General features: G+C 57.9%; 1 protein-coding gene across 1 annotated transcript; it reads left to right on the top strand.

Annotated features, from left to right (window-relative positions):
- The first annotated feature begins 21489 nt into the window (after window positions 1-21489).
- On the top strand, window positions 21490-68696 carry Ptprs (protein tyrosine phosphatase receptor type S). Its single transcript, XM_051172822.1, has 34 exons — window positions 21490-21743; window positions 25236-25421; window positions 27974-28119; window positions 28648-28789; window positions 31196-31384; window positions 35618-35728; window positions 45152-45421; window positions 47372-47953; window positions 48529-48662; window positions 48962-49106; window positions 53981-54286; window positions 55041-55234; window positions 55355-55381; window positions 56717-56834; window positions 57445-58044; window positions 58400-58497; window positions 59034-59287; window positions 59642-59735; window positions 59830-60045; window positions 60316-60473; window positions 60747-60758; window positions 61219-61331; window positions 62676-62773; window positions 62870-62993; window positions 63316-63491; window positions 63579-63698; window positions 64441-64595; window positions 64678-64963; window positions 65131-65309; window positions 66907-67033; window positions 67111-67236; window positions 67828-67982; window positions 68075-68210; window positions 68323-68696. Exons 2-34 carry the CDS (start codon window positions 25331-25333, stop codon window positions 68389-68391), a joined length of 5751 nt encoding a protein of 1916 aa, XP_051028779.1. The 5' UTR covers window positions 21490-21743; window positions 25236-25330; the 3' UTR covers window positions 68392-68696.
- The last annotated feature ends 433 nt before the right edge of the window (window positions 68697-69129 follow it).

Below are 69129 nucleotides of genomic sequence, written 5' to 3'. Positions count from 1 at the left end.
ATAAATGCTGCGGTGGGACACAGGGCCAAGCGCTGGAAGGTGGTCAGGCACAGGCAGGGGAGGTCCAGGAGAAGGGGGGCGGTGAGTGGAGGGCAGGTGTTTGGAGAGTTGGCCAGAAGGGGCTCAGGCCAAACTCTCCTTTCCACCCCCATCTTACCCGCACTTTCACTAAGCGTGGACATGGTGAGAGGAGGGCAAAACGCAGGTGTGTGATGCAGCTGAGGGGCTTTGAGGTCTCCAGGGCAGAGTTGGCACCAGCCCTGGGGCTGAAGCTGCAAATGAATTGATTTGGGCTCTCTACAGAAGCCTGGAGCAGCCAAGCAGCAGCCACAGCCAGGACACCAATAACTCCAGGCTGGCGAGGCTTCTCTGTCTTTTCTTAAAAGAGAAAAGTGAGGGTTGGAGGCAGGAAACAACTTAACCCACATCCACTCGGTAACAAACTGTCCAGGCAAGCCCCATGCCTAGCTGTTTAGACAAGAACAGCCAACAAGTCTCCTAACTCCTCCATTGGAGGTGGCAATGTAGTTTTTCTGAGCAAAAGATGCCTGTTGACCCCGGGAGCACACACATATAACACACAGAGCTCTATGATTAGTCTGCTGCTGTGGCAGACATTACTAATCAACAACCAAACCTTTCCCAGGAGCTGATGAGCAGATAGCGCTAGTAGACTCTAAAATTTCTTTCCCTGTAGCTAGCTCTGAGACTGAATATTTTTGTCTTGTTTTGTTTTTGGAGACAGGGTTTCGCTGTGTAGCCCTGGCTATTCTGGAACTCACTCTGTAGATCATGTTGCCCTCTAACTCAGAGGTCCACTTGCCTCTGCTTCCTGAGTGCCTGGATTAAAGGTGTGAGTCACCATCACCCGGTATACTTATTATTATTTTTTAATGAGACATGGTCTTAGGTAGTCCAAGCTGGCTTCCAGAACTTTCTTTGTAAGGTACAAATAGTGTGCCCCCCTTTAAATAACAACAAAACTAAGAAGCCAGACAACTCAGGGTAGAACCTACTGGGACCAAGCCTGACGCCGATATAACCCTGGCAGACACAGGCCTCCTCTGGCCTGCATGGCCTCCACCCAGAGCTCATACAGAGCTTTGAACTTGCTCCAGCCCTGAGCAATCACTTCGTGGCCCTGGGGGACCCAGCTTAGCTGTCCTGAGGACAGGACAGGAAGCATCTGTTTTTACACAGGGCACTCTCCAGCCTCCGCTATGTTGGAATGGCACATCCTTTTCTCCTCCTGAGGATCGAGGATTTAAAAATAATCTTTTTAGTTCTTCCGCCGTCACTTGACTCTCAAATCTGAATGTGAGGGCACTGAGCGGCCAACGTGTGCTACTAGAGAGGAAGTGGGAATTGTCTCTGACAGGAGAAGGGAGAACCCTTGCTGGCTCTGAAGCTGATCTTGTCTTACCCCCTCCCTTCACACCTTGGGCCCCATGGTCTCCAGCCCCAGGGCCTTTGTACATTCTGTTCCAGAAATAGCCAGTGTTTGTCCTGCATCTTGTGTCCCAACAAGGCAGAGTGTGTGTGTATGTACATGTGTGTGCGCGCGTGTGTGCGCACATGTGTGCGAGTGTGTGTGCGTGCGCATGTGTGCGCGTGTGTGTGAGTGTTTGAGATTGAGCCTGAGGTGACCTGGGGACATGGGTGGATAGGGTCATAGTGAGGAGGAACTACCAGGGGACAATTGCTGGGAAAACTGCATGCTGGAGGCCTGGACCCCTTTTTTCCAGAGAAACAAGAATCAAAACTGCACCTGGAGCAAGGTGCGGGTCCCTGAAGTGCGCAAATCTGACCAGTTCCCCCCACCCTCTCTGTGTCCACCTGGTTGCTTCTTCTCAGGAGCTTTTGATGCCACAAAAGAGACCCCATCTGAGACCCAGCCCCCCAGTCCTACCCCCTAACCAGGATCGCCTAAACTCCATCCAGTGTACAGAAAACGGGTTTCCACTCTTGTTTGTGCTGCGTGACACCATGCTGGTGGTGGACAGCCTCTCGGTGTCTATTTTGTTGCACAAAGCACCAACCACAGCCTGGGCCCCGGGGGACTAACAGAGGACGGAAGAAGGCTGCGTTCAAGGAGTACAGATCTGAGGTTTGCAAGCAGCGCCTTCGGTCCCGGCTCCTGTAGTCGCCACCAGAGGGCGCCGGTGAGCAGAGGGTCAGCTCCTGGCTCCCCGCCGTCCAAAGCACAGCCCAAGTCCTTCCTGCAGCCCACCCTGTCCTACCCCTCCTCTCTGCTGCAGCCACAAGGGTCTCTCTGCTCCTCCAACACGGGCTCTGTCCCACCCCGCCACCCCCCAACCCCGGGCCTTTCTCTGACATCACAGGAGTAGTTGTTGGCAAATTCAGGAGGATGGGACAAGAGGGTGTGAAACTGGAGGTCACCTGCCTAGTGTCACTTTGTCTCAAGAAACAAAATGAAAACAAACAAACAAACAAGCAAAACCCAAACTTATCCCAGAGCCTGACAGTGCTTTTCCTGTGCTGCAGCTCCAATTTCTCCAGCCGTGACAAGCATTCCTGGGTCACAGATTGTGGCCTTTCTGACCCCGTTCAAGCCGCCCGTTACAGTAGAGACTTCGAATTGTGTTTGTAGATGTGGGCTGGAATGTCTGTCCTAGGATGGACCTGGAACCCTTTGCCCAGGCTAGACCCGAGCCCTGCCCACAGCCCTTCTGGTACTTTTATTTCAACAAAAAGTGTCTACACCTGAAGCTGAACTTAAGCCCCTGATGCCCCCGCCTCCACCTCTAGGGGTGAGACCCCAATCACAGGATTCTCATTTGGCCAAAAGAATCCTGTTTGTGGACGTAAGCCGCTTCCCTCGGATCTCAACAGAAAAGACACAGAGGAAATAATTACCAGGTTCTGGAAGTTGCCACGAGAAGGGTGGGCGTCTGGGGAGAGTCCCTCCCACCCCACGTGCAGGAGGGAAGGACTGTTCCAGAGCGAACTTTTCACCCAACAGCGAGTCACACCGCCCTCCGTGTGCCAGGCTGGGCAAAAAAACAGAAGCCCAGAGCCCCATGGGCGGAGCCCCACTCTGGGCCCAACGCAGCAGACCAGTTCTTGCTAGTCTGCTCAGACATGGCGACTGCTCAGAAGCTCCCCTCAGGGGACTGCAACACTGACAGTTAGAACTTGCTAAACTCAATATGCAAAGTTGGGCATTGACACCAGTGTTACCTGAGCCACTTCCTGTCCCAGCCCCTCACTACGGGATTCTAGGCAGGAATCCACTCCTGAGGTGACTGACAGGATGCCTCCCCCTCATCCTTTCTACAGCCCGAAGTCACCAGCTGCTGCTGTGAGCCCCACAGAGACAGGACATCAAGGCACAGCCAGAGCAGGGAGACTCACGGGAAACAAACCAATGGGTCATCTTTAACTATAAAATTCACGGTCACTTCGGCACAGCATTGGGAACAGTCTGTCAGGAAGGTTGAGGGGTGGCAACGGTGGGCCTGGGCAGCGAGGGGAACAGCTCCCTGAGACAAGGACACCCCGTGTATGGCAGGGCCCGGGGCAGGCTCCAGCCCACGTGGGAGGACCGTGTAGGAGGCTGTTGTGTCTGGAGCAGAGGCAGCGGTGGCACATGGATAACCCGCTTTGGGCTGATGTATTGTTGCCTGTCTGTGCCCTGTCAGCTGCAGGCTGATTGGCCTGTTTTGTTACTTCTGTGTACATCGCATTTAACACAGCTCGGCTCTGAGGGTGGATGAATGGCCACTGGAAGCTTCCAGACGCTCAGACCAGCGCACGGTTTACATGTTCCCCTTCGCTGCTCACGAGGACCCGGGGGCAGAAGCGGTTACTCAGTTCGGACAGACGGGACGAGGCCTGGTTCTGTCCCTGATGGACGGCCGCTCTGCTCCAGCCTGGTGTGCCAGGCCTTAGTTCCATAGCACGTGCGTCCTACCATGTGCAACCAACAATGCCCAACACCTGCTGGGACTATGCAAGGTTTTGGTACCTATTGTATGCAAGAAACCACACCAGGCAAATTCCACATAGTATGCAAACTTCAAGTGCCTCCTGTGCACAAGCAACCACACCAAGGGCCTCTGAACACTCTGCAAAGCTCCGGCACCCACTATGTGCAGCCAGTCCCACTGAGCGCTTGATGTATGAACCACACAGGCCAGTCAGGGTCACCCCAGTCAGGCAAGAGGACAAAGCCTGCTCTGCAAACCTGGCCGCGTTGCCGGCGCTGGGAAGCCCTTGTTCTTAATTTAGGCTCCTTGTCAATTATTCATGGCGCTTTTCCCCCGTTTATGACCCAGTCCTTCCGCCCTGACTCCAGGCTCTTGCTGGTGTCTCCAGCTCTGGCCCCAGTGAATGAATTCTGGAGGGGAAGAAAAACCCAAATTGTAAAACAAAATCCGTTTCCTTGTTTGAGGCAGGGTCTCCCTGTGGACTCACACTCGCAGCAATCCCCTTGTTGCTGTCTGCAGGCATGCATCCGCACGCCCCGTGACCACTATTTTCTTTATGGTCTTCGTCAGCCTTTTGCTGTGTTTTCGTTAGTTTGGCATGTCTAGTCGCTCCGTGCATGTGTGCAGGCGTGTGGAGGGGAGCGGACAACTGTAGAAGTCGGGTCCCTCCTTCCATTGTGGGACCTTGGGGATCGAACTCAGGTTTTCAGGTTTGGCAGTAACCTCTATGTACCAAACCATTTCGAACCCCCCCCTCTTTTTTCTTTTAAATGCCAGGGTCTCAAACTCATTGTTATCCTAGGCTGTCCAGAAACTTGACATCCTTCTGCCTCAGCTTTTTGAGTCAGCAAGGACATTTTGGCCAAAGGAAGCAGAGTAGGGAGGCAGGGACAAAAGAATCAAGTTGTTCTCAGTTTCACAGTAAGTTCCAGCATAGACTAGGCTACACCAGACCTTGAGTTTAAAGGGAGTCAAGAGGAGGCAGGCCGGGCCCACGTGTCCCGCGCCCCACGTGCTCCCGCGGCCCTCTAAAGGCTCCCGCAGCATGTGACCCAGCAGTGCCTCCTCACTGGGCAGGTCTCTGTGAGCATGCGCAGTGCCGTACTCGGCCGGGCCCCGCGGCCGCCGCGGCGGAAGGGGTGACGTCACCGGCTGGGGGCGCGCGAGCCGCAGTGGGTTTTCGCCCCGCCCGCCAGGCAGCTCGGGCCGCGCGCGCACGCGGAGCCGCCGGAGCCCGGGCCGACCCGGTGCCGGGAGCAGCATGCAGAGCCCGCAGGTACCGGGGTGCACGGGGCGCACGGGGGTGCACAGAGGACACGGGGGCGGGGCGGGCGGCGCCGGCTTTGTGCTTCCAAGCTTCTCGGCCTTTGTGCTCCGAAGGGGGTCCGGGCTGCAGCCCCGATCGGATTCTGCAGGGAGAAGAGGCATGGGGGGAACGGGTGAGATGGGGATGGACGGAAACCGGGATCGGAAAGGATGTGGACCGGGAGGGACAGGGATCGGAAGGGATGTGGACCGGGAGAGACATGGACAGGTAGGGATGGGGATGCGCGCCGGCGACTTGGCGGGTGCCCAGGGTCGCGGACTGCACCAGCCGGGCGGGGATGCGGTGCACGGTGTCGGTGTCGGGAGCTGCGGACCGGGCCGGGAGCCTCAGCTCACCTGGGGCTTCGGCCCCACCCTTCTACAGCCCGCGCGTCCCTCGACCTCCCCCAGGTCTGGGATTGGGGCTCCGCATCCTCCGGTCCTCGTGGTGCAGGGAACCTTGGGGATCCCCGGAGAGCCAACCTGAGGCCCTGAGGCCCCCCGTACACCCCAGGAGCCCCCGGGCTGGCTGAGGGTGGTGACGTCACCGGGGGCGGGGCATGGGGCGCAGGTGGAAAGGGGGTCCGAGTGAGGGGACCCCGGGTTGCAACGCGAGCTGGGTCGGGGCCAAGTTCCTGGCTCTTTGTAGAGCCTCCTCTTCCCCAAACCCCGACACCACTACAAACTAGGATCCTTTTGATTGCCACACCCCCAAAATCCTGTTCCGTTAACCCCTTTCCCTGTTCTGAGATCTGCCTCCAGATGCACCCCGAAAACCTGCAGCAGGTGTGAGCGCCCATCTTCCCGGTCACCCCCCCCCCCCACACACACACCTCTTCCCTCCCTCCTGTCGAATCTCCCAACGGTCACTTCCCCGGGTGTCTCCTGGCCTGGCTGGGATTCCCTCACCCCCACTTTCCAACCTGAGTCAGGAGATTCCCCCAATTAAAAAGGGCCCTTGGGCCGGGCGTGGTGGCGCACGCCTTTAATCCCAGCACTCGGGAGGCAGAGGCAGGAGGATCGCTGTGAGTTCGAGGCCAGCCTGGTCTACAAAGTGAGTCCAGGATGGCCAAGGCTACACAGAGAAACCCTGTCTCGAAAAAACCAAAAAAAAAAAAAAAAAAAAAAAAAAAAAAAAAAGGGCCCTTGGTGCTCAGGAGGAGACCTCCGAGGTGTCCCAATCGTGGACCAGCACTGTGGACCCAAAGACTCTGCTACAGAGCAAGGGGAACCCCGAGGTTGTTAGATTGGAGACATAGCTTCTGCACCAAGATCCTGGGTCCTGTGTTCTATGCCCTCCCACCCCCGGGCAGGCGCTACTATCTTTGGGGTTCAGAGAACCGGCTGTCTGCTTTGTCTGGGCTAGCCTGGGACCCTCCTCCTGGGGCTCCAGCCCCTCTAGCCAGCTGAGGCTCTTTTCCCTTATTAAAGGCTGGGGAGTCGGAGCTGCCATTTGCATAGATTCCCCTCCCCCTGCCCTGGTCCTTTCTCCTTTCTTTGTGTCCCTCCCACTGTCAATCTCCAGCTGCCTTCTGTCCCCGCTCCTGCCTTCTGCCAGCTGATTTCTTGGCGGCGGCAGTCGGGCAGCTGGAGCTGGGGGCGGCTTCCCGCCCCGGCCAACCCCAGAGTCCCCTGCTCGGGATAGTGGGGAGACACTTCGGTCCCAGACGATGTCAGTGCTAGGCAGCCTGTCCGTCTCCCTGCCCATCACGCCGCCTGCTCCGACGAGACCCACAAAGTCCAGTCCTGTCCCCTCTGGGGCCCCAGGGAAGATAAGAGGGACACACCCTCACCATGACATTGCATTTCTTCGTGGGGACGGCTCTCCCACCCCCAGTCCCCCGAGGGGAAGCAGCCACCCGCCATTGAGATCGCCCTGAGCCTCCTCCTAATTGGGCTCAGGGCGAAAGAACCGTCGCGGGAGCCCGAGCTGCCTGGCGAGCTCGGCAGCCGGCGTCCCGCCAGGGAGGGTGACATCGTGTCCCCAGAGCCGCGGGAGACTGTGGCCAGGTGTCAGTCCCCGGAGGCGGCGTCCGCGGGGGACGGCGCTGCTGGCCGGGCCGGGTGTGGCCCGGAAGGCAGTGTGGTCTGTCCGCGGGGACTGTAAGATTGGGGACTCTTAACAGAAGTGGACCCTGCACCCTTGGTCCCCACGCTTCAGCGTAGCTGTGACTCTCCGCAGACTTGACCCGGCTCAGAGCCTCTGAGGCTCTTGTCTCCACTCCAGGGAGTCGGGGTGTCCCCGTGTCCCTCGTGGATTCAAAGGCAGCCGGAGTCCCTCTTGGTGACTCGGTTTCCCCTGTCGTGTTGACTCCCAGTCTCTGCTAGGTCACTCGATGTCCACGGACCTGTGGCTTTGCTGATGTCCCACCTGCCGCGTGGCCCCACAGGACGCCGGTGGCCCGGTGCTCACATGTTCCCTGTGGTTGTGTCTCAGCCGCCGCTTGGGGGAAGGAAGGGGCGTCGAGAGAGTTCAGGGTGGGGGCGAGCCGGAGGAGATGCCTAAAAATAAAGACGGATATTTATAAACCCGCCGGGTCGGGGGACACATCGCCACGCGGAGTGTCTGCCGCCCTGAGCCCCACTCGGCTGCGTGTGACTTAGCGGGAGGGGAAGAGTCTTGGGGTCTGGTTGGGTTTGTAGAACATTCTGTGGCTGTAGCTTCCTTTTCGGGGTGTCCCGGGCTCCAGGAGGAAGCCCTCAGCCTAGGGTCCCACATCAGGGAGGCACGTGCACCTAGGATAGTCTGTTTCCCGGTTGCTGTGCATCCCGAGACTGGCTCTAGCTTTCTCTGGTCCAGCGTTTGCAAGAGGAAGGGCAACCAAGTGCCCGCCGCTTCCTCTCTGGTGCACCTGACATCCCAGAATCTGGAAGTCTCGGGAGGAGGAGGCCGCCCTTCCTCTGTCCTCTGTGGCGACGGTGGATCAGCCTGTGCTGACAGGCGGGGTGGGAGGGCGGGAAGGGGGAGTTTGTCTGTGCTTGGCCGGCAGCCACACCAGGACCCGCCAGAGAGTCCCCAAACAAAGGCCCGGTCGCAGGGACGTGGGCTGAGCTCCCCTGAAATCAGGATGGTGGGGCTGTGGGGAAGGATGGGCCTGGGGCCCTGGGGGAAGGATGGAGCTACTGAGGAGAGAGGGTCAGGGATGCGGAGTCTGTGTGAGGTGGACCACGGTGGGGCAGGGGCACTTTGACCTTAGGGATTAGGAGCTTCTGTTTGCAAAGGGTGACCAGAGAGGGTGACCAGATCTGAGGTTGCACAGCACGCAAGTAATGTCACCGATTGCCCCTTCTTGATCTCCGGATAATCAAATATCAAAGGACACAAATAGGGGTGTGTCTTGATATCGGGCAAAGGCCATGGGGCTCACCCGCCGGTCAGCACTCCCGCCTTGGTTCTGGCACCCCGAGGTGTCGGGGTCATGTCGTTTCCACGCGCTCAGGAGACAGCTGACTCCACCTCGCTCTAATTTCCAATTTTATTTTATTCCTTCTGCGCTGCCCCGCCCCCCCCTCTACCTGCGGCCGGGGTTGACGCAGTTCTCTATGGGACCTGTAACTGAGAACAAACCTGGGGTTCGGCCTCCTTGCTCCTTGTCCCGCGCCACCACCACCCCTTATTCGCTTCTTTGGAGCTGGATCGAACATTCCCGGTTTTGGCTCATGACCCCCTTTGGTTTGGGGTGACCTCACTGCTCCCCGGGTACTCATGGCTGTGCAACCTGGGCTGGGTTTCTATCCCTCTCTGCGTCCCAAGCTGCCCAGGGGCGGAAAGCCGCTCCGTGACCTTGCGCGCGCAGGGCCGGATGTCGCCTCCGTGGGGTTCTCTCCCTGTGCGGCCCACGCCTGTGTGTGTTTAATCGAATTCAGCTTATAATTAACCCTGTGATTAGCAAATAAAGGGATGTGGGTTGACGGTGGCGCCGCTGTGACTTGCGTGGTGGCGCCGGCATGGCCCAGAGAGGGTCTTCCGTGTCCGCGTCACACAGCCGGTGAGGGCACCCTGCAGAGGTGCAAATCCCACGTCTGCGACTTGCTGGCTGTGTGGCCTGGGGGCAGCGGCTCAACCTCTCTGTGCTGCTGTGCTTTCCCCTTGCCCGAGGAACAGAGGGGACAGTACCCACCCCAGCGGTGCCAGGGATGTATACAGTGGGCGCTCAGCGGTGTTAGGACCATGCGTGTCCGTCTGCGATGACACTTATTATTATCCTTTTTTTTTTTTTTTTTTTTTTACTTGAGACTTCTTGGTGAGCCCGTGGCTTCTGGCTTCGGTGTGGTGGCAGCTCCCTGGCATCCCCCTGCCTCATCCGCAGCCCCTCCAGAGCGATAGATGACTCAGCGCTGCAAACTGGGGCGTTCCCCGCCGCTGGCTGCCTAACGAGGCCGCCCCACTTCTGCCTGGCTGTGTGGACCGAGCCTTGGGGGACCAAGGGTGGGCGGAAATGTCCGACGTGGGCTTTGAGGTCCCCAGGCGGCTCCCTAGAAGGAAGGCTCAGAGGCTCAAGGTCATCGTTGGTGGTACTGAGGGTGTGAGGCTAGCCTGGACTACCACATCCAGAAAGAGGGTTCAGGGGTAAAGCACATGTGGCCAAGCCAGCTACCCCCCCACGCACATGGTAGAAGCGAGACCTGCCACATCGTTCATGAGCTCGCAGACAAAATGGATAAAATAAACACAATTTTTAAAAAAGGTTCAAAGAGGAAGCTCGCGGCTAGTTTCCCGGAATTCTCTATGGTTGAGCAGGGACATCGGATCTGAGGAAAGACCTAGGATGGCCCAGAAAGGTGGAGGACGTCCCGGAGGCCACACAGCACAGTGCGAACACAGCTGGGCTAGTGTGGTAGAGCAGGCTAGGAACCTCCCAGCAGTACAGCCAAAAGGGGAAACCAAGACAGGAAACCTCAGAAAGAACAGCTTCTCAGTGGCCAACTGTCACCCAGCACTCAAGAGGGGAAGGAACAGGAGTTCAAGGTCATCCTGGGCTAAGTGTGTGGGAAGTTTGAGGCTAGCCTGGGCTACAAGAGTCAAACAATAAAAGGCCACCATTTTTTAACCCTGCTGGTGTCACCCCGAGTCAGCTGCGTCACCTGTCACAGCCCAGTCCGTATGATATTGGCTGTTTTTCCTGCCCGTAGGTCTCTGGCTTTCAGAAAACCTAATGAAGCTGAACACAACAACTCTGGATCTAGGGATACCCCCCCCCAGCTCCGCCCTCCACAGGCCGTGGCTCCGCACACACTCCAGAATTGTGCACGTACCTCAGTTTCCCCAGCTGGCAGTGGGTGGGGGTGCCAGGGTCCTGGGCTACCGCGCGCCCCACATTCCCATGAACCCTAGACAGGCAGCGGGCACAGAGAGAGGAAGTCCTGCCCAGAGAGGGTGAGCGACTTTCTGTGGGTCCTACAGCTGGCGGAGCCATCAACCCTGTGACCGCGGATTAGCGCCCCACGGCAGGGAGCCAAGCACGCAGTTCCAGGGCCCCTTGAGTGGTGCCTGTGCCTTGCGGATGGAGAAACTGAGGCACGAGGAAGGGAAGATAATTAGAAGGCTGAGGCCTCCTCTTCGACAAGCGTGAAGTGGTTTTTCGGAGGCGCCACGGAGCCCACGGAATCCTTCCTCTTTGGACAAGAGTCTCGCGGTTTGGTTTTGTTCCCTGCGGGCTGTGTGATCTTGGGGCAGTTGCTAAGCGTCTCTGGTCAGCATGCTTTCCCGCGTGGCCAGCAGCCGGGGTTCCCACGGCCTCTTCCTCGTCTCTCTGGCCATGCCGCTTCATGCATGACCTTTCCCTCCGCGTGGGGGCGTCCCGGTCCCCGTCTTCATGCCAAGGGCCACGAAAGCGGGTGCAGGGGGATTGCCGTGTGGTCTTAGGTTGGTCACGTGTTGTCCTCTCTGAGCTGCACTCGGTAGCATCTGGCCCAGAGCGAAGCCATCCAGCGCGGGTCTGAGGGGTCAACACCAGGAAAGCCAAATGCGGTGCTGCCCTGGGACTCCGTGACCCGGGCGCTGGCCAATCAGCGAGCTCCAGGTTCGAGGGCGGGGCATGTTCTGCGAGCCTAGGCCTCAGTGTCCCCAGTGGGGGGAGGAGGGAGGGCGTCGGGGTCCCGGGACATCAGGCACCATGGGGATCCCCTCTCACCCCTTCCCGTATCCCCTTCTATGCCCCTCTCCCCCCCCGCCCCGTCTTCCCTCACCGTATCACTCCGCCTCCCGTGTCCCCCCCCCCGTCCCCCTCCGGTGTCCCCCTCCTCCATATCACCCCGCTCCCCCTCCCACCCCCTTTATCCCCCTCGCCCCCTTCCTTCCTCCCCGACCCCACCCCCCGTCCCCCTCCGGTGTCCCACCCCTCCCGTCGCGCCGCCTGCGCCGCCGGAGTCTGGAGGAGGGGCCTCTTTCCTGAACTCAATTAATAAGCCTGTTAAAAACTATTTATTTTCCTTGACATTTGTTTACGGAGGAGAGAAAGACAAATTGTCGGCGGCGCCCGAGGGGGCCGGGACGCGGCGGGTGGCTTCGGTGACCCCGCGGGCGTGGACGGGGTGACACGGGGCGTGTGCTCTGGAAATGTGCGGGAAGGGAAGGAGGTGCAGGAGGCGGCAGCGACGCCGGTGCTCCTGCAGCCACCTTTGAGCCACAAGGCGTAGTGGGCAACGAGGCTTCTAGAGGAGCCTGAGGGTGGGAAGAATCACCCGAAACCTGGGGTTCTCGTGGCTGCCAAGAACTCGGGCCCGGTGCTGTCTGGAAACGAGGTTCTCATGAGGATGAGGTGGACTAAGCCTGGCAAGTACTGGCTCTGTCCCCGGCTACCCGCTGGGTGCTTCAAGCGCAGTACTCTTAAATCCATCTAGTCACTTTGCTATGAGAAAACTACAGACTTTTCTGTCGAGGCTCAGAGAGGGCATTGAGATGTCCAGGGTCACACAGCGAGTAGCCTGGTCAGGCTGAACCTGCTCTTGGCACGAGAGCGGACGCCCTCCCTGTTCCTCAGTACCCACATCCTACCGGTCAGCACCATCAGGTCCGGCTCTAGGCCTGTCAGTCTCTTGTGGCCTGGGACTTGCCAGGAGAAAAGCAGTTTCCAGTGTCCTCCGGCCCTGCGACGCCCCCTCCCATCATGCTCTCGCAGTCCCAGCCCCCTCCCGCACCCCTCAGCCAGCTCCCTCCTTTCTAAGCCCAGGGAACAACCCGCCTCCCTCCTTTCCCAGGTCAAAGGCCATGTCGGCCCTTCAGCCTTCCTCCCTCCTCCCTTCCCTCCTCCCCTTCCCCCCTTCTCTTCCCCTCTCCCCTCTCCTCCTATCCCTCCCTGGCTCAGGCCTCAGCCTCCTGCCAGCTCCTCCAGCACCGGCTCCACCTGCCCTGGGGCCTTTGCTCCTCTGCGACCTGCGAGTCACAGTCTCCCCTTCCCCAAGTCTGTACACAGTAGGGCCCCTCTCCACAGGACCCACCCCCGGAGGACTGGGACAGCAACGCATGCGGCTCCGTGTTCTGATCCCTCTCTGGTCCTGGCCAGTCCCCGGCCTCAGCTCCTCCTCCCGCCCTCGTTTCTCACCTCGGCCTCCAGAAATAGCCGCATCTCGAGTTCCGGGCGCTGCCCACGGATGTGACGGATGTGACGCGCCGACCTGCGGCTGCAGAAATAGCTGCTGTTGGGATCCCCCCCCCCCCTTGATGTCTGAGGAAGCCCGGCCTCCCACGAGACCACGTGTCGCCGAGGACGTAGCCACCGGCTGGTCCAGCTGTAGGGGAGGGATGTGTGACCCGCATCTGGCCTGGTGCGGGGGGCGGGGTGGGGGAGCAGGCTCGGTGCTGTGTGACCTCGGACTAGTATTGAGACCTCTCTGTGCTCGGACGTTAGTGGTCTGGTGCCTCTAAGGCACTTCTTGCAGGCTGGGGTGAGGACAGGGAATCACCAACCCTGCTCGGAGGACTGGACAGCAGGTGCCACAGCCTGGTGCAGAGTGGGCAGGATGCTTCCTTCACAGCCTGCTGCTGGCTGCGGCACTGCCTGTGGGTTTGGTCATGTGAGAGGTCATGGGCACCCAGTGTTCTCTGGACTGTGCTGGGGTGGGGATTCGAACAGCAGGAGAAACACAGGTCGCTTTCAGTCAGGGAAGGGAGAGGGGACAAGGTGGCCGGGAGTAGAAGTCCCTGCTCAGCTCTGGGGACCGACGCCCTCTGCTGTCCCCCTCAGGCGCTGCATGCACATGCACAGACACATAAAGTAAATAATCTTTCTTTTATGACCGTTTCTTCAGGAGGATTGTGAGTTTGTAACGAGAGCCTCAAAGCCGACTTACCACCGTTTGTGTAAACACATCCACTCACTAGTGTGAGCAACGTGGAGAGATGTGGCGGAAAATTTTACAGGCAATTGGGAAATCCGGAGAAACCTCTTCAGTTGCCTCTAGGGGGCGGAGAAGGCCAGATTGTTATACAATAACCATACGCTGCCCAGAGAGGCCAGGCTGCCTGTCTGAGGCTGCACAGCAAGCACAGGTCTGGATTCGAACCCAGAGTTTAAGTGTTCAGCAAAGTGCTTCCGAGGGGCAGGAGGTACCAGTAGGGGAAACTGAGGTCCACAGAGGGAGGTGGGAGCCGTGGAGTGGTGCTCATGGGGAGGACAGACTGTGGTGTGAGGGACAGGGGTCAGTTCAGAGACCAGGGCAAAGTCCCAGAGACTCCAGCAGCAAGGTGTTGGCCAAAGGCTGCACAGCACACAGCACAGCCCTCCGCTCAGCCTGTTCCCACCCCCAGGGCTGCCAATTCAGGCTTGGTGGTTTCCAGACTCCCCTGGCTCCCAGCCTGCGCTCGCGCATCCCACCTCCCTCGGTCTGCCTGCACCCAGGCCCATGCCAGCTGGCCCCGCTGGTCAGGGCCCCACGGTGGGCGTCCCCCTGCCTCCACTCGGGGTTCCTTCTGGCCCCCCACCCCCACCCCTACCCCACGCCTCCCTCTGTGTTCCCTGCTAATGAGTGGGAAGAGAGGGAGGCAGGGAGGGAAATTATATACACACACGAACATGTAGAAATTAGTTTAGGATCCGGGCCAAGAGCCACTTGCGCTTGGCTGGGCATTGTGGGTAATTCATCGCTCATTACCATACGGGCTGGAGCTGGGCTGACAGGCTGAGGGGCTTTTGTTTCAGATTCTGATGAATATATGATCTCACTCCAGGCCCCCACCCCACCCTCATCCCGCAGCACCCCCAACCCCTCCCTCAGACTCCCAGGGCCCCCCCCCCCGTCCTCATCCCTCAGGGCCCCACTCCCCTCCTCAGACCCCCAGGACCCATCCCCCACGCGACAGGGCCAGTTCACCACCCCAGAGAAACTGGCCCCTGCGTCCAAACGCTGCCCCTCACCCAGTGGGTCCCGAGTCTGGCGTTGCCCTCGGCCCTTCCCATTTTGGTAGGTTTTGGGGTTTGTCTCTTTATCCAGTTTTATTATTTATTTATTTATTTATTTTGACATCATAGTTTAATGACCCCATTTCTCCCCTCCCTCCCTTGTGCCTCACGAGCAAGTGCCAGCCATCCCCCTGTCTCAGCCTCACCCTCCTTAGGGCCACACCTGGCTTTTTTGGTAGATGCTGGGGTTTCTTGTGCTTGTCTGGCAGATGCTTTACCACATGCAGCTTCCCAGCCCCACGTCCTCTGTCTCCCCTCAGTGTGGCTTTGGGGATTTTGACTACGTGACTCCTAAGCGCTGGGGCCCCAGACAGAGAGAATGAGTGTTTTCTGTGGCCATGGAGGTATCATTAGAGTTTGTTTTGGCCTTCCTTCGTCCTTCCTTCCTTCCTTCCTTCCTTCCTTCCTTCCTTCCTTCCTTTTTATGGCCTTGCCCTGTAGCCCAGGCTGACCTCCAACTCCTGGCAGTCCTCCTGCCTCAGCTTCCTGAGTGCCGGGATGACGGGCATGCATCACCACAGTCACAGATTCTCTTGTTCCCTTTCCAGTGGCCGCCCTGATGTTTGTAGTGTGGCCGTGGCAACTGGATGAACTTGCCTGTCCTATCTTCCATGCTGTGGCGATGCAGTGCATATAACCGCAAACCGCTGCACAGGCCCCGCCCCCGTCCCTCCCACCCCCATCGCCCCTCCCCTCCCGGTCGCCCAACATTGTGTGTGTGTGACCAGCCACCTCCTCACCGGTCGCGACAGCATCCCCCCCCCCACACACACACACAGCGACTCCCCCTGGGCCAACTCCCCTCCCCTTATCTCTGCCTTGCGCTGACTTCCTCATCGCCTTTAGTCGCTGCACTAAGGAGGCAGAGGCAAGAGCATCTCCGCCTCGTGAGTTGAAGACCAGGCTGGGTTCCGTGGTGAGACTTAGTACACACAGAGGGAAACAGCCCCTCGAGAGGCTGACTGTGGCCTGGCGACTGCCCACTCACACCTCTCTGCCCTCTTCCATTTGCCGTTCGCCACAAGCCGCGTCTGATGGGAGCGTCGCCCTCCACTTCCTGTGGGGGGAACCGCCCTGTGTTGCTTCGTGTCAGCTGACTGCCAGATGAGCCTCAGTGGGCCTGAAGGAGCATTCCTTACATCGGTCTGTGCCGGTAGCATTCAGCATAGAGCCTGGTATACAGCAAGCAATCTATAAATACTCATGATGGGGTGAAAGGGGACTGTGCCCCTCCCCCGTCCTCTTCTGATTGGCTGTTCCCACTTCAGGGCCTTTGCAGGATGTCTCCAGGACATCCTTTACCATACCTCCTTCTCCACAGGGGACATTCCCTGTGATGTCTGTCACTCCTGCCTCAGTTTCCCCAACTTCAAAGACCCTGAAGACACACAATCCAATCCCAGCCACCAAATAACTGGTGTCCCCACACTGTGTACAAGGTGGGGAAACTGAGGCAGAGGCTTGCTTAAGACCCCAGAGACTCCCAGAGTCTCTTTGCCTTTTATGGCTTGTGATTTTACAGAGTTGAGCACACTTGGAGATGGTGATTCACAGTGACAGCTCAGAGCCACCAGCCTAGAAGAGCTTTGGGTGCACTGCTCCCCCGCTACCATCCCAGGCACCCAGGACCGCTGGGGGCCCGCATCGGTAGTCAGTGGGGACCCCAGCTGCAGTGTTAATGTTGGGGGGCTTTCCACGCCCTGAGAGCCTGGAGGTCTAATACCCTGGTGTATGCATTTGGTGTTTAATGTGAGCCTTTTTAAGGCAGAGCCACGAAACACCGGTCAGAAGAGTCTGTGAGCGAGGGTGAGGGGGCTCTGTCTGGGCAACTCCACCCACCCTGTGGCCCCAGAATGGGTGTTCTGTGTGTGACGTGGCCCAGCTCTGTGGCCTTGGTTCTTATTTCTTAGCTAATGGGGAGTTTTGTGACCACGTGTGGGGAGAGCGAGGCCAATGGGAGCTGCAGCCGAGGTGCTCAGCCAAAGCTGAACCCCAAGATGTTTCTGCCTCAGTTTAGCTGTATCGCACAGCTAGGTTAGGCTGAGGACGCTGAGAATCCTGAAGCAGCACAAAAGAAATTAAATCCGGGGATACATGAGGGATGGTTAGGAGGTGGGGCAGCCCCAGGGCAGAGGACACAGCCTTGCAAAGACCCTGGGATACAAAGACCCTGGCATATTAGAGGAGCGGAGAGAGAGGAGAGAGGCAGGGATGGAGGAGCAGAGAAGGAAGAGGGAGGAGCAGAGAGGGAGGAGGGAGGGGCAGGAAGGACCAGAGAAGGAGGAGAGAGGAGAGAGGGAGGAAGGAGCAGGGAGGGAGGAGGGAGGAGCAGGGAGGGAGGAGGGAGGAGCAGGGAGAGGCAGGGAGGAACAGAGAAGGAGGAGGGAGGAGCAGAGAGGGAGGAGAGAGGCAGGGAGGAGCAGAGAAGGAGGGTAGAGGGAGGGAGGAGCAGAGAGGAAGCAGGAAGGAGCAGGGAGGGAGGAGGGAGGAGCAGGGAGAGGCAGGGAGGAACAGAGAAGGAGGAGGGAGGAGCAGAGAGGCAGGGAGGAGCAGAGCAGAAGGAGGGAGGAGCAGAAAGGGAGGAGGAAGAAAGGAGCAGAGAAGGAGGGAGGAGCAGAGTGGGGAGGGGGAGAGAGGCAGGGAGGAGCAGAACAGGAGGAGGGAGGAGGAGAGAGGCAGGGAGGAGGTAGAGAGGGAGGAGCAGAGGGGGAGGCAGGGAGGAGCAGAGCAGGAGGAGAGATGCAAGGAGGAGTAGAGCAGGAGGGAAGGAGGGAGGAGCAGAGAAACAGGAGGGAGGAGGAGAGAGTCAGGGAGGAGCAGAGAAGGTGGAAAGAGGCAGAGAGGAGCAGAGAGGGAGGAGGGAGGCAGGGAGGAGCAGAGAGGGAGGAGGGAGGCAGGGAGGAGCAGAGAGGGAGGAGGGAAGAGCAGAGCAGGTAGAAGGAGTCAGAGAGGAGGGAGGAACAGAGAGGGAGGAGGAAGGCAGGGAGGAGCAGAGAAGGTGGAAGGAGGCAAAGAGGAGTGAGGCTGGGAGGATCAGTGTCACTGAATCTAATCACACCTGAGAGGCATTTGGATTTATTCCAAAGGAAAGGAAGACGGTAGTGCCCGCGGGTGGGGTGGACCTGGTGGGTAACAATTGCTGGCAATCAGCAGGATGTGCCAGGGGTGGGCAGCATGCACTCGGAGGCTGTGAGCATGGGCGGGGTGAGTGCTTCTGCTGGTCCGCACACGCTCCTGCCCCAGGTCACACATTCTGTGCTGGGCCTGGCAGTTGGGAGGAAACCACTGGACAGACCGGTTCCTCGGAAGTGGAAGCGGATGCCCCAGGTGTGGCATAGGGTGCTGATGGGATTGGGGTCCTTCCCGCTGTATGAGGCAACATGGTGGGCAGACCCCACTGTAGCAGATTCAGAAGCGGGAGAACGCGTGTGTCACTCCCCTATCCGTCGTGAATGAGGTCACCCTATCCTCAGACGCGTCCAGTCTGAGCCACAGGAGGCAGGAACTCTTAGCGCCCCTGGCTGTGTTTAGCACAAAGCATGAGTGGCAGTTGACTATGCTCAGGGACACAGTGGCATGTAGCTGCAGGATGGTAAACTCTGGTGTCGAAAGGAAGGTGTTACCAGGCATGGTGGGTGAAGCCTGTCATCCCAGTACTTGGAAAGCTGAGACAGGAGGATTGCTGTAAGTTCAGGACCAGCCTGGACTACATAGTGGGTAGAACAGAAAGCAGTGCAAACACAGAAGGACTGGAAGAGGCTGGTTGCCCTCGGGGCCTTCAGAGGGGCTGTTCCTCCTATGGGATGTTTGTGCCTGACTGAATAGTTTCACCCAGGCTTAGCTGCGAATGTCACCCATTCAGAGGGCATCCGGCTGGCTCCAGACATCTTGTGCCTATGGCGGGGCTGCTCCTGGCCCAACCTCCACCGTATCCCCAGCAGTCCTGCACATAGTAGATGCTCATTGTGTGTTCCATAGAAAGACTGAGTGCTCACGGCTGGGCATGCTGTTTCTGCCCTGGCCCTTTGGATTCTGGGTAACTTTTATTTTCCCCCTTTCTGCTGACATCTGCGAGTTTTCTCCTGCACGGGACTGTTTCATAATTAGAAGAAAAGTTATTTTGAAGAAAACAAAAATTACACCCCAACATCCCAGCTGCAGGAGCCGCTGACGCGTTCTGTCCCTGTGTCCGTCCTCAAGGGTGGCAGCATCCTGGTGGGGATGAAGGACGTAGTGTCAGCAGGTTCCTGAGCCCCTTGGCTTGGTCTCAAGGACACCCCTCTAGTGCCGAACAGCCTATAATAACAACCAGCCCCTGGGAAAACTCACTGGGGCTTTAAAATTCTACCTCAAATGCACCCGCTCTGCCTGGACCAGCCCTGTGTCCTCCATCCTGGGCACCTGACCCTTCCTGCCCACAGCTCTGTGGCTCCCACCTCCCTCAGGGTTAAGGCCCACAGGGCCCCGCCCTGCACCCTCCTGTGCCTTTACTTGGAATTCTCTTTTCCCTGGCAGCCCGGCCCTCCTTTCGGTATGGATCTCATTCCCATACAGTCCCTTATTAATCTACAGCACCCCCCCCCCTTTCCTGCCCAACCCTTGGTCTCTGCTATGCCTAGAACAGGGCTCAGTGCCATTGTTGTGACAAAGGCAGGAGTGATGCGGCTGTCTGCTGAGACCTTCCTGGGCGTCCTGGCCCTGTGCTGATGTGGAGGATGGCAGGGTGATGGTGGCAGATCCCAGCTGCTACATCGGAGGATGCCTGCTTGTGGAGGCAGGTCCTGTGACCAACTGTTAACATGGGGTCTGACAGTGCTGTGACAGGGTGTTTGGGGCTCCACAGGTTAGGTTGCCCCGTGGAGAAGAAGACCTGGCCTAGATTTCCTTGACTCCCATGGGAGTGGCTGTGTCCCAGCAGTGTGGTTACTGTAGTGAAAAGGATGTCAGTTCCATACCCTTGGCGAAGAGAAGGCCGGGCTGGCAGGGAGGAAGCCGCTAGCCCTTGGCTACTCTCCCCAGTGTGTTGGGCAGCTCAAGGTATTCCCCTCTGGACAACACAGCCAGAGGGGCTTGGGCAGGTAGACATCCTAGTGTGTACTGTGGGTTGCCTGGGCCTTTGCATGCCTGGGCCCAGCCAGACAGGCATTTTGTTATTTGATTTTTGGGGACAGGCCAGCCTCACACTTGCTACATGGCCGACAGGCATCTAGCCCGGGATTGTTGTTTATAGGTCATTGTGTCCTGTTGTACTAACTGGGTGGCAGGGGACTCCAGCCTTGCTCTAGTCCCAGATGTCTCAGAGGGTCTTTAAGTTCGTGGTGAGCCGTCCAGTTGTGAACAGGTCACCCTACTCTTTTGAACAAGGGATGGGTAAGAGAGTGCTGAGCCCCCTGCGCGGGCCCCTGAGCTTCCGGCTGAGTTTGAAGCAGCCTAGGAGGTGCACAGAGGGAGTTGGAGGCAGCATCTGTTTCCAATCTGGCTCGCGGCTGGGAGAGAGCCTTGGCCACCAGGTCCCCACGTTGCAGCCCTTAAGACCGAAAGGGGAGTCCAGGATGCGGGAGCCAGAGGTCTGGGCTGGCCCGGGCGCATGGGTCACTCGGGTCCTGCCTATATCTATCGCTATGGCGACTGCGCCGCTGCGAACCGGGTCCGGGGTGCTGTGCTACTGCCATCCCACCCCGCTCCTCTGACACTCTGACACTCGGCCTCACTTCCGGCGGTGTTTCTCCCCCTCCCTACCCTTTTCCACTAGCTTACTATGGCCTCAGGAGCTGGAGCGCGTCCTCCAGCTGAGCCAGGCCTCCCGGAGCCACGCCTCTATCTGGCTTCATGCCAGAAAGCCACGCCCACCTAAAAAACCTCCGCTCCTTACATCTCTACAATACACGCCCCAAGTCCTGGAGAAAGTCAGTCCCTAAAGCCCCCCTAAAAAGCCACGCCTCCAGCCTGCCCCTTCTCTTTTCCAAACTCCAACTCCATCGGAATCTCCGCCCCTGAGAGGCCTTGGAGCATCTGCCCCGCCCCAGACGCTCACCAGAAGCCCGGCCCCCAGTTTCTTTCCTCCCGTGTCTTCCATCAGCCTGAAGCTGCGAAGCTTTCTTCAGAAGCTCCGCCCCAACCAGCCTTCCGTAGAAGCCCCGCCCCTAAACCCCTCAACCCGAATCTGCCCTGGGCCTGCCACCTCGAAGCTCCGCCCCCGGCTAGTCTTCCTTACAAGCCCCGCCCTCAGCCGGCCTGCCACTCAAGGAGCCCCTCCCCCAGCTCCCTTTGCCTCCCGAATCTGCCTTCACTCCGCCACTGCGAGGCCCCGCCCCCTAGCCCGGCTTCCCCCAGAAGCCCCGCCTTCTGCCCCTCCCCTCGGAATCTTCGGACTCCGCCCCCGCAGGCTAGGCTCCGCCCCCGGTCCGACTGCTGCTCCGCTGCCTGCGCCAAGTCTGCGCTGCGCTGGGCGGGAGCTGACAGACCAACGGACCGACGGACGGTGCAGCCAGCGGCGCAGCCCGGACCTCGCAGACGCGGTGAGTGGTTCGGGCCGGCCGTGTCCCCGCCCTGCCTTTGTCACCATCCTGGCGTTCCCCACAGAGCCAGGGGACCCCCCGCGTCCCTGCGCGCTCGACCTCGGGGACGCTCGGGCGCGATCGGGGATACTCGGGCGCGATCGGAGCCGCTCGGGTTCCCCTCGGCACCGCGAGCGCGTCCCGCACTTGGCTGAGCTCGGGACCGTTATGCTCCGCAGACCCCTCCCCCACCCGGGGGCGGAGCCCTTGGGCCGCGGAGGGATCGAGCGGGGGAGGGGCAGCCGTAGCACAGAAACTTTCCCGCTCGCTGCGCCTCGGGGTGGCCTGCACCCCTGCGCACCCCTAAGGTCCTGGGACTCAAGGGGGCCAAAGCCACGCCCACTGTGCACCCCACGGCTTCACGCGATCCCCGTCTGGGCCTCTCCTGCCCCCAGGTCCCTGCAAACGCGCAGCCCACTCTGCCTCCTCCTGTCTGCAGAGCTCGGCTTTGCCAGCCTCAGTTTCCCCTTCAAGAACGGAGGAGAGGGGTGTTGTGGATAAAGCGCCCGTCCAGTGAGGTCCAGTATTAAGTAGGTGCCTTCTCATGTTGCGACTTGAGTTTCCTTCTAGTTTTTCTGGGGTTGGGGGGCGGCCTGGGGGTAGGGCTGGGAAGGTGCATTTGGTCCCCCGACAGTGGATTTGGCATTCCACCAGGGGTGTCCAGGGTGGCGACTTTGACGGATGCAGGGCTGAGGTTTGGTGGGAAAGAGGGAAGGGTGTGCAGCTTGCAAGGACTTGCTTGGAACAGCATGAGGACTCAGAGGCAGGGATGGGAGACTGGGTTATTATGGTGGGTGTCGATGGGCACCCCAAGGATTCTAGAGAGGAATTGAGACCCAGCTGGGATGCGGGGGCGGGTGTCTTGGCACTTGAAGGATGTGTACTTGGGCCCATATGTGAGAAGGGGGCATCTGGTGGGGGCCCAAAGCACTGAACCATGGGTAGTCGGGAGAGACTGCAGGCCAAACCCAGCAGCCCAGCAAAGACGGGGTGGGCAGCCAGGGAGAGTGGGCTACTCTATCCCAGCCCTTTGGGGACAGGGACCTCATCTCTGAGCCTCGGTTACCTTCTTTGTGTGATTGCCTTCTCGGTGTGGCAGAGTTTGGCAGAGCTCAGGCCGCACCCACCAACTCCTGACCCTCAAGTCTACTCCTCAGTAGTAGTTAAAGTGGGTTCTGGGTGGGGAAGGGGTGGGACTAGCTTGAGAGCATTTCCTCCCAGAGGGTGCAGGCCTCAAGGACTAGTTGGCTGCAGAAGTGTGCCCTGTGGGGACTTTGCCTCCTGGCCAAGCGGGTGGCACCCCAGTGGGCTCGGGACACTGTCTGGGGCTCCAGGAGGTGCCCCTTGTATGGGTGACCCAGAGCCTCTGTGTCACCCAGCCTGGGTTATAATCACCCTTTTATGCTCCCGGGCCGTGTGGGCACACAAAGCCAGCTCCAGGCCCTCGTGACCTGTGGCCTGGCACACTCTTGTTCCCCTGTGAGTGCAGCATGGGAGCTCCCAGAGGGGGCTGGCTTGCAAAACTCATCCTGCTTTCCCAGGCTCACACCCGAGCCCATGCAGCCTTGGGGAGCCTTAATGCTGCCCTGAGCCCCAGTTTCCCCTCCTGCAAAGCAGGCTGGACCTGCCTCTGGCCAGCTTTTGAGAACAATGGAGTTCTTGACCAATGGCTGGATGTGTGGCCAGAGCCTCAGTTTCTCCACCTAAGGAAAGGTGGCATTACATCCAACTGTGTGTGCAAAGGCCCTGGGCAGACAGACCAGCTTAGGGTGGCACACGGGTCCTGTCCCCCTCCTGGGAAAGCCCTTTGAGGACCATTGGGGTGTGACAGACCCTGGGATGTCCTATCTGTGTAGGCATGGTGTGTGAACTTTCCTTCAGTTGCTCTTTCTGCCTCCACCCCACATCCCATCGGGCCTTGGGGTGGATGTGGGGATGCCCTCTCATTCCCTCAGCCTGTGTCTGCCAGCTGCCACTCCACCCCCCAAGTGGCACAAATCTGGGACTCTGAGAGGTCAGACTGGTGAGCCACCTTAGGGACGTCCCACACACATGCCTCATCTGGGGCGTTACCTTGGAAACCCCCTCCCAAGCCTCCCAGGCTGTGGGTCTGCGTTCTTCCTCAGTTTCCCCAGTGTCTCTCCCAAGCCTTGTACGAGTGGCCTGGACCTAGCCACTCCTGTCCTCTTTGTAGCCTCGCACAGGCACCTCGGGTGGGGCTGGCGTGGTCACCTGGTCCCTGGCTAGCATGGCTCTCCTTCCTCTGAGTATCCGGGGCTGCAGAGTGAGTCCCAGGTAAGAGGCTGACCCAGGGCTTTGTCTGTCCACCTGGCTGCTGGTAGATCGGGCCTGTATTATGTGCAGTCTGACTGTGTGGGCCTGTGGGTGTTATGTGCAGTCTGACTGTGTGGGCCTGTGGGTGTTATGTGCAGTCTGACTGTGTGGGCATGTGGGTGTTATGTGCAGTCTGACTGTGTGGGCCTGTGGGTGTTATGTGCAGTCTGACTGTGTGAGCCTGTGGGTGTTATGTGCAGTCTGACTGTGTGGGCCTGTGGGTGTTATGTGCAGTCTGACTGTGTGGGCCTGTGGGTGTTATGTGCAGTCTGACTGTGTGGACCTATGGGTGTTATGTGCAGTCTGTGTGGGCCTGTGGGTGTTATGTGCAGTCTGACTGTGTGGCCCTGTGGGTGGACTGCCACCACCTTGGGGAAAGAGGCATGGCTTTGCAGGTCCGTGTTTGGTGTGAAAGGGCCTAGCGGAGGACGCCCAGTGAACCACATCCCAGCACCCTTGAAGGGTGTATTATGTGCATACTGCCTGCTTGGCCCTGACCGTGTGTGTATGACAGCTGCAGTGCATCCCACTGTGGGTATGAATCCTGCCCGTGTACCTCTGGGTCTGGCTTTGTATATTGGGCTTGTGGCCTGACTGTGTACAAAATCGGGCTGGGTTCAGAAGTGGGGGTGTCCCCATCTTGGCAGTCTGACTGTGTGAATATCTGATGTCTCTGTGTCTGCAGCCTGACTATGCCCAGGTCCGCCTGCCTGCTGTCTATGTTCCCCGCATCTGCTTGCAGCCTGATTGTGTGCCTGGGTCCATCTACCGTCTGACTGGCTGTGTGACTGTGGTCTGACTGTGTGTGTATTGAGCCCTCCTCTTTCCTCTCCCATCCGTGCCCTCCTGGTTCACACACTGGGCCATGAACTGGCCACCGCAGTCCCTGCTCTCCCTTGGGGCTGGGTGAGGCGACCACAGCTGGGTATTTTGGGAGACAGAATCACAGGGTCACCCGTCATTATGTGCCTCTCTCCTCCCCATGGCCACAGCCTGGGCCCTTCCGGGGTGTGGTGCTCACACTATCAAGCCTCTCCTTGGGCTTCTACCCACTGTCCTGGCTTGAGGCAGGGTGAGCTCCAGAGCACCATGACACGCCTGGTCCTGGGTTCGAGGCACACCTGAGGGATGCTGCGCCTGGGAACTTAGGTGTTTGTGGGCTGGGTGGGGACTGGTGCCCTTGTGGGAATCTGGGTAAATGCCACAGAACCATGCCCGTCATTTCCAGGCCACACTGTGGGGTGGCTCTCACCCGGCGGGGGACGGGCAGCATCAGCTGTTCTGGAGGCCCTGGGCGCTACAGCGGTTGTTACATCAGGGTGGAGAGCACTGGGACAGGAAAGGCCTGAAGCAGGCATCGGGGGTCAGCTCCAGGGATGGGGTTGTGGCCCACACTTGCTATTAGAGCCGAGGAGGTCAAGGTGGGGCTCAGTGTGCGGGCAGAGGCAGGAGGATCAGGAGTTGGAGGTCTTCGGCTGCTTAGCAAATTGGAGGCCATCCTAGGCTACAGGAGGTGCCATCTCAGGAAACTGCTTTGTCTACCCAAGACAGGGCAGTGGGCTCTGGGGTGTCCCTGTAACCTCCTAGTCCCACCTGCACCCCACATGTGGGTCCCTCCCATAGCGCCACCTCAGGGAAGACCCTACTTTCCTACCTACCCACTCACTACTGCTCTGTTGTCTCCACAGACGCTGCCCCTCTGGACACCTTGGCTTGAGGCCTCTCCGTGAGGCACGGGGGCACCGTCCCCCGCCAGGGCGGAGGCCAGAGGCCACTGCCAAGTATGGCGCCCACCTGGAGTCCCAGCGTGGCGTCTGTGGTGGGTCCTGTGGGGCTCTTCCTGGTACTGCTGGCCAGAGGGTGCACGGCTGAAGGTAAGAGGCCAGGCTGGGGTGGGTGGACCTGGCTGTGCGTCTGTTCCCACTGTGGTCCAAACAGAGCTTGCATGCTTGAGAAAGAGGCTTGGTGTCCAGCTTTGTGTATGGCTGGGGCTGGACAACAGAGGTGACGCTGCTCAGACAGTAACAGTGCTGTGAATCGTCAGTGCTCACTGGACCAGTGCCAGGTCAGATGCCATCAGGAGCCGAGATGGACTTTTAGAAGAGAACGTTGGGGCCAGGGTTTTGTAGGTATATAGGAGTTTGCTGCCATTCCTGGTAGGGTTGACTGACCATGGAAAAGTCTGAAAATAAAAAATGTTGATGGTGTACACCTTTAATCCCAGCACTCGAGAGAGGCAGAGGCAGGTGGACATCTGTGAGTTCAAGGCCAGCCTGGGCTAATGTATGAGACCCCTGACTAAAACAAACCCAAAGGGAAAGGGGCTGGAGATACAGGTCAGCAATTAACAGCACCAACTATTCTTCCAGAGGACCCAGGTTCAATTCTCAGCACCCTTCCACCAGGGGATTTGACGTATTCTTTTGGCCTCCTAGGGCTCTGCGTGCACACACAGAAATAAAAATAAAATAAATAAAAAATTAAAATGAATCTATTAAAAGGAGATTGGTGTATTTTGGAGCTCAGGGTTGCATTTTGCTCGTTGTTAAGATGTATGTGGGGCCTCAGTTTCCCTCTGACACCAAGATCCATCATTGCATTAGGGACCTTGAAGGGTAAGGGTACGGAAAACCCCTCTCCTTGTAGGAAGTCAGGAGGGGGAGAGCTGGCCCTGCTGGACCACAGGGAAGACTCCCTGGTGACACAGTGTGGTTGTGGAGGATGTGGAGGATGGAGGAGGTGTCGAGTGGGCCAGGATGTCTGCGGAGGGCCCTGGCTGGAGTGGCATGCCGAACCCAGGGCCGGAGCCTCTATCAGAACCAAACTCCACTCTGGACCTTGGTCTCTTCTAAGGGACGGAGCTGGGGGACCTAGGAAGGTTATGTGTCCTATCTGGGCCTCTGTACAAATGAGTGTAAGGGTCATGGTGACCCTGTCAGGGCCTGGTGCTGAGGCGACTTGGTCCCTTGCAGTCCCATGGTGGTTTTCCTTTTTGGACAGTATCGAGGAGGAGGGGGCCATGCCAAGCAGAGATGGCAGGAGCCCACAAGATCCTGTCTACCGCAGCGGGCGGAGCAGCCTCTGCGGGGTTGGCTCTGGGCCCAGGGCCGAGCAGACAGATGGATGTCGGCCCAGCACCAGGGGCCAGTGGGCAGAGGGGCAGGGACAAATGTTCTTAGGGGTCAACTGGCACAGAAGCAGAGAGAAGTGCTGTGAGGACTCCAGGGCTCCCTGGAAGAAGACGGCAGTAGGGGACAGCTTCACAGGGCTGGCTGGATTGGAGGGCAGGAGGGGTGTGTCCCACTTCTGAGGGGCAGTTCCACCTGGTCAGGGTTTCTCTCCCCATGTCCTTGGCCGAGGACACATGACCCCAGGTGTCATTCCTGTGAGTAACAGAGGAGGGTCCCCAGTCTGTCTCCACCACCTCAGAGCCTGGACCTGGTGTGGGCTGAAGGGATACAGACCTGGTCATATAAGCCCATTAATACACCCAAATATGTTGCGGGGGTCAGGGACATGGGCAGCTAAGGAGGCTATGAGGAGAAGCTGGTGGTCTGTGTGGACCCAGACTTGTAGCAGTCAGAGCCCTCCAGTGTACTCCCTCTGCCTCCTGCTGGCTCACTCTGAAGCTCAGCACCCAGTGTTGAGAGGTCTGAGTGTTTGGGTGGGTGCTTAGGCTGCGTCTCCCCAGCTGTGAGGGACAGCTCTGGGTCCCGGCATCCGGGGAGGACATTGCAGCAGAGCTAGGATTGGTGCGTCCATCCAGTCCTGGGATGACAGGCTGCTACCAAACAGCCAATGGGAAGGAAGCGTGGCATATCTACCCACCTTAAAGCCCCAGGTGGGCATTTAGGGTGGGTTCATGTGAGGCCTGATGGATCCAGGGCCAAGCCCCTCCCCAGGCTTGCGTCCCTGGCTCATGCCACTCTCAGGAGCTCTGGGTTCAAATACCGACTTTGGACATTTTGGACACTTTTATTTGGATATTCACTTAGCATATTGTGTGTGTGTGTGCATGTGCTTGCCTGGGCAGTCAGAACATAACATGTGAAAGTCACATACTCCCTTCACCTTGTGGACCCCAGGATCACACATGATTCTGAGGGTTTGGTGGCAGGCGCCTGTCCCTGCTAGGCCCTCTCGCTAGCCCTCCACTCTGATCTGTGGTCACCTCTGTCCTCTCTGCTTGGTGCCATAGTTTCCCCACAGGTCCCGTTAAAGAATTAGAGCGCGTTTTGTTTCTTTTGGGTGTGAACCTGGGTGTATCAGGTCATCGCTGATGTGTCTCTAGAGGCTCAGTGTGGGGACCCCTAGTCTCTGTGGGGTACCATGTGATTGTGTGAGCCTGTGGGGAGGTCCTCTGTTGGCACTGAGGGAGCTCTCTGGCCAGGACCTGAGACTTCCCCTCCACTTGCTGAATCCCCAGAGCCACCCAGATTTATCAAAGAGCCCAAGGACCAGATTGGTGTGTCGGGAGGCGTGGCCTCCTTCGTGTGCCAGGCCACGGGCGATCCTAAGCCACGGGTGACCTGGAACAAAAAGGGCAAGAAAGTGAACTCGCAGCGTTTCGAGGTGAGCCGGGACCAGGTTGGGGGTGCCCTCAAGCCAATACACCCCTTCCTGGTGGGACAGTAGCTGAGCCTAGAGATGTCACTAGGTGGCCACAGGAAGCCACTAGGTGGCCACGACTCCCATCCTGCACTGCCCCCATCCCAGCACTGCAGTCTTTCCTGGGTCTACCACTCTGTGCTGTGTGTCCTCAGGCAAGGCCCTGCCTTCTCTGAGTTTTAACTCACAGCCCACATCTGAACACATGGGTGGTCAGATGCCCACGTGCCTACGTCCTATAATCAGTGTGGAATGTGTGGGCTGAGTTCCATCCATCCAGTCTGTGTGGTCATGGTGTGTCTCCTGGCTTCTTTTATTTCACCATGACTGGTTCTGGGTGGTCTCCTGAGTGCACACCTGTGTCCCCTCCCGCACACACATGACACCCTTGGCTTAGGGTCACCATATGCCTGGTGCGGCTACCACCCCCATCCCAGCACACACCCTAGGCTGGCCTCACGCTCTTACCCCCACCCCCACCCCTACTCCCAGACCATCGACTTTGACGAGAGCTCTGGGGCGGTGCTGAGGATCCAGCCACTGCGGACGCCCCGGGATGAAAATGTGTACGAGTGCGTGGCCCAGAACTCTGTGGGGGAAATCACAGTTCACGCGAAGCTGACTGTCCTCAGAGGTGCGTGTCCCGGGGTCCGGGAGGAGGGACCAGAGTGCAGAGCTTGCCCCCAAGCCTTCCTGTGTTGGCCTTGCTCATTTCTCTAAGGATGTCTTTGCTCCCACACTGCCTACGCTCCTCGCTTTGTGTGGTTTGAATGTCTGCGCAGCAGGCTCAGCTTGAGCCAGGCTCTCAGTCAGTGCTTTCTGGACTCTGTCCCTTGGTCTCTTGTGACCCTTTGTCACCAGTCAGCTTGGGTCACCACTGCCCTCCCCAGCTGATGCCAGCCACTCAGGAACAGAACAGATAGCCATGGCTAGTCTCCTGCCTACCTGGGGTGACCGTTCACCCAGCCCCCACAGAAGAACTTAGCGAAGGGTGGGTTCCCCCAAAGGCAGGATGGGCACAAGCCTGCCAGCCTGAGTCCTGTGCCCTAGCTCAGTGTAAGGGGCACAGAACACTGGGACCAGACAATTGAGTTCAAGTCCCAAGGCAGCAAGCAGCCTTGGAGCTGTGTGGCCTGGGCAGGGGTCATGAACCTGTGGAGCTGGGTGTCCTGTCCCTTGGGGACATTGCATTTGTGGCTGTGAGCAGCTGCTCTGGGCATCACAGGTCCCCAGGAGCTCCCCCCTGAAGCCTGGGACACAGGGCCAGTGGAACTAGTGGGCGTTCCAAGCCACCCCAGGGTCTGCAGTCCGGGAATTCTGTCATCTCGAACAAGGGGCCCCACAGTGAGCTTTACACTCTGTGTCTGCCAGAGCCTGGAAGGGGCGGAGCCGGGCAGAGTCCACACACCCCAGGGCCCCTCCTCTCTCTCCTCTCTCTGGGATATTTTTTGCCTTGACCTTTCCCAGCGCAGACTAGGCAGCAGCCTCCTGCTGCCCTGTGCCAGCATCATTGTCAACACTCCCAGAGTTGAGACTCACTCTGCATCCATCATGCAGTGATCACTGGGAGTCTGGAAAGATTCTCCCCCTCCTTCCAGCCGCCCCCCACCTCTCTTTGTTCTTTGACCACTGTGGGCTCCTCCCACTGAAGCCTCAGAACAGATGCCCTTGCCCAGGCCCCACCCCCCAGCCCTTGCCCCGCCCACTCAGCCATCGCCCCGCCTCCACCCCTAGGCAAGCTCAAACTATGTGTCCTGTCCCACATGGGCTGCCAGAGCCCTTGCCACTCCAGCCTCCCTTTTTCCTTCTCCATCTGATCGTGACCCAGGTGAACTCCGAGGACTTGGGCACAGTGTGGCATGTAGGGATACCAGGCAGCCGTGCCCCTCCCACCTCTGCCACCCCAGATGACTGCTGCACATACATGTGCACAGCACCCTTGGAGGCTGCCTGTACATGTGTGAGAGCCTGCTATGTCTTGGGCTGCATTCCCTACCAGGACGGGTTCTTGTCCACTTGTGTCCCCAGCTACCTTCATGATGCCTGCTGTCCCTTCTGCCATGGGATCCCAAGCACGCGACTGTTAGTCCTCCCCTGCACCCACAGCAGCCAGAGTGCTCCTGAGGTGTCAGGTGTTCTCCCCCAAACACCTTCGGCCACAAGCCAAATGGTTCCAGTGGCAAACACTGTCAGGGGACCTGTCCCTATGCACAAGGCTGTGCCTGCCATACTGTTAGCAGGGCAAGCATTGACCGAGCTCTTGGCCCTGGGTTAGCCCATCCCTTTGAAATACAGGCAGTTAGGCACGTGTCTGGTGACCCCCTTGCTGGCTCCAGTGTCCTATTCTCCTGAGTGTTGCATGGGCCTCTTGCTGTATCTCATTTCCACTGGGCATCCCTGGGGAGTACCGCTGGGGCTGGGCTGGCTCCGTGTGGTCCCCTCCTTCCTGATCTCAGACTCCTGCTGCTCCTGCATCTTGGTCCCTGGTGATGGGTGTCAGACTGGGATGTCCCAGCAAACAGACCTGATGTTCTCTAGAAGGCTTGGGTTCCGAGTTCTGGAAGGGTCTAGAACGAGGATGTTTGGATGGAGGCAGAGGCAGGAGGGAGCAGGGGGCTGAGGGTGGAAGGAGGGGGACTGTAGAAACAGGCAGCCTGGTCCTGGGGAAGGGTTGATGGCTGCTCCTGCTGGCGTGCTAGGGGGCCCTTGAGGGGGTCACCACTAGATGGCACCCAGTGTCCCCATCTCTAGCTGTAGATACCAAAGTGAGGCCCTCCTGGGAGCTGTGTTAGCTCAGGTTAACGAAGGTGACAGAGAGCCATAGCAGGTGGACAGAGAGCCCTCTGTGCTGGACCAGCAATCAGGCTGGTGACCCTCTCCCCCCAGCTCTGCCCACAGCAGCCAGGGAGCCATGGAGGGTGACAGGAGGGTGCCTCTCTGCTGCGCTGAGAAGCAAGGGCTGTGGGAGGTGGCAAGCCAGCACAGCACTGCAGCCACTGAGGATGTCTGTCCCATTTTCTCCCTGTCTCTACACCTCCAGAGGACCAGCTGCCCCCGGGCTTCCCCAACATTGACATGGGCCCCCAGCTGAAGGTCGTGGAGCGCACACGCACGGCCACCATGCTCTGCGCTGCCAGTGGCAACCCTGACCCCGAGATCACCTGGTTCAAGGACTTCCTGCCTGTGGATCCCAGTGCCAGCAATGGGCGCATCAAGCAGCTTCGATCAGGTGGGCACAGGTGGCCGACGGATGACAGCATCACTGAGGGTGGCAGATACCCGCACCTCAGGCCTGGTGGTCGGTAGGCTGCTACCTGGTGTGGATGGCAGTGACCCACGGGTGGTACATGATGCATGTGGAGCCAGCTAGGCCATAGAGAGCCACAGAGGCCCAAGGCGCGAGCGAGGCTCTAGGACTTCACAATGTGCGCTGTGGGGTTGTGAGTGAGGGTGGCTGTAGTTGAGATAGGTAACCGCGGAGCACCGGCCGTGACAGCAGGTAGGCTTGGTGACGGGCACCCCAGCTCCACAGTGTGTTATAGGACGTGGTTGCTCGAGGGTATTGGGGAGCCATAGAAGGTGAGAGAGAAAGAAGCACAGTGTCAGAACAGTCAGCCGGGCTCAGGTGCAGGGAGCCCCGGAGAGCTGAGTGTGGTGTGACCAAGGATTTGCAGTTCCAGGGGAGGTGGAGGGTCACCGGCAGGCGAGGTGACGGGGCCACAGAGGCTCCTGGGACACTGTCCTCAGTGCTGAAGGTGCCAGAACCAGGCAGTGTTGATGAGTGTCTGTCCTGGTTCCAGCTGCTTTGGGGAGGCCCAGGATGGAGGCCAGGCCCTGAGACCAGTGAGGCTGGGTGTTTCACAGTGGTGTCTGGGCAGAGACCGCATTCGGCCCAATTGACCAATCTGTGTGTCCTCCTGGGCACCATGTTTGTGTTCTCTGTCACTTGTCTGTGTCCATGTGCGTGCGTGTGGCTCCCTGAGTGGCTCACCCTGCCTCCTGTTTGCTGGCAAAATGCTGGGACTGGGCTCTCAGCCACATTTGTACCTGCTTGCCTCTTGTCCCTCCCACGCCCAAGTGCACATGGCTCCACCCGCCCTTCCCTGGGGACAAGCATGTGCAAGTTGGAACCTCAGTGTCTGTCACCCATGTCCCACATGTCTTTCCTGGTTTCCCAGGCACCCCTATACCAACCTCTTCACATGCTACCCCCTTCCCCTCCCTTAGTCTCTCCCTCACTACCAAAGTCCTTCGAGGCCACCCCTTGCTGTCCTTGGGGTCTCCTTCACACCCCTCCCCCAAGCCCCCTGAGACACAGCTCAGTGCAGCTTCAGACGATCTGCTCAGCGCACAGGGCAGGCCCCAACCCCACAGGGGCACCTCCTGGCCATCCCATGGCCAAGGTCCAGGGGTTGATGACTAAGCATTGTAGGGGGCAGCCCTGCACCCCATGGTCCTCCTCCTCCTCCCTCATGTCCACGAGCAGCCGGGATGCCCAGTGGCTGACCTTTAACCTTCTTCTCTCTTCTCCTCCCTCTGTGTAACGCTCAGAAAGCTTTGGTAAGTCCTCACTTCTTTGCCACACCAACCACTAACGGTCCTGCCACCCCTCTGCCCCAACACTAACAGCCACCGTGACAGTAACTGACCCACTGCGTGTGGCATGTGTACTAACGCTCTCTTACCTACAGACAGACCTCACCCACAAGGAAAAGAGGAAAAATGCCATTGACCCCAGGCTGGGGGACCTTCCACCTCACAAGCCCCTCACCCCGATCCCCCACTACTCTGAACTTCCTCCTGAGCTTCAGTGAGTGGAGACAGAATTTAATAGCGAAGACACTGTGCCTAACTCAAGCACTCTGAAACATGCCGCTGGGGTAGTTCTTGCTAAAGTGATAGTGACTGATACAGGCATACTCACGAGGCCCTGGCCTTCATCCCCAGCATCACCAAAATAAAGGTGGAAAGGGATGGGGGGGGGAGCATCTTTCCCCTTGCCGTAGTGTGAGCAACAGCCTGAGGCGGGGGTGGAGGTGGGGGTGGGCTCCTGCCACTGTAATCAGAACAGAGTTAAAGCTCCCACCGCACAGATGACAAGTTCCCACTGGCTCCCACTGACAGCGTGCGGAGTAGCCTCAAGGGGGTGTGACATCTCTGTTGGGCGCAAGGGCTGTACCTTTAACCCTAATGCTCAGAAGGCCGAGGCAGGAGGTTGCTATGAGTTGGAGGCCAGTCTAAGTCTACACAGTGAGTTCCAGGCAGCCAGGCCCATAGAGACGCTGGGGCTGGGCCACGGACACAGAGCAAGGAGGCGGTGCAGGCCGCAGTGAGTGCACAAGATGTGAGACCTGGTGTCACAGCCCCATGGCTCTCTGTCTAGAAGCTGCTTGAGACACGCTCTGCCTGCCTTTGCCTCAGTTTACCCAACTGTGCAGCAGTCCTGGGCTAGTGGTTATGGCTGCGACTGGCTTTGGCCCCAGCAGATGAACAGCATCACAGACCACATAGGCACCCACAGCCTGGAACTTTCTCTCCCTTAGATATGGCTGACCCACAGACGGCCTTTTTCCTCTTTTCCTTTGGAGCTGATGGAGGCCACGAGGTCCCCTCTGCCTTCGGCTCCTTTCCCAAGTCTCCATCCCAGTCTTGGTGACACCTGACCCCTGCCACACCAGTGCCCAGCTCTCCAACGCTAACTCCTGTCCCTCCCTGGTCACTAACAAGACCCCTGGGACCTTGCTACTACCCGCCCCTCCTGGTCTGGATTTCAAAGCACCTTCTTGCTGGAACTCGAAAAATAATCAGAGGGAGGAGGTGCAGTCTCCCTGGGGCTCAAGCCAGACCCAGGGGGGCCACTTGCAGGAAGCACCAGCCCCAAAGGCCCGGAGCCCTCATGAGGCTGGCTGCAGCTCCACTGCCCGGCAAAGGGACAAGCGTGGCTCGTGGCCCCGCAGCTCCTCTCCTGTGACATTCACCTGTGTCTCTGTTTCCCTTACAGAAAGCACCCCCATCCGAGGTAAGAGGTCTGCCCCTCACCAGCTGCCCCTCAGCTCTCACTAGAAGCCCCCCTCCATCTGCCACGAGACTCCCCCATCCCCAACCCCTTTGGTGTTTGTGTCTCTTGTCTGTGGCTTGGGCCGAGTGTGGCTGCAGGGGACAGTGTGGGCATCCACCTGTGCATCAGGCACCACTTACCATGCCCTCCCGAACCCCTGCCCCCTGCACTCACAGCCGTCTACAGGAAGCTGCAAAAGGACCTTTTGAGATTTAGAGGTGTTCAGCCTAGAGGGATCAGAGACAGGAATTCTCCAAAGCCAGGCACGATACACCCACTTCCCCAGGGCATGTGAAAGCAGACCCAGTGCCCCATATACTGTGCAACCTCAAACGGCTCTCCTACCCTTCCTGGTCACTGCAGTCATCTTGTTTGAAGTCAATGGTCAGATTCTGTGGTGGCTGGCCTTCACTGCCACCCAAGAGGGAGAGCACAGAGGTCTCTGTGCCCTGTCACTGCTGGGGTAGAGCCATCAAAAAACCAGAGAACGTGGACAGAAAGTCTGGACCAATGAGGTCGGGGAGCCCAGGGTTTCTGCACGTGGCTGTCACTGTGTCGCACTTAGCTGATGCAGGCCCGATATTCAATATACTGAGCCTGGCTCTCTTGCCTTTGAGCTGCTATAAGTCAAGGTTGTGAAGTAGGCCCACAGTGGCAGACGTGGCGACATATACCTCACTTTTTGTTTTTAAGTTGCAAACACTAAGCTGTTTCAAGGGCTGAGGTCTCAAGTATCTCTGCTTTTGCTGCGATGCGGGGAACACCTAGCTTGTAGCTTGTCAAAATGTCCTTGGGGGAAGAGTGATGTCCTCTGGGGCTCCGAGGGTCTCAGGTGGTGCCGCTGCTCCCTTGTCGTATCCTCCGTGTTTGAGTTCTGTGTTTTGTTGGATGGATTTGGACAAGGTCTCCTGGTGAGCACCCTCAGAGAGCTGTGACCTCAAATGCAGGTCACCCTGGGCCCCAGGATCTGGCATGAGGTATCTGGGTCCTGACACCAATGTGCAGGGGCTTGTTAAGGTCCCCACGCTCTGCCCTGGGTTTCAGACATGGGATCTGTCTGTGCATGTGGCCCCCAAGTCCTCACCCAGCAGCTGTCAACCTCTACCTTTGAGGAAGGGCTGTCCCTTCCTGCTGACTGGCAGCTGCCCTGAGGGCAAAGCCGAGGCTCACTGCCACCACCCACAAGTCTGGGCTGGCTTGTTGGTCCACAAGAGGCTGGGGTGGCCTCTACCTCCTCCCCGTAACCTCTAGGAGTGACAGCCTCTTGGGCACCCCACTATGCTGTGCCCCATGGTTCCCCCTTTCATGAGTGGGCAGTGCAGATGTGACGGTGGGGGTGCTTGTCAGGCCCAGCCCCATCCTGGTGCTGGCCATCTTGGCAAGGTCCCATCCCTGTCCCCACAGGTGCCCTGCAGATTGAGAGCAGCGAGGAGACAGACCAGGGCAAGTACGAGTGTGTGGCCACCAACAGCGCTGGTGTGCGCTACTCGTCACCCGCCAACCTCTACGTGCGAGGTAGGGAACTCCGCCAGGCAGAGGCAGGGACCCACCGTCCCACCCTGTCCCATCCCGTCCCTGGGCTCATGGCCTCCCGGCTCCCCTGTCCTGTGCAGTCCTGAGCAGGAAGGCCCTGACCCCATCCATGGGGTCATTGGAATGACAGTCACCACACTGTGGGCCATGGGACTCAGCGGGCCGCACTGATGGCAGGGTGGGTGGGAAAAGAGCAGAGTGGGGGGCCGGTCTTGGGCCTACAGGGCCGGGGGAGCCTGAGGGCCACCGCCCTTCCTGCCACGTCCCCACCCCCAAGTTGGCTTGTGTGGTGTCTGTGTCTCCTGTGTCCTGCTGGCTTCGCTTCTCTGAACCTGTGGCCTCGTGGCTCCCTGCTTCCCCACCCCGTCCAGTGTCTCTAGCGAAGACTGTGGGGAACGGGGTTTCCGAGCTGTACCCCCACCCAGCATCCCAGAACCCAGTGCTTGCTCTAGAAGGAATATATCAAGGCTGTGGGAGGCCAGGGCCATGGCTCCTACATGTGCCGGTGGCTTGCTGGCCAGACATGCCGCCCGGCCAGCCCTTGGGACCCCAAGTGGGTCTCAGAATCCCAGGCTCCCTCCATTGTGGCTGGAAGCCTGGGTTCCTTGCCGGCTGCTGCCTCATGCCTCCACCGCAGGAGGCTCCCTGCGGGACCCTTGGTGCACCCTCCTCCTCCATGTCCCAGGGACACACCAGGGACCCCCGTCTGCTTGTATCAGTCGGCCTGCTCACCTTCCTCCCCCAGCCTCAGTTTCCCCGCAGCGCCTCTGGCCTTCATCCCTCTCCACTCAAGGAGGCCGGCAGGCTGTCCCTCCCGCTCTAGCCCTCACCTTCCTCAGCCCCTAGTTAACTCCTTTGGGTCCTGGGCTGTGGGTTTTACATCTTGGCTCCAAGCAGGAGGCCATGTGGAGGGAGGGCACGATCGGGTGGGGGGGGGGCCAGTGTGATCTTCTGCCACCACGGCACCCTGGTGAGTTGCAGTCCCCGCAGGATTCCAGTGACCGGCCTTCATCTAACCTGCGTGTTTCTTCTTGGACACTGGGGATTGGGGGTTGTGAGTCTGGTAGGGTTCAGGAGAGAGGGGACGGCAGGGATGGAGTGGGGAGGGTGGAGCACTTAGTAAGGGTGTGAGGAGGGAGGAGGGCCCTGTGTGTCCTGGCCAAGCCCCTCCCTGGGGCCAGGTGAGGGTCGGAGGAAGACTGTTGGCGCTGCTGGCTGTGCTCAGCGCTGAACAAGGAAAGGGCAGGAGGTTTATGTTCTTTTTCTTTTTTGATTTTATTTATTTTTTTATTTTTTTGGTTTAAAGAAAAAAAAAAGCAAACGATTGCAGCTTTAGCCGTGGGAAGTCCTCTTTTTACTCTCTGTATCTCCCCTATTTTTTCTCTTCTCCCCATGTCATTGTGCGCATCAAACCCCCTTACATCCCTCAGAGCTTCGAGAAGGTTGGTGTGGCTTTTTTCTTTTTTACTTTCTTTACCCACATTTTTACATTCTGAAAAAATAAAAATAAAAATAAAAAATAAAAACACTGACACATGCTCACACACACACAAGAAACACACAAACACTGCGCAGGACACACGCACACATGCATACGGAAAATGAATAGCAAACCAGACGTAAAGTGGAATCAGGTACTGAGCCTAAAGCAGACAACCCAGAAAGACACACAGAACCTAATGTCAGCCGCCGCCGGCGCGGCGGGCACACGCGATGCTTGCATTGTGGTCGCCTCTGCATCCCTTGGTAATGTTGTTGCTAAGTTTTTTGCACTCGTCGTCATGGTAACTTGGGCCTGATGCATGCTGGGAGAATGTAAAAAAAAAATTCTCTGCATGCCACTCTTGTCGGTTTGGTGGATTCCCAACCTTTTGTTGGAGTGTTTGTCTCCTGTTTCATTTTTTGTTTTTTGTTTTGTTTTTTTTTTTTTTTTCTTGTTTTTTTTTTTTTCTTCTTATTTTTTTTATAATTTTAAAAATAAGTTTTGTTTTGGGGGGATTGATTGGTTGTCCCCCTACCCCGCTCTGCCTCCCTTCACTGGACGCCCCTCTCCTCCAAAGCGATGTCTTTGGTTCTGTCTTGTTCTGTGCTGTTTGGGTTTCGGTTTTCTTGGGCTGAGCTGTTGTGGTTGTTACCAAACGCATTGTGAGTTTAAAGCCAGTGTTCCTGTCCCAGCTGTCACACAGAGGGCGGAAGGGGTCCCACAGCTGGGATGCTTTGACAAAGTGACCACTTAGGCACCGTAGGACAAGGGGCGCAAGCTGGGGATGCCCCGGTTAGCTGTGGTTCTTAGTCCACGTTCTCCAGCCTGCCCTGGGCACCTGGCAGGAGAGGATCCCATCCTCCTGCCTCAGCATATTTAATACCCTGACCTCCCAAAGAATCCAGCCAGGGGCTGCCAATGCCCGGAGTTCCTGTTCAGTATTGGCCAATCTAAAAACGAGTGGGTGCCACAGCGCAAGGATCTCGAGCGCTTGGCAGAAAGAGTGACAGCCGACAGTGGCTACGTGCCTGCCAGCTTGGCTTATCTAGAACTGCCCACCCAGGGGGAAAAAATAATGTGACAGACTTTAGGAGAATACCTGGCCAGCAAGCTTGTCTGCAGCAGCGCGCCTCTGCTTCCCAGGCAACATTAGCCGCTGCACTGCTCTGTCCTCACCAGCCCTGGGTGCAACCACAGCTGTGTTGCCCCTCAGAGTGGTCACTTTCAGAGTCACCAGAGCATCAGGGCTGTGGAATTCCAGAGAAAACCAGGGGCACTTGGGGTGTGGCCTCTCCCTGACTCTCTTGTCTCCCCAACTCTCTTCTCCCTGACTCCCTTCCCCTCTTTGCCTGCCCCCCCCCCTTCTAAACTCTTGTTTCCTCTCTCTCTTAGCTCTCTGTCATTCTCTCTTCTGAGATTCACACGTTCACCTTTGCCCTACCCACAAGAATAAAACCCCTTAAGTGGCCCGTGTGCTCTCCCTCGCTGCTCCCCTCGGCTGCTGTGGTCCCTAGACTCCTGTGTCACAGCCTGCTCAGCAAAGGTGTCTGGAAACACAGGAAGGGACATTGTCACCTCTGCTCTCAGTCAGGATAAAAGCCACTAGCCCGAGCCCTAGGAAAACTCTCTCGTGCCTCCTCCCCTTCCCACAAAGCAGGTCCTGGGGAACAGGGACCCCCCCAAGGACCACCTGGGGTTGGAGAGCAGTGCTGTCCAGGCCTGTGGCCACAGGCTCGCCCTAGGCAGGTGCTGGTCCCCACGTGCAACTGTGGGCTTCTCTTTTTGACCTCTTAGGGTGCTCAGTCCTCAAGTGAACCATGAAGTTTCCTAGTACTTGCAGCCATTATGAGCCTACAGCGTCATGTGCCCTGGGTGGAGAGGGTCCCAAAGGGGAGGGAGGAAGGAGCTGGTGGCCGTAGGCAGTTGTGTGCCTCCCATGTCCTCTGTTTAAATGTGACAGTTTAAGAGACAGCGGAGAGACTTGCCTGGCATGTTCTACGCCCTGAGTTCAGATCCAGCACCCCATAAAAAAAGTGGCCTGTGCGGGCTTCCTGAGAGAGCACCGCAGTGCAGGACTGAATCTGCAAGCCAGCTTGGCCTGCCTGGTCTTTACTACTGTTTTTCTGAGCCCTGTCCACTGGGGGCAGGTGGCTCCTTTGGGGCCAGTGATGTCACTCTCCCCCTTGGGGTTTTCTCTAAGGAAGTCCTGGGACCCAAGAGAGGCAGAAGAGGGTAGCCTGGAGCTTAGCTAAGGCCCCTGGCACACAGTAGCCACCAGGAGAGCAGGGCTGGCCTGTGAGGCCTGCAGAGTGACAAGGAGCCTCCAGCATTGCAAAGTCCGCAGCCCAGAGTCAGACGGACAACCCCAGCCGCCTCCCCTAACTGGCAGGCTCAGCTGATGGAGCCCCAGGAGCTGCCCGCCCTTGATCTTTGGGGATTAAATGGCAAGAGCCCATCTTTACAGCTGTTTTAAAATACACATTCTGAGCCTCTCTGGGGTTTCCCTGAGGGAAGACAGTGCCAGGAGACAGTCAGATGGCGTCATCACAGGCTCTTCACGTTTTTTCCTCATCAGTAGTTTAAAGCTGTGAGCCTTTAACGGGTTGCAGGATAGCCACAAAAGACAGCGCTTATCTGCACCCACTGGAACATAGCGCTACTGAACCACAGTGCACTCCCCCGCCTGCTGTGGAGGCACAGCCTCCCACCTACAAAGGACAAAGGACCCGTTGGGGACCCAGGCTCCCCAATGCTGGCTTCCTGTTAACGTCCATTGCCAGCAGAACCGAGGAGGCCCAGTCCCTGCGTGGTTTCTGAGCTTGGCTCAGTCCTAGGCCCTTGCAGGTTGACCTCCACTTGTCACTTGGGAAGACAGGTTGGCCTGCAGTGAGACTTCTACACCCAAGTCCTGGAATTTGTCACCTGACTTCTCGGGGGCCCCATTTCATGTCTCCTAAATGGGAATTGAGAGAGACTTGGGGCCTGGAACTGCTCTCACCTCTCAGGTCCCCAGCTGCTCTGTGGGAGTCTGCTGATCAGCTGCCCATATTCCTATTGGCTATGCCCTGCATCCTAGGCCCCTGATGGTACACCAACCCCCACCACCCTGTCCTGTACTGAGGGAGAGGGGTCTCAGGGCGGGGAGACTCCAGCGGGGTGGGGTGGGGGATTGTCACAGGGGCCGTCCCACAGGAACACTGAGCACTGACTGACACGTCGCCTGCTGCCTGCCTCACCCTCTGCATCTGTGTCCCCCCTGTGGGCGGGGTCGGACGGGACATTAGATTACACCTGGTCCTTGGGAGAAGCCACAGTGGCAGTTGGAGGTGGAAAAGTCAATTGGCAAGACTGTGGGGGCAATCAAAGGAGACAGGGCACCCCCACACACATACATACACACACACGGTCACACATCGAACAATTGGAAAATGACTAGTTGAAGTTCAACCCTGCAGCCTGCCAAGGCCACTGCTCAGCAGCCCAAGCCAGGGCCCGGGGTCTCTGGGCCTTCATGTGGCAGCTTCGTGGCCAAGAGAGCCAGTGGTGGGACAGGGAGGCAGGTGGGGAGGGGTCTCCAGGATGCTGGGGACCAAGGGGGAGGGATGGGAAATAGGCTTTGAACTTGGGCCTCTACCCTACTCCCCCTTCTGTGACAGGTGTAATCTAAGCTTAACTCACCCTCCACCCCAGCGGAAGCTGCACAAGTCCTTGGCACACTCCCCCATCTACATATTCATTTTGGAGTTTAGAGAACCAGCCACATTTTTCTCTCACCCCAAAATGCCCCCACAGAACCCCCCTCCCTCATCTGCAGCTTGCTTGATCGTTAATCGTATGACACTGTCGGACCCCTACCTAGCGCTTCAGCCAGGTCACCTCACTGGTTTGAGTTTTCTTCCCCACTCACCCTTCCAGTCCCTGCCCACCCACCCCTCATCCTCAAACCCCCACTTTTGAGTTTTGGTTTCTGCCTCTTCCTGCCTGGGGGAGGGGCCGTCTCCTGGTTGCTTTTATGGTTTTCAGTTGGTTTGATTTGATTTGATTTTTTTTGCCATGTGAATCGGGGTTTGAAGCGACCATCCCCTCCCGACCTGCCACCACCATCCCCCACCCCTGCCACCCAACCCTCCTGACCCCACTCGCCCACTCGGGTTCCCCCTGCTGGGACCCTCCCCGGCTACTCGGTGACCAGAAGCGCTGGGGACCAGAGCCAGCTGGAGCGTGCCGAGGACCAAGGCTGGTGTTGCCCCTTATAACCCACCTGGACCCTCCTTTCAGGTCGGTAATTTGGGGCGGGGGTCCCTCGGGGGCCCGTCCGTCCTGTGGGCTCTGTGCTCACCTTATTTCCGAATGCACCTCAAGCCTGCAGCCAAGGGGTGGAGGAACAAAGCGGGTGGGCGACTGCCCAGAACTGGGCAGAACACAGCATCAGCCATGACGCCCACTGGCTGGGAGGGTGCACGGAGGGGATGAGAGCCACTTCCTGCCGATAGCACCGGCCATCTACTGCGGACTCCGGCAAACCAACCCACTTCCTGCAGGACGTAGAAAGTGGAGCCCAGCAGCAACGTTTCTCAGATGCCTCAGACACCTCCGCAGCTGACTGGCTTGTCCATTTAGTGATGGGAGCAGTTATTTAACTGACGGTCACTGGCCGTTTAAACGGTAGTGGCTGGCCATATCAGGGTCCCATCTAGTGTTTAGGCCACAATCAGCCCTAGGTGGAGACTGCATATTCAGGTCATCTGTGGCTTCTATGTTCTGAAAACCATGGTCCCTTCTGCACAGCAGCGCCCTCGATGTAAACTGAGGCTGGGTCAGACGTGAGCAAGGCCACTAGAACCAGAAACCTGGTCCTCGGTGAGCTGTGTGAGCCCTGGACTCTGCCCCTTTGGGGTTCCGCATGTTTGCCTAAATGACTGCTCCACCAGCTGCCTCTGGGTGTGAGGGCCCTCAGTGAGGCTCAGGGGGGCCCATGGCTCACTTGACTGAGTGTTTTCACCCTCTGTGTCCCCCAGCAATGATGCACACGTTTGTACGAACCTGCATAGCAAGAGAGAGACACTCAGCTAAGCACGGCTGCTCCAGGACAAGTGGTGGAGGGCGGCAGGCATGGCTTTGAGGTTGACAGCTCCTCATTCTCCTTAGCTTTGTCACCTCTCTGACTGGCTGCCTCCTCCTCTGATGTAGACCAGGCTTGTTGAGTGGCATCAAAGAAAGCAGCCGTGCAGCCCAGACCTCCAATCCCAGTGTCCAGCTCACGACAGCTTGAGTATAGCGTGTGTGAGCCATTAGGCACACAGGCTCAGGCCTGCCACCGCAGCCTTCAGGGGGCTGAGGCTAACCCATTGCCATGAGCTAGAGGCCAGCCTGGGCTATAGAGCAAGACCCTGACTGATGGAGATAGAGGATTGGTAATGGCTGCTGTGACTGAGGTGGCAGAGATGGGTGGCTGAGAGGTAACCAGTTGAATCTTTAATCACTGGGGGTTTGGGTAACAGTTTTGGCAGCTCCATGCCTGGGCTGGACATGGACCTCTGCTCTGTCCACTCATAGCCCGATCCCTGCAGGTCGGGGCCTCAGCCTCTGCAGAGGTCATAGTGTGCCTGAGGAAGGTTCAGGGGAGTCTAGAGAGATGGAGGTCTGGGTCTGGGTTGGTCTGTCCCGAGGATGCCTTCTCTGGGGGTTCTTGCCCGTCGGGCGCCACACTGTCCAGCCAAGGCCTCTGGGTGCTGGGTGGCGAGGCCAGATGCTGTGTTCTGTTGGCGGGGAGGGGCCCGGGCATCTCCTTGGGGCAGCCACAGCCCTCCTCTGTTCAGACCCCGATTTTCAACCCCACACCCATTCCATGTTTCTCTTCCTGCTTTGACTGTTGTTTCCTTTCAGGGCGCTTTTGTTTGGTCTTTAATTTTCTGTTCTTGCCTTTTTATTTTTTTAATTTGTTGCCTACCCCCCCCCCCCCCCGTCCCCTCCTGGTTTTGGTTTGGACGTCAAATGCCGTCTTCTGTCCTGGATTAATTAGCCTCTCCACACTCATTCCCACTCATTCCGTTTCCATGACAACGCAGCCTCAGCACCTCCCACCCTGAGCCTCGCTGTGGATGCTAGCAGCAGGTGGCCACCCCTGCTCCTCACCCTCCACCCAGCCCTGTCGGAACTGTGCCCTCCATCCCTGTCCCACCTCTCCTCCAGCCTGCACGCCCCCCCTTCCCTAACCCTCCCCTCCATCCCGTGTCCTCCATGACTCTGGACTTTTTGTGGGGCTACGTTTTCGGAAGGGTTCCAGCCTGCAGACCTTTGCCCCATCTCAGTGGCACCCCATCCCCCTCTCCTTTGACATTCACCTGGATTCAGAAAACAACCTGGGAAGCCTGCCTAGAGAATCAGACTGGAGGGACCTGGCAAGGGCTGTGCTCTTTCCTTCTTCGAGGCCCCCTCAATAGAGCAGATGAGCTCTTAACAGCAGTTAGTGGGGCTGTGCTTGTAGCACCGTGCGACAGGTGCAGCCATGGGTCCTTCATGAGTCCCCTCCCGTCAGTCTTCACCCACACAAGGCCATGCCCCCCCCCACCTTTGGCTTCTTTGGGCTCTGGTTGGGCATCACTCTGAGCCTCCTCACCCCTGGAGGCCTCTCTCCGAGGCTCAGTTCCCCATAAGTGTCCCACATTCACCCCGGAACCCACCCAGCTTCTGAAAACGGAGCCCTGGAAACGTCCTGCTGCCTTCCTAAGCCTGCAGGGTCTGCAGAAGGCGGCATCCATTCCCACCCACTAAGGAGCGCAGCGAACATGCCCCTGCCCCCAGCGTTCCAGCTCATCGGCTCCTTACTGTCAAGAATTCTCAATTGTGAATTATTATTAAATATCCTATCTAATGGTTCTGCCAGGGCTGATGTGGCAATGTGTCCAGTTGCATTGCATCACATCTGCGGGAGTTCCATGCAGCACTGAAGAGGGCCCCCCTCTCTGTCTCTTTCTGTCCCGGTCCCATCTCTCCTCTCTCCTCTTTCTCCTCATCTCTGCCTTCTCCCACCATCTGAGACCCACGCTCCCCTTCCATCAGCACCTCTCTCTCTCTCTCCCTCCTCCCTCCTTCCCTCCCTCTCCCCCTCTCTCTTTCTCTCTGTCTCTGTCTCTCTCTCTCTCTCTCTCTCTCTCTCTCTCTCTCTCAATCTCTCTTTTTCTCTCTCAATCTTTTCTGCATGATGTTTGTGATTTTTGAGAGCTGCATCTATCGATGGAAACTTGTCCAATCCGACAGAAGCTTTTAGCAGGGTTTCTAACACCCTAACACCACAAAAATTTCATTAGCATTTCTCATCTTTCCCTTGAGGGATCAGATCCAGAGGCCATGGAGGTCCCTGGTCCTTCCACCTTCCCGGCCCCTATCTTTTATGATCTGTTCTGTCCTTATTTCTCAGGGGGGTGGCAAAGTACACCCCCACAACCCCTATGTGTGTTCCCAACCCCAGCCCGTGGCACCAGAACCTTCCATGATAGTTTCCCCTTCTCGGGAGCCCACGGAGGGGGCTGCCCACTGGAGCCATGTCTCTCCACAAAGATGAGAAACTGCCGATAAATTTTTGTGTGTACTTCCGTGCTGTGATCAGCAACTGCTGGTCGGGGAAACCCTGTTGCTATGAGATAACGCTTCGTGTCTCACTCTTGGTAGATCTATAGTGTTTGTGAAGTTCCTACCTTTGAAGTTTCCTTTGTGTTGGAATTTGTTTTTATAATTTGTTTGGTTTGATTATTTTTGTTGTTCTGTTTTCATTTGGGGGAATGAGTAACCGGGGACTGTAATAGCCCTGTTTATATTTAAATGGCTTTTTACCCTTTCCCTCCCCCCCCTTTTCTCTTTCCTCCTTCTCATCCTGTACCTTCCCCCACTCTCCTGCCAAAAACCGCCGCCTGCCCCCCTAGTCCGCCGCGTGGCCCCCCGCTTCTCCATCCTGCCCATGAGCCACGAGATCATGCCCGGCGGGAACGTGAATATCACTTGTGTGGCCGTGGGCTCACCCATGCCCTACGTGAAATGGATGCAGGGGGCCGAGGACCTGACACCCGAGGATGACATGCCCGTGGGTCGGAATGTTCTAGAACTCACGGATGTCAAGGACTCAGCCAACTATACTTGCGTGGCCATGTCCAGCCTGGGCGTGATCGAGGCCGTGGCTCAGATTACTGTAAAATGTAAGTCGGGTTCACAGTGGGGGAGGACATGACAGAAATCCTAGATATCTCTATTACCATCAGAACAGTAGCAAAAGTTACAGTTATGAAGTGGCCATGACAATACTTTCTGTGGTCGGGGGTCACCACAACATGGGGAACTGAATGAAAGTGTTGCAGCCTTAGGAAGGTTGAGAACAGCTGAGCAGGAGGGGGTGAGTGAGATGCCGGGATAGCAAGAGGGTCAGGAATCTGTGGCCAAGTTGGGCTACACAGCAAACTTTTGAGACCCCAGGGTAAAGCTGTCAGTTTCCCAGAAGGGTCAGGTCCCGGGAAGGGTGGGTTTGATGGGAAGTCTAAAAGTTTAAGAGGTGATTCCGACACTGGGATGGAGGCAGCCTCTATCAAAGCCCTGGGGCTCCGGGGAGGGGAGTAAAGACTTCTAGTGGCTTGAGTTCTCAGTGGTAATCCAAGACTGAGCTTTAGGAGGAGGGCCCGTGAGCCCCTGCCCTCCACTTACTCAAATGAAATGAAGTATTTGGAAGTAGAGTTGAATCCAAACACTGGGCAAGCGCACAGTGAACATCAGCCGACGCCAACTACCGTTGGTTGTGCTGAAGGTTGAATGTGTAACTGCCAGGCCTTACTGTGGGGTGGGGGGGGGGGGGGGGGGGGGGGGGTTATAACAGCAGGATATAAAACCCAGGCCTTCTGATGAGAAAAACAGATGGAGAGGAGAGGGGTCCAGGTGACACTGCCTGCTGTGGAGGAACGTGGGAGCCACCTGTCTGTTCAGGGACAAAGTGTTTCAGGTGTGGAGAAAGCTAGTGTGGAGTGGGACAGATGGAAGCCCTGCGTGGCTTAAAGAGTGAACGTGGAGAGAGACAGACCAGGGCTGCACGGACAGCTCTAATGGCAAACACTGCTGCTTTGTAAATGTCTTCTGTCTCACAGAGTAGGGTCAGGACAGGGCCTTACTGTGTAGCCCAGGATAACCTGGAGTTTGTCGCCCTCCTACCTCAGCTCTCAAGTAATGAGATGACAGGTGAGCTGTACCACCCCTGCCTGCAAATACTGTCCTGATGGCACATGCCCATTATCCCAGCATTCAGGAGGTAAGGCAGGAGGATCAGTACATAGTGAGTTCAAGACTAGACTGGGCTGCATGAGGCCCTGGTTTTTTTGGGGTTTTTTTGTTTTTGTTTTTTTAGACAGAGTTTCTCTGTGTAATAGCCCTGGCTATCCTGGACTTACTTTGTAGACCAGGCTGGCCTCACTTTGTAGACCAGGCTGGCCTCAAACTCACAGAGATACGTCTGCCTCTGCCTCCCAAGTGCTGGGATCAAAGGTGTGCGCCATCACACCTAGCTCTGATTTTTTTTTTAAGTAAATATTTTCAGGTTAAGCACTCCTCTCGGACAGTAGTGTGCAAGTCAGCCATTAACAGTGTCATAGTTGCGATCTTTGGTTTTGTTTTGTTTTGTTTTGAGATGGTTTCTCTGGGTAGCCTTGGCTGTTTTGGACTCGCTTTGTAGACCAGGCCTCGAACTCACAGAAATCCACCTGCCTCTGCCTCCCAAGTACTGAGATTACAGGTATGTACCACCACACCTGGCTAGGCGTTGTGTTCTAATGAAGCTTTATTTAATAACTTTGAAACTGTGAGTGATGGGCAGTGGTGGCGCACGCCTTTAATCCCAGCACTCAGGAGGCAGAGGCAGGTGGATCTCTGTGAATTCGAGGCCAGCCTGGTCTACAAAGCAAGTCCAAGCCAGCTAAGGCTACACAGAGAGACCCTGTCTCGAAAAACCAAAAAATAAAAAAATGTAAAAATAAATTTAAAAAAATAAAATAAAATTTAGGAAACTGTGAGTGATGAGATGAGTGGGGTTATTAGGCCTGAGTGTTTGCTGAGGAAACTGAGACTGAGGTGAGTGTGTGGTCTTGAGACACCTCACCTCCCTCCTACAGCACTGCCCAAAGCCCCTGGGACTCCAGTGGTGACAGAGAACACGGCCACTAGCATCACCGTCACATGGGACTCGGGCAACCCTGACCCCGTGTCCTATTACGTGATTGAGTATAAGTCTAAGAGCCAGGACGGGCCGTACCAGATCAAAGAGGACATCACCACCACACGCTACAGCATCGGCGGCCTGAGCCCCAACTCCGAGTACGAGATCTGGGTGTCGGCTGTCAACTCCATTGGCCAAGGCCCCCCCAGCGAGTCAGTGGTGACCCGCACAGGCGAGCAGGCACCGGCCAGCGCTCCCAGGAACGTTCAGGCGCGCATGCTCAGCGCCACCACCATGATCGTGCAGTGGGAGGAGCCCGTGGAGCCCAATGGCCTAATCCGGGGCTACCGCGTCTACTACACCATGGAGCCCGAGCACCCAGTGGGCAACTGGCAAAAGCACAACGTGGACGACAGTCTCCTGACCACGGTGGGAAGCCTGCTAGAGGACGAGACCTACACCGTCCGAGTGCTGGCCTTCACTTCGGTGGGCGACGGGCCGCTGTCAGACCCCATCCAGGTCAAGACACAGCAGGGAGGTGAGGACTGGGGAGCAGGTCCCCCACATGCCTGCCGGCGGGGGGGGGGTTGTGCTAGAGTCAAAAAGGACAGAGTTAACCCTGCACATCTGAACCCCTGTCCTCCCATAGGCCAGCTCACCTGTTCATCTCTTGACTGCCTGCAAGGCACACCATTCCTCCCCATAGTCACTGGGGTGGACACACACACACATATGTTGTCATTGCAGTGTCACTTTTTAGACAATAAATGTGTACACCTTGAACCTCAGCACTAGGGTGGGGCCCAGAGTCAGGCAGATCTGTGTGAATTTGGGGCCAGCCTGGTTTACCCAGCCCCAGGCAAGTTCTATTGAAAGGGCTGGGTACATCCACGCAGTGTCCTTCCCTGATGGAAGAGGCGGTGGCCGGGTGCTTCCAGGGTACAGTTGCCCAGGAGAATAGACAGAAGGACTCGAAGCGTCCTGAGCTGCGCAGACAGCAACGTTGGGAGCCTGGTTTGGGGCTGGAGCCCCCTGGGTGGGTTAGATAGCCTGGGAGGACCAGTGTCCCCACCTTGGCCGCTTGTCCATCCCTCATGTGTGCTTCTCCCCCAGTGCCTGGCCAGCCCATGAACCTGCGGGCCGAGGCCAAGTCGGAGACCAGCATAGGTCTCTCGTGGAGCGCACCAAGGCAGGAGAGTGTCATTAAGTATGAACTGCTCTTCCGGGAGGGCGAGCGAGGCCGAGAGGTACCTGGGCTGGGTGGGTGGGTGGGCGGTGATGAGCTTGGTTGGGCCTGCTGTGCAGGCCTTCATGGCCTCCAGTCAGCGCTGGCTTCTTACTCAGTCCCCTTCCGCCTTCCATCCCTCCACCCATTCTTTGTCCATCTTGCCTCCATTCTGCACGTCTCTGTCTCTCGGATCTCTCTGTCTCTGCGGTGCCTGTCTCTTCATCGGTCACTGTCTCTATGTCTCTGCCTCCTGCACTCTCCTTCTCTGTCGCTTTGTCCCTGTGCCCCTCCACCCGCCTCTGCTCCATCCGTTCTCAGGTGGGGCGCACCTTCGACCCGACCACAACCTTTGTGGTAGAGGACCTCAAGCCCAACACGGAATACGCGTTCCGGCTGGCGGCACGCTCGCCGCAGGGCCTGGGCGCCTTCACCGCGGTCGTGCGCCAGCGCACGCTGCAGGCCAGTACGTGTCTCTCAGCGCCTTGTCCTTGGGGGAGGGGGGTGGTGCAGTGGCCAGTGACTTGGCCTGAGCCCCTGGGTGGGGGTACAAGGGGGGAGGTGCCTCCCGCCTGGCCTGCCTCAGCCTTGGCCATGTCTGCCTGCTGTGCCTCAGTTTCCCCAGAGCAGGGTGGGTCTCCCTATGGGGATGAGACTGGCACAGAAAGGCCCTCAGCCACTCACTCCTTCCTACTCTTCCTGGACACGGGACCACTCCTGTCCCCAGGATGTCCCTGCAGGGCCCAGGATGACAGCTTCTATCCGGTCCCTCTGAGCTCTTCTCACCTCACAAGGGCCATGGCCCTGGAAGCCTCAGGACAGGGTCCCCAGTGGCCCAGTTGCTCTTAGTGACATCAGTTTTGAGGGGCATGTGTGGCCCCTGATACAGGGTCCCTGGTCCCTAAAACAGTTTGCTGACCCTGCCTAGCCCTTTTGGGGCTGCCTCACACCCTGCCTGCCCTGCTCAGCTTGGCCAGCCATACCCTCTGCCGTTATGGCTCCTTGCACCTCCCCTACCCCCTCGGCCGGTCACCATGTGGCCACCAAAGACGTTCCAGAAGCATCTGCATTGATTGGCCCTCACTCCCAATATGTGTACTCATATGTGTCTTGGGCCATCAAGGGTGGTGTAGACTTGGGCCAAGGTTTCTCTGAGGGCAAGGGCCACAGAGACCTGGTCCCCTGCCAGCCTGCCCCCCAACCAATGCTTCTTCCCACCCTGCCCCACCCCGGCGCTCAGGCCCAGGTGGCTCTGAGGTGGCAGTTGTCAGGTGGAGGTCAGTGAGGGTGGCCTGTGGCCTGGGGCCACCGAGCGGCCGTTAGAGGTGGCCCACAGGTGAGTATCAGCCGGTCTTAAGCGGCTCACAAACACGGCCCACCCTGCGTGTCCCCTGCCTGCCCTGGGCCAAACACATGGCCCAGAGGAACCTTCAAACGACCCTGACTGGACACAGCGCATGCTTGTGCAGCTTCACGGCACACGTCCCACCCCAGACACCACGCAGGTTGGGCTGGATTGTGAAAGGTCATGACCTCTGAGGTCACCCAGAAAGCGTCTTCGGCCCAGCCATGTGTGCTCCAGGGCGGCCCAGGACAGGGAGTGGGGGAGAGGGCTCCCCTTCTCACCCCAAGACCCAGGGCCAGGCGTGTCCCCGGGGCTGTGGGCTCATTAGGCCCTGTCAAGGGTAGGTGCAGGTCTACCCGCTGGCCACTGCGGGTGTCCACAGACCCCGCCACCCCCAGCCACCTGGGAGCTGTGAGCGCCTCTCCCGGCCGTGAGCCACCAACCGCTCATAGCCTTGTAGCCGGCGCCGTTCCCTCTCGTAAGAAAGTCTGTTAAGTTAGCGCTTGAAGGAGTGGAAGGTAGGTAAAGACCAGGCGTCTCTGCGAGGCGTCTGTCTGTCTGTCTGTCTTTCTTTTATGATTTTTTTTCCATCATCGCCACCATTACCCTCGCTTCTTGTTTTATTATTGTTTTGGTTTGGTTTTATCGCGTTATCTTCCTCCCGTTTCAGTGGAAGCACCCTTCCAGCACATTCCCCAGTGGCTTATTTTGTTTCCATCACCCCTGCCTGACTTCCCCCACCCCCGGGCACTTTGGATTGGGGTGACTGGTCAAGAAATGGGCCCCACACCATCACGTGGCTGCTGTCCAATTTTTAGGAATGGGAGCTGAGCGATGGATCACTCCCCAGGGCCCACAGCAGCCACTGTCTTTGAGGACAAAGCTGTGCCTTACTTAGTTCTAGGTCCTAGTGTAGAAGGTCAGGGAATGCACACAGCAAACACTGACCTGATGCCAGACCCACAAAGGCATGGCACAGGGCTGGAGAGATGGCTCAGTGGTTAAGAGCACTATCTGCTCTTCCAGAGGTCCTGAGTTCAATTCCCAGCAACCACATGGTGGCTCATAACCATCTGTAATGAGATCTGGTGCCAGCAGGTGATGGGTCCCTGTGTGGCTTCTGTCTGCCACCTGCACAGGCCAAGGTCTGTGGTCCCCAGCTCAAGCCCAGACCACCCCTAACTGAGAGCTGAGCCTGAGTCCAAACCCTGCTGCTGTATGTACCCAAATGGGCACCTGCTCTTTCTGAGACCTTATCTCACAGTCTGCAAAATAGGATCTGCCCCTGGGCGTCCTAGAAGGTTAAGAGCTAATAAATCAGGATGCAGGGGGAGTCTAGCACCCAGTAGGTGCACACCCGACTCCAACAGTCAGACCAGTGGGCTTTGGAACTAAGTTTCCTTTCTGTCACCTGAGGCAAGGGTTCAGGGGCAATGGCTGAGTGGCCGTGGGTCATGTGTTGGAGCCTCCCCCAGGCCAGTAGACAGGGTCACAGAGAGCCAGTGTTAGAATCCATTTCAAAAGCCAGGCGTGGTGGCGCACCCCTTTAATCCCAGCACTCAAGAGGCAGAAGCAGGTGGATCACTATGAGTTTGAGGCCAGCCTGGTCTACAAAGTAAGTCCAGGACAGCCAAGGCTACACAGAGAAACCCTGTCTCGAAAAAAAAAAAACAAACAACAACAAAAAAGAATCCATTTCAAGCCTGAAAAGAGCATTGGGGGTGCTGGGTGCACAGCATATCAGCAATTTCCACAAGCTAGCCTCTGGTCCGTAGTAGGTCTACAAATATTTCCGTAGGCATGCCATTGTGAGGAAAATCCTGATATTTGGCCCAGCAAATAGTATATGCTCCTTAAATCTTGTTTGAAGTTTAAATACAGATCAGGACATTGGTGATAAGGTAAATCTGATGCCGGTGCATAGTAGGTCCCTAGGTCACCCAGGGCTCAGACAGCTCAGCTAGCCTCTTCATATGCAGTAAGCACTCAGTGCTGCTGGCTAGAAGGAAGCCGGCTTGGTGTCTGACACAGAGCAGGTTCTCGGATCGGCACCACTTCCGTTCTGTAAGGACTCCTGCCGCTCCAGGTTACTCATCTGTAATAATCACTCCAGCCATCCTAGTGTCAGATCATGACACCTGACACATAGTAGGTGCTTCATATATGAAGGCTAGAACTCAATCTGATAAAGGCCTTACCACATGGGCTGGCACACCACAGGTGCTTAAGCTAAAGCTCCTAATGGTACCTGACTGTAGGTGCCTAATAGATGACAACTCTTGTTTCACAGCCCAGTGACTGACATACAGCAAGTATTTGATACTTTTTTTTTTCTTCAGTAAATCCACTAACATAGTACTCAACACACAGTAGGTATTTAATGTGTGGTCACAATTAGCACAGACAGTGCCTGGCATGCACTATACGCTTAACATTCAAGGACTGTTGGTCCAGTGCCTGGCACACAGTAGGTATTTAATATATGTAGCCTATCAGCTTAATGCCCTGCACACAGTGGTTGTTTAATATGCAGGAACTGTTGGCCTAGTGTCTGAAACATAGTGTGTGCTTAATATTTGGGGACTGTTAGCTTAATGCCCAGCTCCCAGTAGGTACTTAATATGTGGGAGTTGTTGATGTTCTATAGAGTCCATAGTTGAGTGCTTGCCACACAGTAGGTGTTTAAAATGTGGACTCTTGTTTTTCAGTAGAGGCCCTAGCACAGCACTGGTGTAGGGCAGGTGATTGGGGTTTTGCAGTCTGACTTTCTGATGTAGCAAGTAGCATAATGCACATGGTAAACACTTACTATGGAAACGCTGCTGGGCTGCTGCCCGGCACACAGTAGGTGTCTCGTAAGATATGTCCGGTCCTAGTCTGGCCTTGCTACAGCAGGTCTCTGATGAACCAGCACCTCTATTACTTTGTAAGTCATCTGGCCTGCCAACAGGCACACAGTAGGTACTCAAGACACCCATCTTATTTTGAGTAAGGCCTAGGGGACAGTGGTGTCTAGAGTTGGTTGTTGGGACAGCCGTAGAGTCCCCTGTGGCTCAAGTGTTCAGGAAATAGATGAACCCTCAGCATCCTTTTTTTTACCCCAAATCTTCAGCACCATGCAAGGCACATAGTAGCTGTGCAATGAAGAAGTAAACACACTGTTGTCTGAGACACCTTGTGCATAGTCAGACCCTGTTTTCTGATTGCTAATCTCCTGGCAAATACCCAGCACATAGTAGGCCTTCGGCTGCACATGTCTCTAGCTTACTCTGTGAAGCCCTTGTTAAGGAGCTTGCATATTGCATGTACCTGTACATAGGGCTTCTCTATTCCTCCCTGCTTGGCATAGTACCCAGCACATAGTAGGTGTGGAGGTGGTAGGTAATTTTGCTACTATTCTTTGAGGCTCTTGTGCGGTGCCTGGCACATAGTAGGTACTCAGTTGATAGAGCCCCAATTGCAGTCCTTGCCATGGTCCCTGGCATGTAGTAGGAGTTTAGAAAATGAGTTCCCTGTTCCTTGAAGTTTGTGGCAAGTAACTGGCACACAGTAGGACCTCTTGGTATGTGGGGCTTCTATTGTGGCTTCCTTTGTCATCATGCCAGACACAGAGTAGGTGCTCAATTATTTTCTGTATTCTATTAAGCTTGTTATCACAGTCATGACACACAGTAGGTGTCTGATGACACAGTCAGTGGCAAGAGCATTTATCACCAACCTTCTTCCAGCACCTGGGGCACCACAGCTGCCCCATGCTGGAGACCTACTGTGCACCTGGCAGTCACTGTCCCATAGCAAGCTTAGCAGTTCTTGGCCAGCCCTCCCGGCCCCGCCCACCCACCCATCTCACCTTTGATTGACACCCGCTTCTTTTGGGTTCGACTTCTCTTTGGTTCGTTCTGTTTTGTTATCATCTTTTTATTTTCTCTTTCCCATCTTCTGTCCCTGCCCTCCCCGCCCATCCCACCTCCCTGCCCCCACGCTCTCCCCAATAGAACCGTCAGCCCCCCCTCAAGACGTTAAGTGCACCAGCTTGCGCTCCACGGCCATATTGGTAAGTTGGCGCCCGCCACCGCCAGAAACTCACAACGGGGCCCTGGTGGGCTACAGCGTCCGCTACCGACCGCTGGGCTCAGAGGACCCGGACCCCAAGGAGGTGAACAACATACCCCCGACCACCACTCAGATCCTTCTGGAAGCTTTGGAGAAATGGACGGAGTACCGTGTCACCGCCGTGGCTTACACAGAGGTGGGACCAGGGCCCGAGAGCTCGCCCGTGGTCGTCCGCACCGACGAAGACGGTAAGCACCAGGCCTGGCCGCGCCCGGGGCTGCACCCGCCCCTGGCAGCTTCGGCTCTGGGTCGGGGCTGGGGTCAGCGGGAGCCAGGAAGCCAGGTGGGAGCTGCTGCGCCTGGGGTGCCTCGGCCACAGGTAGCCCGAACCCGGGGCGCCCTCCATCCCAGGTGTGCCTCTAAAGTGGCCTCCTGAACCCTAGACCCTTGGTGACCCTGCATCATCTGCCTGGAGGCAGGCAGCCACCTCCACCGACATACACCCACGGTGGGTGGCCTGTTAAAGAGTCCAGAGGGCTTGAAGTGGGAAAACCATGTGACAGGCTAGTGTGAGCCACACGCTGGGAGCCGTGAATCGCAAGAAACAGTGAAGTGCAGTTAGTGCAGGGAGGGAGGGTCTGGACCTGACAAGCTGAGAAATCGATCCAGGGGGTGATGGCATTTAGGAAGCTCTTATCTGATTGCCTAGTGTGTCCCAGCTTTGTAGTCACCTGGGATTAAGGATTCCACTTTCCAAGCCTTAGTTTGTAGGCCACAGGGATGTGATCAGTTGGGGGTGGGGTGTGCTAAGGATGGGACCTTGGAGAGGGGCCCAGGCTCTGGGGACTGCAGTGGTCACTGTGTGGTGCTGCAGGAGGTCCCGGGAACTAAGGGGTTGGAGGGGGCCATGCCCTCCCGGGCCAACAGCTGCCCAGCACCCTGGCCCGGGGCAGGGCCTGGCGCCCCGGTAACAGCCCCGCCGCCCCCCCTCCTGCCCGCCAGTGCCCAGCGCGCCCCCGCGGAAGGTGGAGGCGGAGGCGCTCAACGCCACGGCCATCCGAGTGCTGTGGCGCTCGCCCACGCCCGGCCGGCAGCACGGGCAGATCCGCGGCTACCAGGTCCACTATGTGCGCATGGAAGGCGCCGAGGCCCGCGGGCCACCGCGCATCAAGGACATCATGCTGGCTGATGCCCAGGTGGGCGGGCGTGGCTGGGGTGGCAGGGGCGCCTGGGCACTGTCTCCTCTCTGTTCCCCACTCCGCTGCTGGCTACCCTCTCACGTCCTCCTCTTTCCCCTGCCACCGCCTCCCGCTCAGTGGGAGATGGACGACACTGCCGAATACGTAAGTAGTCTCCCAGGCCACCCTGCTGTCTTCACTGTGCAGTCTGCACGCCTGTGGTCCCGGGGTCTCCTCCCCTGTGTCCCTCATGTGCCCTCTGTAGCTTCTGATGGACCCAGGGTGGGGAAGGACAGCTGCCAGGCTGCTGGGAACAGAGTGGCATTACTGTGTGGCCTCAGACAAGGCACTGCCTGTCTCAGGGCTGCCCTGGGTCTGTCTGACAGGAGGCGCGGACTCTGTGTAAGGCCCAAAGTTGCCACTGACCCAGCCTGGCCCTGCAGAGGTCTCTCATGCCCCAGGGGGAGGCCCTCTGTCCTTCCTGCCTGTTTCTGTCCCCTCCTCCACTCGTGTGCTCCTGAGGACTTCTGCACTGCCAGGCATGCTGTGTATGTGCGTGGGTGCGTGCGTGTGCAAGTGTGAGTGTTTTTGCATGAAGCTGCCTACAAGCAAGTGCACGCTGCGCATGTACACAGACTGTATGCAAGATCTGAGAGTCACCATTGTAGAGTTGGCAGACCCTGTGGGCTCAGGATAGGATCCTGGTCATAGCTGGCCAGAGTCCCCAGGAAGGGGGTGGGGTGTATCAGCAGGGTAGCAGGACCCAGTGTGCTCCAACACATACGGGATATGGTGTGAACAACATGGGGTCACACTGTCATGTGCCAGCACCTGGGAAGGCTGAGGCTTATTGCTGGGGGAGTTCGGTTTCCATTGCTGACGTCTGGGACAAGGTCTCACTATGTGGCCGGGGTTGGCTTCACGCTCCCAGTCGGCCAGAATCACAGGCTTGCACCCCCCACATCAGCCTCTCTCTTACTGTCTCTGTGTTACTTGACGTCAAATTTGCAGCTTGCGTCTTAACATTGGACGGCTGTGTTTCATAACTGGCTCTCACAGTTCCAAATAGTGTGAACTGTGGACTTTCTCAAGCTGGTTGTGGGCACCAGCTCTGATAATCCAGTGGGCTCAGAGGGAGGCCAAGCCATACCAAGGCCCCAAAGCAGGGTGTGGCCTGGGGAGTTAGAGTACCACCCAGGACCCCCGTGGCTGGAGGGGAGTGAGAGGTAGAGAGGGAAGAAGGAGGAAGGAACCTGAGCGGACATGCAGGTTATTTGACTGACTCTACAGGTGCTCTCTACTGAGAATGGGAGCTGGGCACCTGATGACTGTGTGCCCAGGTCACGTGTTTCTGACAGGAGTGTGAACACTGCATGCCACGGCCTGTGCATGAGCTCACCAGCATGTTGCCTGCGGACTGGAGGCATTATCTCTTGTCTTAGGGGAGAGGGTGGACAGGACTGCTCCCTGACCACCCTCCCCCATTTCCACCCCCCACAGGAAATGGTGATCACGAACCTACAGCCTGAGACCGCTTACTCTATCACAGTAGCCGCGTACACTATGAAAGGCGATGGCGCTCGCAGCAAGCCGAAGGTGGTGGTGACCAAGGGAGCAGGTACGAGGTCACCCTCTGCACAGCCTTTGGTTCCCATGGTGGGTGGATCCAAGACAGGAAAGGCACGGGCACTTCTCAGAGGTTCTAGAGCCCAGACACTGCTGACCACGGTGTCCATCTCTGTCCTGGTCACTCCCTCTGCCTGGCTGTCTCCTCTCAACAGCAAAGTGAGAGTCAGACTTCCAATGCTCAGACACCCAAAACATGTCCTTGTGTCTCACCCAGGAACCCAAGCCTTTGCTTAAAAGAAGTCCTTCCTAAAATGCACCTTTAAAAACTAGACCTTGCCGGGCGTGGTGGCACGCGGCTTTAATCACAGCACTCAGGAGGCAGAGGCAGGGAGATCACTGTGAGTTCGAAGCCAGGCTGGTCTATAAAGTGAGTACTGGACAGCCAAGGCTACACACAGAGAAACTGTCTCAAAAACAAAACAAAACAAAACAAAAAAAAAAAACAAACGAAAAACTACCCCTTAAGGACTCGGGTTGTAGTCAGGGGTGGAGCCTTGCCCAGCAGTCCCCAGTGAGGGGCTGAGGGGCTGGGGTTTTGAGAAACTGAGGCAGGAGGCTGGCTCTGGCTAGCTCTGGGGCAGCTGAATGTCTCTCCACAGTGCTGGGCCGCCCCACCCTGTCGGTGCAGCAGACCCCCGAGGGCAGCCTGCTGGCGCGCTGGGAGCCCCCCGAGGACGCGGCTGAGGACCCGGTGCTCGGCTACCGCCTGCAGTTTGGGCGTGAAGACGCGGCCCCAGCCACTCTGGAGCTGGCGGCGTGGGAGCGGAGGTTCGCGGCGCCTGCGCACAAGGGCGCCACCTACGTGTTTCGGCTAGCGGCGCGCGGTCGCGCGGGACTGGGCGAGGAGGCGGCGGCGGCGCTGAGCATCCCCGAGGACGCCCCGCGCGGCTTCCCGCAGATCCTGGGCGCCGCAGGCAACGCGTCCGCGGGCTCCGTGCTGCTGCGCTGGCTGCCGCCCGTGCCCGCCGAGCGCAACGGCGCCATCGTCAAGTACACGGTGTCCGTGCGGGAGGCCGGCGCCCCGGGGCCCGCAACCGAGACGGAGCTGGCGGCGGCGGCCGAGCCGGGGGCCGAGACTGCGCTCACGCTGCGGGGCCTGCGGCCGGAGACGGCCTACGAGCTGCGCGTGCGCGCGCACACGCGCCGCGGCCCCGGCCCCTTCTCACCCCCGCTGCGCTACAGGCTCGCGCGGGACCCAGGTAGGCGCCGCCCCGGGCCCCGGCCCGCCCCTCCCCGCAGGTAAGTCTCGGCCTCCGCGGTGAGACTCAGCCCAGGCACCCGAGGCTCCGGTCGGCACAGGTGGGAAGCGGCACGGCGGTCACGCCCGGAGGCCACGCCCATGGCCACGCCCCTCCCGCTTTTCTCCGCAGCAGCGCCGTCTCTACAGCAGCAGGCACTGGGGACAGGGCAGGCAGGGCCGGGCCAGGCAGGAAGGCCAAGGGCACTGCGCACCGCAGGGATGACAGGGGCCGCCCCACGCGCCCCTCGGCCCGCTCCTGGAGCTCACTCGGACCTGTTTTCTCTCTCTCTATCCCTGCTTGCCGCCGCCTGCAGTCTCCCCCAAGAATTTCAAGGTAAAGATGATTATGAAGACATCAGTGCTGCTGAGCTGGGAGTTTCCGGATAACTACAACTCACCCACACCCTATAAGGTAGGTGCTGTCACAGTGGCAGGTGAGCAGAGATCCGGGCTCAGGCCTGATAAGGTGCCCCTGCTGGGAGCCTGGGAGAGAGTCAGGCTCTGGCAGGCCTCAGAGAACAGTCAAGGCCACCTGAGGTCAGGCGCTTGGGAATCACAGTTTAGTCTGGGATTGAGGCTCAGTCTGGGGGCCAGGATGTGAGTTTGAGACTGAAGAGGATCAGAGCTCGGTGGAGAATGGTAGTCAGGGTTGGGATTGAAGCTCAGTCAGATTGGGACCTGAAACAGTTGGGCTGGTCCTGAGTCTGGCTTGAGAGCTCTGTCATGAGTGAAGGTCGACCAGGGATCAAGGCTCAGTTGCATCTGAAGTTCAGTCTAGGACTGGGACTCAGTCAGCTCTACTAAATCAGCTTGGAAGCCTAGATGGTTCACCTGGGAGTGGGACTCAGTCAATCAAGATCGGTCCTCAGGACAAGCAACCTAAGCCCATTGTGTAGTTGGGGCTCTGCTGGGGTCGGCCCGCCCCCGCTGAGCCAGCCTCACCCACAGATTCAGTACAATGGGCTCACCCTGGATGTGGACAGCCGCACTACCAAGAAACTGATCACGCACCTCAAGCCTCACACCTTCTATAACTTTGTGCTCACCAACCGTGGCAGCAGCCTGGGCGGCCTGCAGCAGACGGTGACAGCCAGGACCGCCTTCAACATGCTCAGCGGCAAGCCTAGTGTGGCCCCGAAGCCGGACAACGATGGCTTCATCGTGGTCTACCTGCCTGATGGCCAGAGTCCCGTGACTGTGCAGTACGCGCACCCTTCTGTCCCCTTAGCTGCCAGCCCGCTGAGTGACTGTGGCCGTCCATGCACCCTCTCCCTTCCTCCAGCCTCCCCCCATGGGACTGCCCCCACAAAGCCTGACCCTTTAGTGAGCAGCCTTAAGGCCCTGCAATGGTGTCTGTGCTTCAAGGCTAGCGGGGAGGCCTAACGAGGGGTCCCCAGCAAGGAACTCGAGGTGTGCCTGGGAGCTAGGGGAACGAGGTATAAGATTATGTGGACTGGGGTGTGCAGGAGATCACACTCTGGCAGAAGGCACGAGACACAGAGTTATGGGTGCTGCGTGGGGAGGGGGCACAAGTCCCACTGACGCTCCCTCCACAGGAACTACTTCATCGTGATGGTCCCCCTGCGCAAGTCTCGAGGCGGCCAATTCCCTGTCCTGCTGGGCAGTCCGGAGGACATGGATCTGGAGGAGGTGAGGCCACCACGCCTATCTCATCCCTGCGGCCTGCACGCAGCCAGGCTGCGGGGCCCCTAGGAGCTCAGCCCCCACGCCACTCTCTCTGCAGCTCATCCAGGACGTCTCCCGGCTGCAGAGGCGCAGCCTGCGCCACTCACGCCAGCTGGAGGTACCCCGGCCCTACATTGCTGCCCGCTTCTCCATCCTGCCAGCTGTCTTCCATCCTGGGAACCAGAAGCAATATGGCGGCTTTGACAACAGGGGTTTGGAGCCAGGCCATCGCTATGTCCTGTTCGTGCTTGCCGTGTTGCAGAGGAGCGAGCCTGTAAGTCCTCTGTGGTTGTCTGCCCACGGCCTGCCACGGCCCAGGGTGGGCCTGTCCACCAGCCTGGAAATAGTGTGCACACGGAGGTGCGGAGGACCGCTGCCTTGTCCCAGCCGCCCCACTAGGCCGATGGACACGGGGGCCTCTTAGGTTGAGAGCAGCAGAGGGAATAGCAGAGTAAAACCATCAGACTAGCGGGGGTGGGGGGAGGTCCGGGAGGGGTCAGGCTTTTGTCTGTGGCCAGCGCTGATGGCGGCCTCTCTCCTACAGACGTTCGCAGCCAGTCCCTTCTCAGACCCTTTCCAGCTGGACAACCCTGACCCCCAGCCCATCGTGGACGGCGAGGAGGGCCTCATCTGGGTGATCGGGCCCGTGCTGGCCGTGGTCTTCATCATCTGCATCGTGATCGCCATTCTGCTGTATAAGAAGTGAGTGGGCCCCAAGGACGGGGCGGGGGCTGTGTCTCTGCATGACTGTAAGGTGAGGGACTGTCACACCTTCCCCAGAGAAAGACGAGGGGAGCCTCCTCGGAGTGGGGTCCAGACATGGAGGGCAAGCCCCACTTGCCAGAGACTGGGGGTCAACAGGGTTGAGAAGCTGCTGCATTCACTGGCCAGGCACCACCTGGCCTGCGTGGTCTCACTTGATGTTCTTTTTGTTTTTGTTTTTGTTTTTCTTTCCTGCATCTGGCCTGGGGACAGCAAACCTGACAGGTGAGGACTGGCCCTGCCTGAGGCAGGAGGATGATGGGTGGGTGGGCCTGGGTTCATGGTATGTGGCCACTTTGCTGCCCCCAAGGTAGCACATATGCCTATACAAGGACCTGGGACCAAGGCCCAGTATGAGTTTGGAACTTAGGTGAGATTGAGGCTCAGTCAGTTTGGAGCTTAATCTGGGATCAGGGCTGGTCTTGGATCAAGGCTCAGTTTGGGATTTGAGCCTGAGCCTTAGCATAGGGTGAAGGATCCATCAGGATTTGGGCTCAGCTAAGCCAAGGACTCAGTCAGAGGTTGGCTCAGTCTGGGATCAAGGCTCCGTAAAATTAGGGTTCAGTGTAAATTGCCTGTTCCCCACCTCCAGCTTTTAGGCCCTGGGTCACGTGTCCCTGAGTGTGCACACGCCCACTGCAGGGCATGTGCTTACACTGGTTACCTGTCCCCTCTCTTCTCGAAGTAAACGCAAGGACTCGGAGCCCCGCACCAAATGCCTCCTAAACAATGCAGACCTCGCTCCTCATCACCCCAAAGACCCTGTAGAAATGCGACGCATCAACTTCCAGACGCCAGGTATGTGCACTGGGGCCAGAGGTGGCTGGGAATGGGGTGCTGCACTGAGGCCTCCTGCACACGCTGAACAAGCCGGGCCCTGATCGCTGGACGAGGCTGCTTCTGGGGGAGCCGACTTCTCCGAGAACCTAAAATGTCAAAGCAAAATGGATCAGGCAGAAGGGCAGGGTTTCTCTTTCTCTCTCTCACGCGCGCGCGCAGCACAGCCCTCAGGCAGGAGTTGAGGGTCATCCTGGCCATTCTTTTCCACGCTGGCCTTGGGAGGTGTCAGCGTACCAGCCCTGCCCTCTGGCTGCAGACTGTCCTGTTCCCACCCATCAGGCCTTCAGGGCTTGTCACTTGGGGAAAGGTCCCCAGAGCCCCCAGCCCCACGATTGGCCTCAGCTGCTTCTCACCGAGTAGCAGGCTTCATATTTAACCGACAGCTGCTGCCCTGCCAGGTTCCAGATGGCCCTGCACCCTCCTGTCCCCGCACCCTCCCTTGGATTGCCCATGTCACTTAACTTTAGCCAGGGAGAGTTTCTCTGTGAATCTATAACTGATGTCTCCTGATCACCCAGCATCTCATGTCACCCTAAGTGCAGCTCTGAACTAGCACATGGCAGACCTTCACATTCTAGTGAGAATTTCCAGCATTGAACTGATAGCTCATTTTCATTAAAGCTCCTGGCATTCTTCCCTTATGTCACCCCCGTACCCCTCAGCATCTGTCTCCCCCAGGTCCCTTAACCTTAGCCCTGGGAACAGTTTGTCTACTGTTTGCTCTCTGCAGCCCCCAGGGGTGCCTTGGGTTGTCCCCATCTCTGTCTCCACTTCTCTTGCCTTGTCTCTTTCCCATTTCTGTTTTCCTCTGCTTCACCGCCTGTCCATGTACCTGCTCTCTGCCTGAGCTGGCTGGGTGCAGCCACGCCCAGCTGGCTGACAGGCAGCCAGGATGGAGCACTGTGCCATGAGGACTTGAGAGGTCTCTCTGGGTGGCTCAGGGCAGCTGGCAGGTACCCACCACTCTGCAGTCCCCTGGCTCACCCCTGCTGCTGGGGCCTGAGGCACAGGCTGTTGCCAGACCCCCAGCCACCTCAGGCTGTGAGGCTCGGGACACACGGGAACTGGGGACAGTTGGGGAGAACTCGTCACACGTGCACACAGCGTGCCCCGCACTGCGCCCGTTTGGAGGACTTCTCACCCCCTCTGGTCTTGGAAGGGTGGCACCCTCGCACCATGTTTCTAAGCCACACTGGCTACATCTGCTTCTCCATCTTTGCCACCAGACCCTAGGACCTTGAGCCCTGGGCACCGTGGGGCGCGGGATGGCCCAGGTCTCACTTCCTCCTCATCTCTTTACAGGCATGCTCAGCCACCCGCCGATCCCCATCGCAGATATGGCCGAGCACATGGAGAGACTGAAAGCCAACGACAGCCTCAAGCTCTCCCAGGAGTATGAGGTGAGCTGAGGCCACCACAAGACCTTACCTGCTGCGCCCACCCCATTGACCCAGCACCCGGACCCTCCATGCCTGAGCCCGTCCTTTTCCCTGCAGTCCATCGACCCTGGGCAGCAGTTCACCTGGGAACACTCCAACCTGGAGGCCAACAAGCCGAAGAACCGTTATGCCAATGTCATTGCCTATGACCACTCACGTGTCATCCTGCAGCCCATTGAAGGTAGCAGGGGGGCTGGGCTGTGTGTGTCGTGGGCTCTACCCAGCCTGGGTCGACAGCCTGTCTGGGCAGCTCTGGTCCCCAAGGGTCAGCTCTGGGTTGTCACGGTTTTGGGGAGCGGGGCCATAGCGGCGGTGGCATGCATATGGCTTACAGTAGTGTTTGACTGCCACAGTGGGTCCAGTAGAGACAGCGGCTACCTGGCCAGTGGAGCAGACCCACAGAGGGCCATCCCCCACAGTGGCCTTGGGGCGTGCATCAGGTGGTTAGAGGGTGAGTTGAACAGTCCCCACAAAGTTGTCCCTGGCTTCCTGCCCGGCTGCAGGCATCGTGGGTAGTGATTACATCAACGCCAACTATGTGGACGGCTACCGGAGGCAGAATGCATACATCGCCACTCAGGGGCCCCTGCCTGAGACCTTCGGGGACTTCTGGCGGATGGTGTGGGAGCAGCGGTCAGCCACTGTGGTCATGATGACACGGCTGGAGGAGAAATCACGGGTGAGGCGCCACGGGCAAGGCCTGGCCCCGTGGCTCCCAAGGAGCGGCCCGACCTTCCTGAACTCATCTCTTACCTCATCTTGACAGATCAAATGTGACCAGTATTGGCCTAACCGAGGCACCGAGACTTACGGCTTCATCCAGGTCACCCTGCTAGACACCATGGAGCTGGCCACCTTCTGTGTCAGGACCTTTTCTCTGCACAAGGTGTGGCCTGGGTAGAGGGGGGACGCTGCGTAGAAAGATGAGCATGCCCCAGCCTGACATTTCTGAGAGCCCCTTGAGGGGTGGGGAAACCAAAGCCCGTTCATAGTCAGCTTCAGCCTGAGCAGCCACAGCGGGCACAAGACCAGCACAGGGCACCCAGCTTGGCACCGCACCACACTCCAGCCACCACGTGCAGTGTCCCCTAGCCCCGCCAGGGAGTTAAGTAGACCTGTGGCAGGAGGGAGCTCGGTCACACATGTGAGCATCCTGACCTGGGCCTCCTGTCACACAACACCCTTCTTCTGTGTAGTGAGTGGGTAACGGTGGTGGAGCACAGCAAGGAAATAGAGGAGGGGCCACAGGGGGTCTGGGTGTCCCGGGCCTGACCCTGCATGGAGCCCAGCATTGGAGGAGCAGGCGGGAGGGGCAGGCAGGCCTGGGCTCAGGCTTTGGCCCGCAGGCAGCTGGGAGGGCCGTACTCAGAGGAGCTGCAGGCCCTGGGGTCAGTATGGGGTGACTCCTCCGGAAGGGGCGTAGGGAGAGAAGGTGGGAGAGGGGAAGCTGGTGTGTGACCCCAGGCTGTGGCCAGTGACCTTACAGTACAAAGACGAGGTGGGGAGCAGTGTGGGCGTGGTGGGGGACGTCCCATAAAAGCCCCTAAATCAGGGTGGAGTGGGCTAAGGTGTCCTGGGGTACACTCAGCCTACAGTGACAGACGCTGTCTATCTTCTCTCGTCCTCAGAATGGCTCAAGCGAAAAGCGCGAGGTGCGCCATTTCCAGTTCACAGCATGGCCCGACCACGGGGTGCCCGAGTACCCCACGCCCTTCCTAGCATTCCTGCGCAGGGTCAAGACCTGCAACCCACCCGATGCTGGTCCCATTGTTGTCCACTGCAGGTGCGCGCAGTCCCATCCCATGTAGTGCTTGTCCCTCCCTGTCCCCATCCCTGTCCCCCGACCACGGTGTCTGTCCCCGCAGCGCGGGTGTGGGGCGCACTGGCTGCTTCATCGTCATCGATGCCATGCTGGAGCGCATCAAGACCGAGAAGACGGTGGACGTGTATGGACACGTGACGCTCATGCGGTCGCAGCGAAACTACATGGTCCAGACTGAAGATCAGTACAGCTTCATCCACGAGGCGTTGCTGGAGGCCGTGGGCTGCGGCAACACCGAGGTCCCTGCGCGAAGCCTCTACACCTACATCCAGAAGCTGGCCCAGGTGGAGCCTGGCGAGCATGTCACCGGCATGGAGCTGGAGTTCAAGGTGACTGCTGGGCCACATGTAGGCCAAGCCTGGGTGTGAGCCCCAGGACCCACGGGGGACCCCCACATGTGCACAGTAGATAAAATGACCGTGGTGGCGGCAGGAATCTTGCTGTGGCTGCCCCGCCCCATTTGCCCTGACCATGTCCCCATCTGTCATCCCCACAGAGGCTTGCCAGTTCCAAGGCGCACACTTCCCGTTTCATCACCGCCAGCCTGCCTTGCAACAAGTTTAAGAACCGCCTGGTGAACATCCTGCCGTACGAGAGCTCACGCGTCTGCCTGCAGCCCATCCGTGGGGTTGAAGGCTCGGACTACATCAATGCCAGCTTCATTGATGGCTACAGGTGCCTTGGTCCTCTGGGATGTGGGCAGGGTTGGGTTCTTATGAACAAGTGCTCAACTCTGCTGCACTCCCAGCCTTGGCTTCATGGGACAAGGTTTTGAGTAGCCCAGTCTGGCTTTGAACTTGTAACCTCCTGCCTCTGTGGGCTGCCATGCCTGGCTCTTATTTTTTGTTCTTGTTGTTGTTTAGTTGGGTGCTAGTGTGCATGTATGTGTGTGTGCGCGTCATGGTTAGAACAGAGTTCAGTTGGGGTTCACGGTTGGTTCCAGGTGGTCATGACCACCATGGCTGCAGGCAGCATGCTGCAGCAATAGCTGACAACTCGCATCTCATCTGCAAATTAGAGGCAGAGACCTGGGCCTGCTGTGGGCCTTTGAGCTCTCAGCCCCTCAGGGACACACCCCCTTCAGCAAGGCCACACCTCCTGAAACCTCCCAAACAGTTCCACCAGCTGGGAACCAAGCACTCAGACAGAGTAGCCTGTGGGGGGCTGCTCTCTCAGATGTCACACTGGCTGAGCAGGGACCCTCCCCCCAACCAGGACTGTTCCATGTCCACATTCCAAACACTGAGGACTGAACTCACCATCACGCTTGCAGACCCAGCAAGCTGTCCCCATGCCTGGCCTTTGTCACCATGGGAGTTGCATGAGGAGTCTAGATATAACCTCAGTCATACTGACCTGAAAGCAGAGTCTCTCTTGGGGTTCAGGACACAGCTCAGTGGTTACAGCACCAGCTGCTCTTGCAGAGGACCCCAGTTTGGTATGCAGTACCCCCACCCCCGACCTCCACAGAGCCTTTAAGTCTAGTTCCTGGGAGACGATGCCGTCTCATACCTCTGCACATGTGTCTGTAGTCACACACTGGAGCAGCCTTTACCTACTTGGTGGGTTCTTTCTTCCTCCCTTCTCTACAGTCGCCTTTTCTTCCACCCTTTCAAGCCCCTGACACTAGATATGAGAGAAAAACTGATAGAGAGGAAAAGAAAGAGATCCTTGAATAAAGTTGATCCAGAAAGGGGGTCACGTTACCATTAGACTGCTTTTTACTGATTAGGGGTGTCGAGTTCCTTGGGGCAAGTTTTATCTTAGCCATCAAGATAGATAATTTCGAGACAGGGTTTCTCTGTGTGGCTTTGGCTGTCCTGAACTCACTTTGTGGACCAGGCTGACCTTGAACTCACAGCTATCCACCTGCCTCTGCCTCCCGAGTGCTGGGATTAAAGGCATGCGCCACAACGCCAGGCTTTTATTTCTGTGTTTTTTAAAGAAACCAAAATTCCAAAATTCTCACTACATGGTTTCTCGGGGGTGGGGAGTGGGGGGGATGTGGTGTGTGTGTGTGTGTGTGTGTGTGTGTGTGTGTGTGTGTGTGTGTGTGTGTGTGTGTGTGTGTTTTGTGTGTGTGTGTGTGTGTGTGTGTGTGTGTGTGTGTGTGTGTGTGTGTGTGTGTGTTTCTGGCTGGGGCAGGTGTCTGGCCAAGGCTCTGGCCCAGAGAATGTGCTCTGATGGCTTCGGAGGCTGAGGGGCCTGGGCAGGGCTGTCTCGGGGAACTGCGGCCCTGAGCCTGTGCTACTCACCCCCCGCCCCCCAACAGACAGCAGAAAGCCTACATTGCGACACAGGGGCCACTGGCAGAGACCACAGAGGACTTCTGGCGAGCGCTGTGGGAGAACAACTCCACCATCGTTGTGATGCTCACCAAGCTCCGAGAGATGGGCCGGGTGAGTGAGTGGACACCAGGGTGGACAGGGAAGCCATGCTCAGGGCCACGGTGCTGACCCCACCCTCTGCCCCACAGGAAAAGTGCCACCAGTACTGGCCAGCCGAACGTTCTGCCCGCTACCAGTACTTTGTGGTGGACCCCATGGCAGAGTACAACATGCCCCAGTACATTCTGCGCGAGTTCAAGGTCACGGATGCCCGGGTGAGTGGCGGCCACGGGAGGCGCTGCGGCTCCTGGGAGGGTAAAGTACCTGGTGACCTGGGTTCAAATCCACGGCAGCCAGGTTGGAAGTAGGGTTGTGGCTGCCGCATCTGTTCCCTGGCTGTGGAGCCTAGGAGGTGGGAGGATGGGTGACAGGGCTTGCTGGCTGCCAGCGCAGCCTAGGGGCAGTGAGGCACTGTCAAGAGAGAAAGGCGTAGAGGAGGGGGTACAGCCACCAGTCAGTGCCAGGAAGACCAGGGCCTGGAGGAGATGGTGGGAGAAGGGATGAGCCTTGGGTGGCCGAGCATGCGTGTTCACAGGAGCGCTGTGTGGGTGAAGTGGGTGGGAGAGGCCTGCAGTAGGTGGCAGGAGCAGCTTGGCACCCTCTGGAAGCTGTGGTGGGTTTCAGTGATTACCGGGACGAAACCGGCAGCCAGTTTCTGCTGTGGTCGGTTGGCTGTGTGGGCAGCCAACAGTCACGGAAGGTGGCATCTTGGATAGCAAAGGCCCCCGTGGCTATGAGCGTGTTGCCCATGTAGAAGATACCGTTAGATGGTGGATCGGGTTGGTGACCTGGCTGTCCTCTCCCAGGACGGCCAGTCCCGGACTGTCCGACAGTTCCAGTTCACGGATTGGCCGGAGCAGGGTGCTCCCAAGTCAGGCGAAGGCTTCATTGACTTCATTGGCCAAGTGCATAAGACCAAGGAGCAGTTCGGCCAGGACGGACCCATCTCGGTGCACTGCAGGTGAGCCGCACGCTGGACCTAGTTCCGGATGGTGTTGGGGTTGGCACTGAGAGGCCGTCACCCACGTGTCCGCACGTCCCATGCCCTCACAGCGCTGGAGTGGGCAGGACAGGCGTGTTTATCACCCTGAGCATCGTGCTGGAGCGGATGCGCTACGAGGGGGTGGTGGACATTTTCCAGACAGTGAAGGTGCTTCGGACCCAGAGGCCCGCCATGGTGCAGACAGAGGTATGGGGGCGATAGGAGCGGGGGGGGGGGGCCCTCTGTGCTGAGCCTCAGTTTCCCTCCTGGGAACCTGTGGTCGCGGAGCGTGTGCCTCAGTGTCCCCTCTGCCCTGCAGGATGAGTACCAGTTCTGCTTCCAGGCGGCGCTGGAATACCTGGGCAGCTTTGATCATTATGCAACATAAGCCATGGGCCCCGCCCAACACCACGACCCTGCGCCACACGCCCCAGGATGTGAGCCCAGGCCCCGCAGTGGGGCGCGAGGAGGCCCAGGGGCGTCTTGGGGACAGGCGCCTGTCCCTGCTGCCTTCTGAAGGGCACAGTCCTCATTCCCTTCCGATTCCAAAACGAGGTTCCGGGGTGGGGGGTGGGGTGGAGAGCAAACGAGGGTGTCGCCACTGCTCCCCACGGCCAGGGACACACAGGGACCGAACGCTGCTCCTGCGCTCCCCTGCCTGCCTATTGGCGACATTTTCTTTTTCTTTCATTTTTTTTTAAATAGTGTATTTTTTTTCCTCATTTTTTTTTTTTTTTTAAGAAGAAACAAAATCGTGCCGGTCAAAACTTTGAAAAACAAACAAGATCACTGTTTGTGCCTCTGTGGGAGGCCTATTTTTTCAGTCAGCGTGTCGTGTGGCGGTTACGTGTGAGTGTGTGGGACTGACCCTGCAATGGCTTCTGTGCGTTTGTTCTTTCCCACGTCTGACACTGTCCCTCGTCCCTGTGTGAGTGGCACACTCTTAGTTTTTCTTTTTTCCTTTTTACTTTTTTTTTTAAATCAATCTTCAGACATATCAGATATGGAGGGTGAAGTTCTGGGGGCACTCGGGCCAGACTACAGGGACATGGCCACCGAGGACACAGTGGTCCGGCCTCGCTGCCCCAGTCTCTGGCATACCAGGGAGGGTCCTTGTCCACTCATG

Source organism: Acomys russatus, chromosome 31 (genome assembly GCF_903995435.1).
Source record: "Acomys russatus chromosome 31, mAcoRus1.1, whole genome shotgun sequence".
Classification (NCBI taxonomy): domain Eukaryota; kingdom Metazoa; phylum Chordata; class Mammalia; order Rodentia; family Muridae; genus Acomys; species Acomys russatus.
Note: the sequence above shows the minus strand (reverse complement) of the source record. Positions and strands in the feature narration are given on the sequence as shown.

Bases quoted from the DNA above. Each gene is read 5' to 3' on its own strand.
- Ptprs (XM_051172822.1), top strand. From the start codon at position 25,331: ATGGCGCCCACCTGGAGTCCCAGCGTGGCGTCTGTGGTGGGTCCTGTG. The intron at 67,034-67,110 runs GTGAGTGAGTGG...TCTGCCCCACAG, and splicing joins AGCTCCGAGAGATGGGCCGG to GAAAAGTGCCACCAGTACTG. The intron at 67,237-67,827 runs GTGAGTGGCGGC...GTCCTCTCCCAG, and splicing joins TCAAGGTCACGGATGCCCGG to GACGGCCAGTCCCGGACTGT.